We start from the raw sequence: 70,876 nt of genomic DNA, 5'->3' as shown, positions 1-70,876 counted from the left end.
ACTTAAAACTTTTGCCTGTAACTTCTGTCTGCTCTTTTTCTAATATTTCAAACGTAGCTTCTTCAAACTCAGTGAATGAACTGGAGTTCCTGTATCCGCCTTTGTGTTTTTGCTTGCTTTAGTTATGAGTCATCTTGCCCTGCAAGTATAGAGCTAGTGTTAAGATGTTGGAAGTACCCAGCCTGTAGCACAGCATGTGTGTAAGGAAAGGCCTGGACTGGAACCTCCTGCTCATCTTCATCTTGCCTAGTTTGACTGTCACAATGTAATGATAATGATCAAAACAAACACCAAGGACACAGTTTCTGGGTTCTGTCAGGAATTCTATCGGCAATGTTCCTTTACAATGGCAGGATCTCCACCACCTTGCCCGCCATGGAATCAGTGAGGGCAAGGGCCCGACAACAGAAATCTTTGTTGACATCGGGCAGGAATTTCCGGTCTCGCCCAAGCGAGGCCGTTAGATCCCGCCCAATGAGACAGTTACATTTGGCATTGCTTCTGGCCAGCACGAAGACCACTTTCCCAGGTTTCATAAACATACCAGATTTGGCTACCAATGAGCAGTGACCATCACCATGTAGAATAAAGAAACCTACTTAAGGCAAAAGCAGAACAAAAGCTCCAGTTGACACTTGCAGCTCATATGTGGCTCCTGCTGTACTATGGTTATGTGTGACAATCAAGTAAGGTTAGTTGAGTGTTTTGATGGATGAACAATCAATGTGTCTATAAACTGTAGATTTTTGTTTGTGCCATTTTCTATCAATCAGACTATTGACTTGGACTGTATAAGGAGGTGATGGCCTCATGGTATTATTGCTAGACTATTAAACCAGAAACCCAGCAAATGTTGTGGGGACCCAGGTTTGAATCCCGCCACAGCAGATGGTGAATTCAATAAAAAATATCTGAAATTAAGAATCTACTGATGACCATGAAATCATTGCTGATTGTCGAAAAAACCCATCTGGTTCACTAAAGTCCTTTGGGGAAGAAAATTTGCCTTCCTTACCTGGTCTCGCCTACATGTGACTCCTGAGTCATAGCAATGTGCTTGACTCTCAAATGCCCTCCAAGGGCAACTAGGGATGGGCAATAAATGCTGGCCAGCCAGCGATGCCCAAGTCCCATGAATAGATAAATAAAACTCCCAATATACACGCCAAACAAATGCAATGGATCACTATAAATAAATAGATGCATTGGAATATTACAAATAATAACAAATGCAATAAAGTGATTTCAAGTCAGTAACATGGCCTCACCTTTTAGATTCAATGTTGTTTGAGCTTCACTCATTTTTTGATTATACGATTAAAAGAATCATCAGCTTATGATGATTTCATATAAACCTCTCTATCATCGGTCCACTGTTTAAGAAATTTAGTGATGAACAAAAGGAAAATCTATAGCTAACTAAGTATGCTGTCAATACATCTGCCACAGGTAAGGTGGTTTTGGTACTACAGAAAGGAAAACAACAAGGGAAGCCACTCCAATGCACTTCTGACCTCACATGATGGTACAAGCTGCTGTTATCAGCTCTTTGTGGTTGTTAGATATCTCCAATGATTGATTGTCATCACTTCTGACTCTTGTACAGTGCTTGCTGAACATGTCTGAAATATTTTTATATCTTTAGCTAGATCACTGAAAGCTTAAGACGAATGCGAGGAATGCGATTGTGAACTTAGTGTAGATGTTCATGCTTCTTTGTCTGTCATAGTGATATAGGGGAAATTTTTTTACACAGTTTGCAATGAATAGAAAATATTTTAGTGTTGCTGACACTCAGCTTAAATGCAAGTTTTATTAGTGCACATAATGTTGACCGATCTCATTGCATAACTCAGGTTTGTGGGATTCGCAAACCACCAACTTTTTGTTGATGTACGCATTTAATGCAATGCTGCCTTGGCTACTATGTTTTGAATTTCAGAGATCAAATGGATATATTTTAACCGATACATGTTCTCCAGCCCATTTTGTATGTTACTTCTGCTATTTTCAAGCCAATATCACTCATCATTTGTACAGCTCTGAGGTTTTGGAAGTGACTTTCCCACATTCCCTGTCACAATGCTGCTCATTGAACCAAGCTCGAGGTCATATGTGAAGAAGAGGGGAGAATGTGGACCAATTTTAATGATTTGTAATGGGATAAGCACAGATTGACTGAAAAAAAAAGATCGGGTGGAAAAATCAGTAAATAAGCAATGGTCGGCTTTCAAGGAGCGGATTGTTTATCCAAAGACCAAACATTTCCCAAAATGGAGGAAAGACTGGGTGTCAAAATCTTCTGTAAATATGTAAAAAGAGAAAGAATAATTAGTTAAATTGTGGGGCCAGTTAGGGATGAAAAAGGAAATCGCCTTGTGGTGGTAAACAACATGACTGAGGTATTGAATTATAACATAGCTTTTGTTTCATAAATGAAGAAGGTGAAGTCAATGTCAATGCAGCGGAGGGGGAGTAAATCAATTAGGAAGAAATTATTTTCTCTGGGAAGTGGGCCAATAACCAGAGGTCATAGATTTTAAATAACTGGCAAAGAGCACGAGGGAAAATGTCTTCTTGCAGTTGTGTTGTTAAGATCTGGACTGCATTAGCTGAAAGGGTGGCAGAATCAGATTCCATAGGAACTTTAAAAAAATAATTGGACATACACTTGAAGAGAACAAATTTGCAGACGTTAGGGGAAACAGATGGGACATTAGACTAAATTGGGCATGTCTACAGCTCTTCCAAAGAGCCAGCACAGGCACAAAAGGCCAAATGGCCTCCTCCTTTGTGGTATGATTCTTTGAGTCTATGATTTTAAGTCTTTTCCTAAAGCCCTCTGCCTTTTTAACAGTCTTCCTACCTTCAAGCATTTGATCGAGAACATTTGCTTTCTTCAGGTTTTTGGTCAGCCTCTTTAACCGGGTCTTCTCTGTGATGTTTACAATGATAAATGTTATCAATGTCATCTCAATTTCCGAGGAGAAATGAATAGCACTTGATTGGGTTTCACTTGTTTTTTCTGTTCCTAGATCATTTCCTCTTCAGGAAAGTATTCTTTGGCAAGAAATAGTACCATTACTTATTGCATTGGTTTCTCTATGTCCATCAGTGCTGCTAGCTGAAACAGCCTGAAATAACCACCAATAGACTTTCACATCAGTGAGAGGAGATCTAGATGTATGAACCATCTTCAGACATGTTAGCTGAACATGGTTCTTCCGATGTTAATAAATGAGGCACATAAGGTCCGATTGAAATGTGTTGTATTATTTCATACTTTTGGTCTCTTAAGATGAATATGATTAACCTCAGTACAGTCCAGTCTATAAAACTCACAATCTTCATAATGAATTGCTCTCGCCAGTTACCTGGCCCCAGCAGTTAGCTTCTGGACTCTGTGCTTTTCTGCAGCTTTTTTCTGGCCAGTGGGAATTAAATGAAGAAATAAATCGATGACCATATCCCCGGCCTGGTTTCTAACTCACACCATGTTCATCTGCCCAAACCGGAGTTAAAATCAGGACCATGAATGAACTCTTGGCTTCACATCTCACCAGAAAGAAGAATCTGATGGCTTCTTGATACAAGAATAGCCATTTCAGAAACAAAAAGAAAACAAGTCAATACTTTAAAGACTTTCCTCCACAACATTCCCTCAAGTCAAGCAGCTTGCTATCATTTAGAATTATAGAATCTTACAGTGCAGAAGGAGGCCATTTGGCCCATCAAGTCTGCACTGACCACAATCCCACCCAGGCCCTATTCCCATAACCCCATGTATTTACCTTAGCTAGTCCCCCTGACACTAAGGGGCAATTTATCATTGCCAGTCCACCTAACCCGCATTTCTTAGCAAGGACAAGGTGATCAATTCACTATGGTTACCTTAATGGCTTGCATAGCAAGCGAGATGCAGTTACAGTGCTACATCTGTTTTACTTCCTCTAAAGCCAGTCATTCAACAAAAATAGTAACTTGTATTTATTTATCAACATCCTGGGGGTTACCATTGACCAGAAACTGAACTGGAACTGGCATATAAATACTGTGGCTACAAGAACCAGTCAAAGGCTGAGAATTTTGTGGAGAGTAACTCACCTCCTGACTCCCGCAAAGTTTGTCCACCATTTATAATGCACAAGCAGAAGATGAGTGATACTTGATTGTGTTTCACTTGCTTTTCTGTTCCCAGATGATTTCCACTTCAGGAAAATATTATTTGGCAAGAAATAGTCTCATTATATATTGCATTAGTTTATCTACATCCATCAGTGCTGTTAGTGGATAGAATACACAACATTTGTCTGGCTGAGTGCAGCTCCAATACTCATGAAACTCGACACCATCCAGGACAAAGCAACCCACTTGATTGGCATCCCATCCAGCACCTTCAACATCCACATCACTGACACACAGTGACTATAGTGTCTATCATCCACAATATGCACTGCAACAACTCAACAATCAGCGGCACGGTGACACAGTGGTTAGCACTGCTGCCTCAGCACTAGGGACCTGAGTTCAATTCTGGCCTTGGGTGACTGCGTGGAGTTTGCACACTCTCTCCATGTCTGTATGGGTTTCCTCCAGGTGTTCCGGTTTTCTCCCGTTCCAACGATGTGCAGGTTAGGTAGATTGGCCATGCTAAATTGCCCCTTAGTGCCCAAGGATATGCAAAATAGGTGGATTGACCATGGTAAATGTGCAGGATTATGAGGGGTGGGAGTTTGAGTGGGGTGGGGATGGCATGGGAGGGACTGGGCAAGATGTCTTTTTGGAGAGTCGGTGCAGACCTGATGGGCCAAATGGCCTCCTTTTGCACTGTAGGGGTTCTATGGATTCTGTACAATTAGAGCAGTTAGGGATGGCCTATAAATCAGAGATGTCGAAAAGATCAGAAGGAGTGCAGATATTTCTGCAGTATTAAATGAAATTATATAAACAGGGTGGTTGAGGCCATGGAGGGATTTGAAAACCAGGTCAAGATTTTAAAAATGAGTTGTTGGTTAACCAGAAGCTAATGTGGGTCAGAAAGCAGAGATGGTGGGGAACTTGAGGTAAATTGGGACAAACAGGAAGCAGGGTTTTTGGATTATACCAAGTTTACACAGGGTTAAAAGAAGAAGAACAGCTAGGTATTGAAATAGAAATGATTAGAAAGAACATGTGTGAGGATTTCAACAGCTGAGGCAGGGTGAGAGTCAGGCACTGTTATGGAGGTGGGAAGAGGTGGTCTTGGGGATGGAGTGGATGAGTGGTCAGAAGTTAATCTCCTGTGCTGCAAAGTTTACCAATAATCTGCTTTAGCCTCAGAGAGTTGTCAGGAAGTGAGATGGATTTGGTAGTTGGGGAATGGAATTTGGAGTGGGAACCAGGGATGGGAAAGTTGAACATGGTGGGATTGAATGTGGGTCAGCGCCATGGGAGGTGCTTCATTGGGCAAGCAGGAAGCTCCCTTTAACCCTGTTTGTTGCCAAGTTTCATTCGGGTAAAACAAGGGGCACGAAGGCAATCTGCCCTCAGTATTTGGGCTGGTATTGAATATGTTAATGAGGCTGTAAACTTTGGATTTATCCTGTTTTGCTGATTTAATGGTGCCCAGCTGGGTTTCCCAGAGCCTGGGCATCTCGACAACTACAATGAAGCAAGCACAGTCTCAGAGAGTGCTCATTCTGGATCAGCAGGAACAGGAGAGCTTACCCCTGCACCACCACCCCCCATCCCATCATCCCTCCTCCCCCACCCACCCCCCACCTCCCACCCCTTCCACCACATCATCAAACCCTTTTCCCATGCCAGCCTTCAGCTCCAACAGGATCCGACACTCCTCTCCCCATTATCTCCTCCCAATCTTTGGGGTCAGGGGAAATTGGGAACATTAGGATCAGGCCCCATCCCGGATGGGGGATTGAAAGCCCACACGTGCATGCACACACATGCGAACACACACCCCTATGTATCAGGTTGAGAGGCCCAAACTTTAATTTTCCTCTGTGCTACCTTTTCTTGCTTCATTCATTCATGGGATGTGGACATCACTGGCTGGGCCAGCACTTATTGCCCATCCCTAATTACGCTTGAACTGAGTGTCTTGTTAGGCCATTTCAGAGCACATTTAAGGGTCAACCACATTGCTGTGGGTCTGGAGGCACATGTAGGCCAGACCAGTTAAGGACGGCAGATTTCCTTCCCTGTAGGGCACAAGTGAACCGATGGGTTTTCACAGCTTCATTGTCACCATCACTGAGACTAGCTTTAAATTCCAGATTTATTAGTTGAATTGAAGTTCCACCAGGTGCTGTAGTGGGATTTGAATCCGTGTCTCCAGAGCATTGGCTTGAACCTCTGGATTACTGGTCCTGTTATGCTCAGTCATAGAAACATAGAAACCCTACAGTGCAGAAAGAGGCCATTTGGCCCATCGAGTCTGCACCGACCACAATCCCACCCAAGCCCTTCCCCCATATCCCTACATATTTACCCGCTAATCCCCCTAACCTACACATCTCAGGACACTAAGGGGCAATTTTTAGCATGGCCAATCAACCTAACCCGCACATCTTTGGACTGTGGGAGGAAACCAGAGCACCCGGAGGAAACCCACGCAGACATGAGGAGAATGTGCAAACTCCACACAGTCATTACAAGATGTTGGACAAGCAGACCAGAAATTTCCGGCCCCTTCCACCAGTGGGATCTTCCTGTCACACTGATGTCAACGGACATTTGAATGGCTCACCGCATCTGCCGAGGGGAACCCGCTGTGATGGAGCTGGAAAATTACATCAGCAGTATGCCAATTCAGAGAGAGTAGGAGGGGTGGGGTGGTTGGCAGAGGGGTAGAGTCTTGCCTGTGGAAACTTGTACTTTGGTTTTGCATGATGTCACCAAGGACCACACATAGATGAGAAATAAGATATATTCTTGGGGGTCACCAGAGGAAATGGTAATGACCATTGCAGCGTGTTAATCTGGTATTTCTTAAGAGTTATCTCTCTATGTAGGTCACAGAAGCAGCCACAGGATTAGGTCTCATCATCTGAAGTAGGGTGGGAAAGTAAAACAGAAAAATGCCACGACAGTTATTTTTATCAACCGTCAGTTTTAAGTGAATCCAAGGCAATAGGTGAAATTTAATACTCTGGGCAAGTTTGGAGCATGGGGGATGGGGTGCATTTGATCAGAAGAGCGGGTGAAAGATGAGGACCCCACTGCCACCTGATTAAGTCCTTGCAAGCGACCTTTCCACCCGGATACTAATTGAGGCACTTAAGTGGATAATTAATGCCCACATAAGTACCTCATCCCATTACTGGCATTTAACCAGCGGCAGGCGGACAGGGGATCGACCAAGTTGGAAATCAAGGATGCAAACCCTATCAAGTTTGCTTCTGGTCTCGTGGCGGGAGTCCCTTGTTCAAAGGCACTCACTGACTGATCAAGGAACCCGACTTCAGGAAGAAGGGGCCTTCTGAAAGCCAATCCAGACTTCCACCCTCTCCCTGGCCAGCAATAACCTTCCCGTGATCCCCCTTCCACTTTCATTCGCCTGTGAGCTGGATCCCAACTCAAACTAAGGCCTTAAGAACATAAGAACATAAGAAATAAGAGCAGGAGTAGGCCATCTAGCCCCTCGAGCCTGCCCCGCCATTCAATAAGATCATGGCTGATCTGAAGTGGATCAGTTCCACTTACCCGCCTGATCCCTATAACCCCTAATTCCCTTACCAATCAGGAATCCATCTATCCATGATTTATACATTTTCAACGAGGTAGCCTCCACCACTTCAGTGGGCAGAGAATTCCAGAGATTCACCATCCTCTGAGAGAAGAAGTTCCTCCTCAACTCTGTCCTAAACTGACCCCCCTTTATTTTGAGGCTGTGCCCTCTAGTTCTAGTTTCCTTTCTAAGTGGAAAGAATCTCTCCACCTCTACCCTATCCAGCCCCTTCATTATCTTATAGGTCTCCATAAGATCCCCCCTCAGCCTTCTAAATTCCAACGAGTACAAACCCAATCTGCTCAGTCTCTCCTCATAATCAACACCCCTCATCTCTGGTATCAACCTGGTGAACCTTCTCTGCACTCCCTGCAAGGCCAATATATCCTTCCGCAAATAAGGGGACCAATACTCCACACAGTACTCCAGCTGCGGCCTCACCAATGCCCTGTACAGATGCAACAAGACATCTCTGCTTTTATATTCTATCCCCCTTGCGATATAGGCCAACATCCCATTTGCCTTCTTGATCACCTGTTGCACCTGCAGACTGGGTTTTTATGTCTCATGCACAAGGACCCCCAGGTCCCTTTGCACAGTAGCATGTTGTAATTTTTTTCCATTTAGATAATAATCCAATTTGCTATTATTTCCTCCAAAGTGAATAACCTCGCATTTGTCAATGTTATACTCCATCTGCCAGATCCTCGCCCACTCACTCAGCCTGTCAAAATCTCTCTGCAGACCTTCTACGCCCTCCACACAATTCACTTTTCCACTTATCTTTGTGTCGTCTGCAAACTTTGTTACCCTACACTCAGTCCTCTCCTCCAGATCGTCTATATAAATGGTAAATAGTTGAGGCCCCAGTACCGATCCCTGCGGCACGCCACTAGTTACCATCCGCCAACCAGAAAAGCACCCATTTATTCCGACTCTCTGCTTCCTGTCGGATAGTCAATCCCCAATCCACGCTAACACCCTACCCGCAGCTCCAGCCTTGGTGGGTGCAGTACCGGTGGCAGCCACTGCCTCCCAACTAGCACTGCTGAGTGCAGAGGATTGGACTTTGATTGGCGAACAGCTCTCGACAGGCAAGACTTCCACCACTGGAGTCTTTGATCTCAAGGAAAGGCTCACCATTGACCTGTCAGGTGCCTGAGTGACACAACCAATGGGTGAGACCTCCTCATGATGTTGAGATGCCGGCGTTGGACTGGGGTAAACACAGTAAGAAGTTTAACAACACCAGGTTAAAGTCCAACAGGTTTATTTGGTAGCAAAAGCCACAAGCTTTCGGTTCATGTTTTAGGTTCATGTCATACTATCTGTAATCCCCACAGCTTGCCTGGACTTGCAGAATCTCACTGGCTGTCCTGTCTGGAGACAATACACATCTCTTTAACCTGTCTTAATGCTCTCTCCACTCACATTGTTTGTACCTTTAAGACTTGATTAGCTGTAAGTAGTCGCATTCCAACCATTATTCTCTAAATTGAGTTTGTGTCTTTATATGCCCTGTTTGTGAACAGAATTCCCACTCACCTGAAGAAGGAGCTTAAGGCTCCAAAAGCTTGTGGCTTTTGCTACCAAATAAACCTGTTGGACGTTAACCTGGTGTTGTTAAATGTCTTACTGTGAGACCTCCCCACCAGGATTAAATTCTATCAAATAACATTTTATTGTTAGTAGAAGATACTTTAGTTTAAATATAGGAACGTCTATAGCAATGAAAGATCATTCAGTCAATCAAATCCACTCCATTAAGAAACCATAGGTAACTTTTCAAACTGGGTGTAAAACCAGTGACTATGGCAGATTGACAAATCGCCCAATTCTCATTTCCAATACCATTGATAATCACAGGAATGCTGCCCTTGAATTTCTATCCTGGAGCTGAATGAACAGCCTCCCCTTTGATAATGCAAACTCAAAAATTAGGCCATACCTTATATTCCTTATTACCATAGACAGAAAGATGGCAATGCTATTAATATTTCTCAAATCTTTTATACTTTTCTCAAAAAGCATTGATCCCTTTCAAAGTTTGTCATTTGATCCCAAATCAACTACCTTTTCTGAGAGTCTGCCCCCTTGTCTCTATTCTACAGCTGGAAATTGTAAAGGATATAAATTATTAGGCAGGAATACAATCTGCTAACTGTGATGGTGACCTATCATTACAAGCGAATTCGTTGCTAAAAACCAGTTGTCTATATCATAGGTAACAGTAAAATTTTACACTTTTAACATTTTGGGGTTTGATGAACATCTGTGCAGTTATTTAACCTCAGGCTGCAGAATTAAATGAATCCTTACTGGGCTCTGTCTTTAGTCTGATGTCTGCCTGCTCCACAGGAAGCCTGGTCTACTTTAGGTAGTGCTGTTTAAGAATTAATCAATTTAAAAACTATCTCTGAAATGGAAAGTGTATTTACAAACTAACTTAACGATCAATGTCAAAGGGCATATTGAATTTGAAACTTGAGCATCTTGTGGTCCTCTCTTTCCAACTAAAAGGTCTATTAACAATTTGATGAATTTCCTGGTCAAGATGCCTTGCCAGATACCAGACTCAGCAGTCAGTCATCTAATTGTTTTAATCTGTGTCGGTGTGTGAGCTTTTGAAATATGTGCCAATGTTAGCGGTGTTGTGAATTAGTTGCTGGAATTATACAAGTGCTCGTTCTCAAAGCAGGTTGATCAAACCAGAATTCTAGCATTAACTCTGGTTTAGAATTGGTATTATTCTCATTCGCAATAACGCCAATCTTGCTCCAACACTCAACCTAATCAAGCTTCACAGGCAATACTATCATCAACAAAATTGCTTGACTTTCAAAGTGGGAAAATATTATCCTGACCCATGGAGCATCAGTTTCCGTTCAGTGTCTCCGTACAGGTGTATGAAGCTCCTGCATATTTGCATTGGCAAAAGTGCATCAAATGTGCATTTCTAGTTGCTTACCGCGCCTGCCTTTGAGTCTGGCAAATCTCCTCGGATCAGCTAATTTAGAATCATAGAATCTCTCATTTGCAAGAAGGTTAGGGCCAGGATTCTCCCCAAAGAAATCTGAGTGCCCAATGGGCAGGAAAACAGGAGGATTTCCTGCCCGTTTTTTGGGTGTACTTACCTGAACGAATTTCCAGCACTCTGCATCACAGAATGCCTCGGAGAGATTCATGCTGGAAAGTGGGGTGGGGGGCGGGGCCTCATCCTGCTGGAGAGGTCAGCAGCATAGTGCGAAGCGAGCCACTGCGCATGCGCTGATCTGTCAGTGGGGAGATCGGTGTATGCGCAGTGCCCCCCCACCTCCATCACTGGTCTCCCAGTCGCTGGTCTCCCAATTTCTTTTTGCAGCACCACCCCCCTCCCCAATTGCTGGCCAGCCCACCATTGCCAGCCCTGACACCCCTATGGCCCCACCCCCAGTGCCCAGTGGACAGTGTCTAGGTGCCAGGTTGGCATTGCCCAAGGGGTATCACCCCCTGCCCCTGATGTCCAGGGGAGCCTCAATGGCCTCTGTTCCCACCAGTGGGGTGAGCATGCCTGTCCCTGTTGGTGGGGAGCAGTTGTAAACCCCGCTGGTGGGAACTTCTCCCAGCAGGGGGCATACACTAGTGGGCCCAGAAACTACCATCCCGGGCCTGCTAGTGAAATTGAAATTTCAATATGGTAAGAAGCCATGCATCATTATACAGAAAAAAAGGGCCTGGGAGACTTGTCATTGGCTGGATGTCTGGCATGAGTGCTGCTAGAGACCCGCCACTGATGCCTCCTGGCCCACCGTGCTATTCGTGCAGCGCAGTAGGCTGGGAGAATTCTGGCCTAGATGTCTCCTGTTGGACAACAGCCAACAATTAGGCACAAGTGGCTGTGGGGGTGCAAACTGGAAAGCTGCACCAAGCTTTGACTGGGAAATGACAGCAACACAGCATTTGAAAGAAGCCAATAAGAACTGCACAGAGCAGGGCTGTTAATGTTAGTGTAGTATAGTTAGTCACATTACTAGCAGCTCTGAGGCAGGAAGGGCAGGGCTTTTTGGCATGCAGAGAAAGAGTCCAAATTAAGCTGCTGTATGAGTAAACAGTTAGTGTCACCTATACAACCTCAAGGTGAGCAATGCAATGCAAGATAAAAATGTAATCTGGATCTTGCGTACCTCACCATTATATCAGGGCACCATCTTTAAAAGAACAGCAACTTCCTAACAAGGCTAATTGAATGGCAAGAAGGGGCAGGAACCTGCGGCGCCAAAGTTTAACGACTCATCTCTGGGTGTCCTCCTTGACCAGGTGAAGGATAGGACGGACATCCTGTATCCAGCTGATGAGAGGAAGGGGCCAATCAGGAAGTCGAACCCTGAGAACAGGTCAGCATCACAGTTAGTGCCCAGGGCCCCTAGAAGAGGATGAAAAGCCTCATCAGTATCGCCAGAATAAGTGAACCCTCAGTTGCTCACACTAATCACAATGAATGGTACAGGGCACATGGTCTCAGCAATGCCGAAAAGCCATGCCTACCCCACTGTAGTCGATCCATTCTACAAGTGGAAAGGCCACTGTGCCTCCCTCACCCTTCTACACTGACCGGTCATACTGTCTAGAAGGGTGGCAGGGAAAAGTGCTCAGACGTCGAGGACACCAGCAAGCTCTGTTTCTCTGAACTTTATCCTTGTGTGAGGATGGGCTCACCACTTCTGCACAATGCACTGTGCATTAATCAGATGCCATACAATCCAATGGATTTTATCTAAGACTGGAAACATGAGAAAGAAATGTGAAAGTGCTTTGTACAAATGGATGTTAAATACAATTCCTCTCAACCTGATCTTCTCTGTTCCAGGAGAAGTTAATCCATAAGCATCAAGAGGAGTGACATGGGCCACCTGGAAGAGAGCAAGGTCTGAGCCACAAGAAGTCCTGTCCAGCTCCAACACAGGCCCAAACCCAGAGAGGAGTGAGGACAACACAGAAGAGCAAAGAACAACTGTAAAGGCATCACAACAGACACCAGCACCTTCCTCCAGCCCAGAGACACACACCTCAGTGGGTATTAGCTCTATTGTAGAAAGGGTCGCACGTCCTGGTGATCACTATACAAACAAGTTTTGGAGGAAACACCCTCAGTCGAGCTTACCGGCATTTGGAGGAGGGCTGGGGAAGAGGCAACATAAGCCAGCACTTTTCAGGTCTCAGATCTCCAGATGATGGCCATCAAGGTCATCCAAGGCAACAGGGGCAACTGGTCAGTGGACTGCTTCCACTGACCTCTGCTGTGGATGTTGAGGGAGCAGGAAAAGAAAATCAAGACATACTGAAATCACAATTGGTTGCACAGATGCACTATTGAATTTCACAAATATCAAACTTTTGTACATATGGATGCTTTCACTTGAATAATGTCTAATGTGTTGTTTTAGCTGTAGTCCTTAAGGCTCAGCACTACCCACAGCCCCTCCACCCACTCCCCCAACTTCATCTTCCTGGGGCACCCTATCCCCTGGATTGAGGCATCTGCAGGGAGGCAAAGGTATTTGCCAGGGCCCTCGAGAACCATGTGCAAGCACTCTCCCATGTACGCTAAGCCTTTGGCCTTCAAACTCTCAGGTGTCCCAGGGACCTAGCACTGCTGGAAACTACATGCTAGGGTTCCCCTTCAGTTGTCCAGTTGAGATAATCTGCATCTTTGGCCTCCTGCGATGATCCAAACCACCTCGAGATCTCCATCACGAGGCTCTGCATAGCTGCAACCAGCCCAACCATGATGGTAATGACATTCCACCTTAGATTGCCCACCTTTCCCCCTCCTCCAGTCACTCACACCCTATCCCTTATAAGCATTGACCGTCTGCACAGAGAGTGTCCAAGCAGTTGACGCTCCACCCACCCAGTGCTACATGTGGTGTTGCAGGGTCCAGCTGCTGGGGGCCTGGGAAAATCCCACCCATAATCATTTATGGCAATCAAATGGCAATTTATGCGTTAACCAGTGAGAGCTATGCGTGATCACAGGTGATGTAAAAGAAAATAACCATTAGGTACATTTGCCAAGCTTTCCCACGGTATGTGAAAGATGATATGACCACATTGCTTCCAAAACTGTTGCCCTACCAGTTTGGCAGAAAGGAAAGCTTGTTTTTGAAATGAATGTTTCTTCCATCATTACATAAGCATTAAAACACAATTCAACCAAATTCAAAAAAGCTGGCAAAATTTTCATCACTAAATTACATCCAATGATTCTTTTCTTTTACCAGTTACAACGTTAAACAATCGACACTACTAAATATTATTATCTTCAAAGCAGGAAGAGCAGCCTCTGCTTAAAGATGCTGCTCTATTTTTGTTAATTTAATCTACAATTCTAATTAAATTACCCATTGGAAAATAAAGAGATACTGATTAAATACCATGGACGTTCAATATGAGCTCTCCACTTATGCTGCCTAACCTGCTGAGTTCATGTTTTAACATTTTCAGCAACTGTAGTATTTTGTTTTACCTCTTTAGATGACTATCATCATCAAGGTTTTCCTTAACAGACCATAGTTCAATGCCAGCAATCAGCAAATAGCTTAGATAATTCAAAATTCCCCCTGAAAGTTATAAACTGGTTGGGAATTTGTGGGGTCATGGGTCATTATTCACAAGAGCAATGCTACAAAGTGTCACCAGCAACTTCCTGACTTAGCTCTCAAACAATGCTCTTTAGTAAATATAAGGACAGCACCAAGAAATTCATGATTCCCCTGGAAAGTACAGATGGTGTCAACATCAATGTACTGTAGAGAACTTGATTTTACCTGTGACAGTTTTTATCTTTCCCCTAATAGTGAAACTCCAAGTAATCTGGAATATTTGCATGAACTCCCTTTATTTAACACTGTAACTTTATACAATTTTCTTGTGACTAGTTTAGGAGCACATGAATCCTCAGCCTGCGCTTAATTCAATGTCCAGACACTTCAGAGCCTACAAGTTTGAATCGGTCGGTCAGTTCCCAAGCTGTATGCTACAGAAGTCAGCTTAAACTCAGCCAGCTTTGCTGAAGTGAGGATCAGCTTAAAACATCTTAGTGTTCAGCCTTGTGTTTAAATCCCTCCAAACCTCACCCCTTCCTATACTCATCAGCCCGTATAACCATAAAATCCTCAGGGACCACTGGACTACTCCTATTCTGCAACATGTGTATTCCTGATTCCTGTTCAGTTTGCCTTCGGCTGCAAAGGTTGTAAGCCTAGAAGTCCCCCGCTAAGCTTTCCTATCTCTTTACCCTCATTTATCCTTTAAAACTCTCCTTAAAGCCGCCTCTTATCTTTGGCTACACTTCTTGTCATCTGACCTAATGTCACTTTATGTGGTCCAGTTTCGTGATATAACACTCCTGTGAAGTGTTCTTGGGACATTTTATTATGCTAATAGCACTATATTAATACAAGTTGTTATTGAAGTAGATTTTCCCACCAGTAGTAAATTTAATGAAAATTGCCAGAGGATCAATGAAAGATACACCACGAACACAAAGACCTTTATATAACTAAGTGAATAAATAATTAGTTTGGGTACCTTCTGTCATCCATTGTGCATCAGGTGTATACATATTTCAAAGTCAATTCAGTCCAATAGAATAACCTGGCATTCTGATATTAAATGTCAGATTGTTGATTCACTTAGAGGGCACAGAGCAAGACTAGGTGGAAAGTTCAGAATGAGGATCCCAACAATCAAGGAGTATAAAGAGGTCAAGGATGGTAGCACAAAATGGGCATTTGGCAATTGGCAGCCCCTTTTACACTCCAAAGAATTTTATTTACCATTGACTTCAGTGATTCACTCCCTATCACACTCCACCATCACACAAGACCAATATATACCTCCAAGTCTGTAATGAGGCTGCTAAAAACAGGGGATGGGGATATAAAGCTAAGGGAAAGAGAATTTCACAAACATGACATAGTGACCTGCAACATTGTCCACCATTTAAGGATGGATACAGGGCAAAGCAAAGCCATATATGAATTTGGATGCAAATTTACTGGGCCACAGTGGAGTTTGGTAAAAATGAGAGTGCTGAGGTGGGCTCTTCAGGGGGGTTTAAACTAATTTGTCAGGGGAGTGGGAAAAGGAGTTGTAGTCCGGAAGTGAGTGTTGAGGGTGGTGAGGTATTGGGGAAGGTATCAAGGTCAAAGGTGGGTACCGGTAGACAGGAAGGTGGGTTGAAGTGTGTCTACTTCAATGCAAGGAGCATCTGGAACAAGGTAGATGAACTTGGGGCGTGGATTGGTACTTGGGACTATGATGTTGTGGCCATTACGGAGACGTGGGTAGAACAAGGACAGGAATGGTTGTTGGACGTTTCAGGGTATAGATGTTTCAGTAAGTGTAGGGAAGCTGGTAAAAGAGGTGGAGGAGTAGCATTGTTAATCAAGGATAGTTTAACGGCTGCGGAAAGGCACTTCGAGGGGGATCTGCACACTGAGGTAATATGGGCTGAAATTAGAAATAGGAAAGGAGCGGTCACGTTGTTAGGAGTTTACTATAGGCCCCCAAATAGTAATAGAGATGTGGAGGAAGAAATTGCTAAGCAGATTATGGATATGTGTGGGGGTCACAGAGTAGTTGTCATGGGGGACTTTAACTTTCTAAATATTGATTGGAACCTTTGTAGGTCAAATAGTTCGGATGGGGCAGTTTTTGTGCAGTGTGTGCAGGAGGGTTTCCTGACACAATGTGTGGATAGGCCGACAAGAGGTGAGGCCACATTGGATTTGGTACTGGGAAATGAACCGGGCCAAGTGTTAGATTTGGTTGGGGGAGAGCACTTTGGAGATAGTGACCACAATTCAGTGTCTTTTGTTATTGCAATGGAGAGGGTAGATAGTTTTCTGATCGATAAGGGAATTAGGAGATATGGGGAGCAGGCGGGTAAGTGGAACTGATTCGCTTCAGATCAGCCATGATCTTGTTGAATGGCGGGGCAGGCTCGAAGGGCCAGATGGCCTACTCCTGCTCCTATTTCTTATGTTCTTATGTTCTTAATGGAGAGGGATAGGGCCGTACGGCAGGGCAAGGTTTATAATTGGGGGAGAGGTAATTATGATGCGATTAGGCAAGAATTAGGGGGCATAAGGTGGGAACAGAAACTGTCAGGGAAAGGCACTAATGAAAAGTGGAACTTTTTCAAGGACAAATACTGGGTGTCCTTGATAGGTATGTCCCTGTCAGGCAATGAGGAAATGGCCGAGTGAGGGAACCATGGTTCACGAAAGAGGTGGAATGTCTTGTGAAAAGGAAGAGGGAAGCTTATGTAGGGATGAGGAAACAAGGTTCAGATGGCTCGATTGAGGGTTACAAGTTAGCAAGGAATGAGTTGAAAAAGGGGCTTAGGAGAGCTAGGAGGGGACATGAGAAGTCCTTGGCGGGTCGGATCAAGGAAAACCCCAAGGCTTTTTACTCTTATGTGAGGAATAAAAGAATGACCAGGGTGAGGTTAGGGGCGGTCAAGGACAGTCGTGGGAACTTGTGTATGGAGTCAGTAGAGATAGGCGAGGTGATGAATGAATACTTTTCTTCAGTGTTCACCAAGGAGAGGGGCCATGTTTTTGAGGAAGAGAAGGTGTTACAGGCTAATAGGCTGGAGGAAATAGATGTTCGGAGGGAGGATGTACTGGCAGTTTTGAATAAACTGAAGGTCGATAAGTCCCCTGGGCCTGATGAAATGTATCCTAGGATTCTTTGGGAGGCAAGGGATGAGATTGCAGAGCGTTTGGCTTTGATCTTTGGGTCCTCACTGTCCACGTGGATGGTGCCAGAGGACTGGAGAGTGGCGAATGTTGTTCCTCTGTTTAAGAAAGGGAATAGAAATGACCCTGGTAATTATAGACCGGTTAGTCTTACTTCAGTGGTTGGTAAATTGATGGAAAAGGTCCTTGGGGATGGGATTTACGACCATTTAGAAAGATGCAGATTAATCCGGGATAGTCAGCACAGATTCGTGAAGGGCAAGTCGTGCCTCACAAATTTGATTGAATTTTTTGAGGAGGTAACTATGTGTGTTGATGAAGGTAGGGCAGTTGATATCATATACATGGATTTTAGTAAGGCGTTTGATAAGGTCCCCCATGGTCGGCTTATGATGAAAGTAAGGAGGTGTGGGATAGAGGGAAAGTTGGCCGATTGGATAGGTAACTGGCTATCTGATCGAAGACAGAGGGTGGTGGTAGATGGAAAATTTTTGGACTGGAGGCAGGTTGCTAGTGGAGTGCCACAGGGATCAGTGCTTGGTCCTCTGCTCTTTGTGATTTTTATTAATGACTTAGAGGAGGGGGCTGAAGGGTGGATCAGTAAATTTGCTGATGACACCAAGATTGGTGGAGTAGTGGATGAGGTGGAGGGCTGTTGTAGGCTGCAAAGAGACATAGATAGGATGCAAAGCTGGGCTGAAAAATGGCAAATGGAGTTTAACCCTGATAAATGTGAGGTGATTCATTTTGGTAGGACTAATTTAAATGTGGATTACAGGGTCAAAGGTAGGGTTCTGAAGACTGAGGAGGAACAGAGAGATCTTGGGGTCCATATCCACACATCTCTAAAGGTTGCCACTCAAGTGGATAGAGCTGTGAAGAAGGCCTATAGTGTGTTAGCTTTTATTAACAGGGGGTTGGAGTTTAAGAGCCATGGGGTTATGCTGCAACTGTACAGGACCTTGGTGAGACCACATTTGGAATATTGTGTGCAGTTCTGGTCACCTCACTATAAGAAGGATGTGGAAACGCTGGAAAGAGTGCAGAGGAGATTTACCAGGATGCTGCCTGGTTTGGAGGGTAGGTCTTATGAGGAAAGGTTGAGGGAGTGAGGGCTGTTCTCTCTGGAGCGGAGGAGGCTGAGGGGAGACTTAATAGAGGTCTATAAAATGATGAAGGGGATAGATAGAGTGAACGTTCAAAGACTATTTCCTTGGGTGGATGGAGCTATTACAAGGGGGCATAACTATAGGGTTCATGGTGGGAGATATAGGAAGGATATCAGAGGTAGGTTCTCTACGTAGAGAGTGGTTGGGGTGTGGAATGGACTGCCTGCAGTGATAGTGGAGTCAGACACTTTAGGAACATTTAAGCGGTTATTGGATAGGCACATGGAGCACACCAGGATGATAGGGAGTGGGATAGTTTGATCTTGGTTTCAGATAAAACTCGGCACAACATCGTGGGCTGAAGGGCCTGTTCTGTGCTGTACTGTTCTATGTAGTACTGCAAGTGAAGAGAATGCACACCACAAAATTCAAACCACGCTTCTAAACATTTTGTGAAAAGCTAAACTTGTAACGGGTAAACTTTTCTCTGACATACTCACCACCCAGGTTCAGACAAAATGTTGTGGAATTCTAGTTATATTGTCATTGTTCTTTGAATATCTTTTTTATTTATATTCTTCAAAGAATAAGCGGCTGGTATTTTCCTAGCAGTTTTGCTGATTGTTGCCACAATGTTTTTACAGAAGCCCTGATTCAATGATTGAACAAGGATTACAGTGTTTTGCCAAGGTATGGACCACACTGCCATTAAAATAATGGCAGGTTGATCCTCCCCACATGCCCCCATCAGTTAACATATTTGTTAAGATTCCCTCTGTTTGGTGTTTCCAGAGTAAGAGTTTTAACAACACCAGGTTAAAGTCCAACAGGTTTATTTGGTAGCAAATGCCATTCGCTTTCGGAGTGCTGCTTCTTCATCAGATGGAGTGGATCCACTCCATCTGACGAAGGAGCAGCGCTCCCAAAGTTAATGGTATTTGCTACCAAATAAACCTGTTGGACTTTAACCTGGTGTTGTTAAAACTCTTACTGTATTTACCCCAGTCCAACGCTGGCATCTCCACATCATGGTGTTTCCAGAAACATTGGGACCATCTTCTGGAAGAAGCCTTTTAATTACTGAACAGATTTTTTAAAATTTACCAACGAATTTACAATTGTCCACACAAATATCTGCAATTCCCATCCCAATATGAGAACAATTTGATAACACTGTGACAAATTCAGTTTCAATCCTGAATCTGAAGCTAGATAAATTTCAAATCATTTGTAAATTTTAATCTGCTTATTTGAATTTCTTTTTAAATTTCAGTTTCATATATTTTTGTTCGGCGCAATATAATTGAAGAATGTTTCTGTGGTGACTGCAGGGGAAAATACAGAAAGGAAATTCACAATAAGGAGGCTGTTCCACTTCCTTCATTGTGCGTTTTTTCCAGTGACTCTTCTACCTGTACTCAAAATTCTCGCTGTATATAAGAGGACAGAATGGGCAAGATCACTACTTGGCTGAAGATTGTTAGAGTAACTTACAAGGAGAGAAAAGCTTGCTTCAAACAGTCAGCGATACAATGAGTGCTCTGAGGAAGCTGGTGGTAACACTACTATTCTCGATGTTGATGCTGAACATGCTCGATGACTCAGCCTTTGCGTGTAAGTATTGCATCAATTATTAATTACAACTCAGGGTATATTATAAGACTCAAATACATTGTTGCACATCAGACACATTTATTATAAAATGATTGAATCCAATGAGATGATAGACTAACGCAGTGAATGGCGTGCCACAATCTATGTAAAACAGGGTATGAAAGGCTAACGAAAGGTCACAAAGTTGATCGATTTTCCCTCGAATTTTGCGCACACACTCGAATTTTAATTCATTATGATTACAGAATTTGATATAATTTGTCAGATTACAAAGGACTTTTATTATACGCTCTCTCAAAACAGATGACTTTTTAAATTAACATCATGTCTCTATCTAAAGTCTTGCTCTTTTTTAAACCCTCTGTTTTAATCTTTGCAGTGGACTGCTGTCTCCGCTATTCAAACAAACGGTTGCCATTCAGATTAATCTCCGGCTATGTGCAGCAACAGTCCAATGAGATCTGTGACATCGATGCAATCGTGTAAGTACATGGTTCTTGACGTATCACACGGAATGATTGGGAGTAATTGCTTTTGGTGATGACCATTCACTGACAATCTCTATTTAAATACACCTTACAGATTCTACACTGTTGGAGATCATGCAATCTGCGCAAATCCCGATAGTCGTTGGGTGAAAATTGCATTGAAATTGATGAGGTAGGAGTTCAAACTCTAATTTCTACCATGTCCTGAGGGGGTGACTTTGAATTTGTGGGATAACAAAACGGGCGACAACGAATGGACAAAAGGAATAAAGATTTGGAGAGAGCTACAAAACTGAGTGTGCACCCGTTATTAATTGTTTTGCATTATCACACAAAGTCAAAGTAACCCTATTACTGTCCGATGATACTGAGTACAATAATGGCACAATTCAATCCTTCAATTTTAGAGTAATATTTTCCTGTCAATAAATTACACGATAAGAGATTCAATTTCCCAGAGCTAAGATTGATTCAAAAGTGATTACTAAAGATTATATTGTGTTAGTCTTATATGTCCTCTACTGGAAATAACATGTACAATTACAAAAAAACTAATGAATATTTGATAGCCCACAAATCTGCAGGTTATTGAAGAAAAATTAACAGACCAAGTTCATTTTGTAAAAATGTCTTTGTTTCCCATTGGTAATTTGGTTATAACTAGGACTTCTAACTGTACAAAGCTTAACAGAATTCAAGAGCATGATCTTTACCAATAAATAAGACTAAAGTTGGGGCAGCACGGTGGCACAGTGGTTTGCACTGCTACCTCACAGTGACAGGGACCCAGGTTCAATTCCGGTCTTGGGAGACTATGTGGAGTTTGCACATTCTCCCTGAGTTTGTGTGGGTTTCCTCTGGGTGATCCGGTTTCCTCCCATACTCCAAAAATGTGCAGGTTAGGTTGATTGGCCATGCTAAATTACCCCTTAGTGTCAGGGGCATTAGCAAGGTAAACATGTGGGGTTATACGGATAGGGTCTGAGTGGGATTGTTGTCGGTGCAGTCTTGCTGGGTTGAATGGCCTCCTTCTGCGTTCTAGGGATTCTATGAATTTCTTTTCCCTGCTTTTGCTAGTCTTCCTATTAAAGAAACATAATTCTTAAAACAGGGAATAGCTTTTGCTAGTCGTCTTATTCAAGAAACATTTTTTGAAACAGAAAATTCTGGAAATACTCAGCTGGTCAGGCAGCATCTGTGGAGAGAAATAGAGTTAACGTCTCAGATCGATGACTTTTCATTAGTGTTCTGATAAAAGGTCTGAAACGATAACTCAAGTTTTCCCTCTCCACAGATGCCATCTGACCTGCAGAGTATTTCTAGCCTTCTGTGATTCTAATTTCTGATTTCCAGCATCTGCAGTATCTTGCTTTATAGTTGGTATAATGTTGGCAATCAAATGCAAGGTGGACTGAGGTAGAAAGCAAAAAGTGAATGTCACAACTTGCGTATTCAGGGGTGCTGGTGTTGTGATTTCGTCGGAGACCCATTGGGCCTGACTTTACTTCTCTGTGAGTGGATGCTCTTTAGTGAGTTAAAATTAGGGTCAGAGTAGCATGGAGGTAATATATTGCATCTAACTATGCAATCCTTGGCCTGGGTTTGTTGATACTGTGTAGTTGAATGAGAAAATAGTTCTCTTCCCCATGCTAACAACATCCCTCACCTTAATGAATGTTCAATTCAAATAAATAAGTTTTAATAATATCAGCAACAATACTTGCGTGTATATACAAAACATAGATCAAATATAGCTAAACACTGCAAAAATAAAAATAAAAAATGCTGGAAACTAGTCAGTCAGTACCCATGGCGACAATATACAAATTAGTGTATTGTGTGTGGATCTATCTACAGAGTTACAATGCAGGAGGTAGACATGCATATTAATAGAATCAGAACCCCTCTGCTCCATAGGTGTTGACTGATCTGCCATGAATTTTCAACATTTTCTGTCTGTGTTACAGTTCCGTGTTGTTTTTATTGTTAAGAGTTAAGGTGACCTGAAACTTAATTCTCATTGTCTTTCCTACAGCAAAAAACTGGAAGAAATGTCCCTTGATTGATGAATTCCTTCTTCACAAGTATACTGTCTGCTTTGCTTAAGCAATTACGTCTGCATAGCATCTATGTACTTATGTATAGTTAGTGACAATAATGCTACTATCAATTAGCTACACTGACTGGTTGAAATGTTCATGTCATGTTATTTTATTACAATTATTATTTGTAACACAATAAAACATTTTTCGTGTGTATCTTCCAATGTTTTGATGCATCATCTACAAAATAAAAGGATAAAGGTTCACCAATTTCAGCTTCCCATGTGTTTATTTTGCATCTACAGGAAGTGCATTTTAATGCATAATTAATATTTGCATTGGTTATTGTGTCAAATTAGTAGCATATATATCCAGAAACTGTTAGAATTCCTCATGCCTGAATTAAGGGAATATTTTAAGAAAGCGATCCAGTGGTAAACAATGGCTTTTTACTTTGGTTGTAAGCAATTAGGTGACAAGGTTAACGAGATCACTAAATCAATCAGAAAATAAGAGAGGAATTTCCGCCTGGAGAAAGGGACGTGGTAATAGAGAAAAGGATAAAATAAATTTGAAGTAAAAAATGGCCACAGCTATTGGGCCGCCATGATGGAGATATGGCCTGCAGCTTCATCTGAGACTAGGTGGATAGGAAAAGAGGCCTTTAAAGTGCTTCCCCCACAGCTCCTGTCTGCTGCTGAGAGGCCAACTCAGGCTAGTTTGTGTTCTCCTGACACCTGAGGGACCACACAATGGTTGTAAAATTTCATTTGGCTTCTGATCAATGCCCTTAATTGGCCTTTTAATGAACTTAACAAGCTACGGTGTGCTTGCGAGCGGTAGTACTTTCATGATGATCTGCCATTGCTAAAACATTTCTTGGGAGTGGAATGACAAACTGACACACCCGCCAGCATTGCAAAATGATGAGTAATCCCACTTCCATTCTTGGTGCTCTTGGCTTCCAAAAATCTTGCCCAAAGTGTTAGTGCAAGCATGATGGGCTGAATAGTTGTTCTCTGTGCTTGTGCAAAGCTATGGGGTGAAATTTACAGGTGGTGAGGATATATTGCTTCCCCCCTCTACCCTCCCCTCCCCCCCCCTCCCCCCACCCTTCGTATAACAAAAATTGGTGCGTTTGACCACACAGCAGTGATAACATGCTGCCAGCAGGCAGGGAGAGGGACCCCCCTCCCCCTCCCCACACCTCCACCCCCATCCCTCAGTCCCTCAATCTGATTAACCAGCAGTTCTAAGATCCCAGCAGTGCCAGAATATAATAGTGGATGCTGCCGGCACTGCAAGCAGGTCCACGAAGAAAACGGCATGGGTACTGGAGACAGGTAAGTTGGGCCTTTGTGAGTGGGAAGGGATTGAACACCCCAGTGAAGGAGTAGAGGTGGGTTTTGGAGACCAGATGGGAATGGACAAAGTAAGGGTATCATCTTGATTGGGTGGGGAGAGTGGGGAGATTGTCCATAATGCGCACAGGGCAATCCCCTCCCTCCAACTTTTTCACGAAAGTTGGTGAAAAAAACAGACTCTCCAATTTCACTCTCTACCCATGCCAACCATGTTACAATGTGGGCAGCAAAATTCTCAGGGCAATTGGCTTGTTAACCATCTCTTTGTTCCTTTTTTCAGATGGCAGGCAGGCTGCTGATTTTATTGCCATCATGCTAGTTTTATGCATTCAGCAATCCCAATTTCAGTCTATAGTTCTTTGAGCTAGGCAAAGTGGTTTGTATATTATCCTGAATAGGGACAGCAGCTTCAACTGTGGGAACTTACTTAGCAGCATTGGAAAATATCAGTCTTTGTCCCTTGCCCATCCACTGTTGGCCTAACTGGTGGAACCCCTGCCACCTACATAAAATGCATCCCTTGGTTTTGGTATTTTGGTTTGTAACTAGGTAAAGCATTTTAAATGTGTTTTAACCACATCTTTGGTACAACTGCCTGTTTGATGCTGCCTTGTGAGCACAGTGGCACAGTGGTTAACACTGCTGCCTCTCAGCACCAGGGACCTGGGTTCAATTCCAGCCTTGGGTGACTATCTGTGTGGAGTTTGTACATTCTCTCCGTGTCTGCATGGGTTTTGTCCGGGTGCTCCGGTTTCCTCCCATAGTCCAAAGGTATGTGGGTTAGGTGGATTGGCCATGGTAAGTTGCCCCTTGGTGTCCAAAAATGCGTAAGTTGGGTGGATTCACCATGGTGGATGCGGGGAGTTGTGGGGATAGGGTGGGGAGGATGGGCTTGAGTGAGATACTGTTTCAGAGAGTCGGTGCATATTCGATGGGCTGAATGGCCTCTTTCAGGGCTGTAGGGATTCTGTGAAAATAAATATTATAATTTTCAGTATTGTATTGTGTGTGATTAGCATAATTTCAGTGATTTTTTCATTCACTGCTGCTAAATACAAATACTTGACAGTTTGCAGGAACTCCATTCATGAAATTAGTGATATTTTAAAAACTGAATTCATTGCTGACTCTTTTCTTCCAGTTTGAACCCAACCCTAACTTGTATTGAAACTCTGGAGATACTTACTGAATTTTCAATTAATATAGATTCCTTTCAGACAGCGATTTACAAGTATCTGTAATTGGTGTTGTGTTGAGCTAACAATATTATTATTGCATGTAATTCTAAAAACCTTGTGAAGTTGTTCCAAGCACTCAGTGACGAGGGAATGTTTGGAGAGTGGTTTCCACTTTGCTTCTCAATTCTGTGGTTTAATATACCAGTGGGAAAGACTCACCTAGAGGTAGAACTATTAAGAAGGGGTTTCAGACAATTAGATATTTGCCCAACTTATTATAGTTCCGGCTGAAAGTGGCTCATTCCTTCAATCCATGTACTATTTTTGGAGGCTCTCACCATAGTGAGAGGTTGTACACTTTCTTGTTAGTTGCGGATGTAGTGCAAGTTTGCAAACCATAGGCAGCCAATGTCTGTCGGTTGCAGATCAAGGAGGCACAAGGTGAAGGAATTGTCAACACTGCCATAACTTACATAAATGGCTGTTGAAATTCAATTCCAAAAAGCCTGATGGTGTCAGAAGGACTGGAGTCTGGTAATAAAAATGGCCCTAAGGGCATGGGCTTCTCCAATGTTCTTCTGAAAGGACAGGGTGGAGCTAGAACACTGAGGTGAGTTTGACGTATTGTTTGGAAGTAGCTGAGGTCAAAAGTTGTGTTTGTTACGCAAACATTATTTGTCATTTTACCATATTGTGTCTCAGATGAGTCACAGCTTCCCTTAACATCATTGGAAAAACCAATGCCACAGGCTTCATTACTTGGCTCAAAGTTCACTTCCTGTGACCCTGGTTCACCAAGATCAGGTGTAATTTTCCAAACATGTTTGATCCTGAACAGTGCTTCAAACCTCATTCTTTTCATCAGGACGATTCAATCCTGACCACCTCCATCTCATTTTAGCATCTTTGTCACTGAAGTCCCTTATTTCCCTCTCAACTTGTTTTTTCCAAAATGTGGCTGTCCACATGTTGTACTACATTAGGCACCACTTGTACATCACTCCTGTCCTTGACAACCTTCACATTTTCCTGCCCTCTCACAGGTCAGATTTAAGTTATGAAAATCCCTCCATTGCATCACTCCGTCCTAATTCTGTAGCTTCCTTCAAACTGTTTCCCCTTTGACAAGCCTCAATTTTCCAACTCTAGCCTCCTGTATGTTTTGCCCTCACTTTTCCTCATCATGGACAATACAATTTTCAAATGCTGAGACCCAGCTTTTTGAAATGTACTCCTGCAATGTCAACATCTTTCTTAGCCCTCTCTCTGCTCTAGAAACTCATGTGTTGCTTGGTGACTCCATTCCACTTCTCACTACATTACAAAGTGCCTTAAGGCATTCCTTACATTAAAGACAATACGTAATTTTTTTTGAGACTCAATCATTTCCTCCTGCCAGGGTCTAACATACATCCTAGGATGTCAGCTCCTAATTTGTCATCAAAGTACAAAGAACAAAGAACAATACAGCACAGGAACAGGCCCTTCGGCCCTCCAAGCCCGCGCCACTCCCTGGTCCAGGATTGAATCCTGAATCCAGGATCCCCGCCCAATTTTCCAGCCTATCTACATCCTAATATCCTATCCACCGAGCTGTCCCTCACAGCTACGATGCTTTGTTCATCACAACCTATTAACTCACCCCCACCCCCCCATTCCAGACCATGTGATCTCCAGGGAGAGGCGAAAACCCAGAGTGAAAACCCCAGGGCCAATATGGGGAAAAAAAAATCTGGGAAATTCCTCTCCGACCCCCTGAGGCGATCGAAACGAGTCCAGGAGATCACACTGGCCCTGATCAGAAAATGCTTCCCAACCCTATTCATTTCCACTTCTGCTTTACGAACACCATCTGAATTCCCTGCCCCCGAGACAGGTTCCCAACTATCCGCAGTCTCGCTCTGTACTGGCACCAGCAAGATGATCATAGAATGAAGCCTTGAAAAGAGAAACAAAGAACAATTAGCCCGCGCCGCTCCCTGGTCCAAACTAGACCACTCTTTTGTATCCCTCCATTCCCACTCCGTTCATATAGCTGTCTAGATAAGTCTTAAATGTTCCCAGTGTGTCCGCCTCCACCACCTTGCCCGGCAACACATTCCAGGCCCCCACGACCCTCTGTGTAAAATATGTCCTTCTGATATCTGTGTTAAACCTCCCCCCCTTCACCTTGAACCTATGACCCCTCGTGAACGTCACCACCGACCCGGGGAAAAGCTTCCCACCGTTCACCCTATCTATGCCTTTCATAATTTTATACACCTCTATTAAGTCTCCCCTCATCCTCCGTCTTTCCAAGGAGAACAACCCCAGTTTCCCCAATCTCTCCTCATAACCAAGCCCCTCCATACCAGGCAATATCCTGGTAAACCTCCTCTGTACTCTCTCCAAAGCCTCCACGTCCTTCTGGTAGTGTGGCGACCAGAACTGGACGCAGTATTCCAAATGCGGCCGAACCAACGTTCTATACATCTGCAACATCAGACCCCAACTTTTATACTCTATGCCCCGTCCTATAAAGGCAAGCATGCCATATGACTTCTTCACCACCTTCTCCACCTGTGACGTCACCTTCAAAGATCTGTGGACTTGCACACCCAGGTCCCTCTGCGTCTCTACACCCTTTATGGTTCTTCCATTTATCGTGTAGCTCCTCCCTACATTATTCCCACCAAAATGCATCACTTCGCATTTATCAGGATTGAACTCCATCTGCCATTTCTTTGCCCAAATTTCCAGCCTATCTATATCCTTCTGTAGCCTCTGACAATGTTCCTCACTATCTGCAAGTCCTGCCAGTTTTGTGTCGTCCGCAAACTTACTGATCACCCCAGTTACTCCTTCTTCCAGATCATTTATATAAATCACAAACAGCAGAGGTCCCAATACAGAGCCCTGCGGAACACCACTAGTCACAGGCCTCCAGCCGGAAAAAGTAGCAGTGAGGTTAATAGTGCTCACCATTGACAGCCACTTCAGCTGAGGGCAGATGCCTAGTTAACTGTAGAAATCTGAAGGTTGCTGCCCAAGATTCACAGTTTTACTGTTACCTTTGTGAAAGCAGCTTCTCATTGTCTGGCTTCACACTGAAATGTTTTGAACAATGTTAATATACTGTATTTAGGTGGTAGGTATGAATTAAACTCAACACAGGAACTTAAGGCTGGTCGCAAGTAGCAGAAGGAGCTTGCTTTGGAGCCAGTTAAGATCTGCGTATACTTATATAAACCTGGAATTGCTGTCAGAGCTTCTTCCAACGGTATGCTAAGTGTTGATTATTGACAATTTACCTTTCTGGCACTGAAAATTAACTATTATAAATGTGGAGCCAATGTTCTCACTTTCTGGTATTCTCCAGGGATATGCATGGATGCATCTGAATGTTCATAGAATCATAGAAGAAATCATAGAAACCCTACAGTGCAGAAGGAGGCCATTCGGCCCATCGAGTCTGCACCGACCACAATCCCACCCAGGCCTTACCTCCACATATTTTACCCACTAATCCCTCTAACCTACGCATCCCAGGACTCTAAGGAGCAATTTTTTTAACCTGGCCAATTAACCTAACCCGCACATCTTTGGACTGTGGGAGGAAACCGGAGCACCCGGAGGAAACCCACGCAGACACGAGGAGAATGTGCAAACTCCACACAGACAGTGACCCAAGCCGGGAATCGAACCCGGGACCCTGGAGCTGTGAAGCAGCAGTGCTAACCACTGTGCTACCGTGGTAATGTTATCCTGAATCTAACTAGCTGATGTGACACCCACGTTAGACCATACAGGTCCTGGCATTGCCTGAGTTGTTCACTTCCAAAGAAAATGCATAAAACTGCCCATTGGACTCTGCACTGGTGCTGTTTAAAGGACTGGGCAATCTGATTTCAGCTAGGTTAAATTTAAGGACCTTTTTTCGATTGGAATATTTCTGAAAATAATGTGGGGTGTTTCTGGAGGTACTATGATTTATTTGCCAATAATGTTGTTGAATCGTCACAGGAATGACAAAGGAGTAGGTGATCTGTCCATCTCAAAAGGTGGAACAGGTATGGGGGAGGCAGTAGTGCCATTGCCTCTGGGTCTGCAGCATCAAAGGGAGATGGAGCAGAGACTGCAGAGAGGACAACTTCTGCACCATACCCTCATCCAAGGTAGAGCCAGGGTTCCCCCATGCTCATTGACAGTGACAGGAAGCTGTGTGGTTGGCCAGCCAAAGCACTCAGCATCTTTGTGTGTGTGCCCATTCAAAACTCTCCTACATGCCACCTCATCAAGGTCCTGAACTGATTGCTCTGCTGCAAGTCTCAACTGCCGCCTTATCCTACCAGCTGGTCCCACTGCCTTTACTTCCTTTACATACCTGTGTTCATTCAGGTTCCACTTGCCCTGTTTCCCTCACTTTGATAATATCACCTCACACCTCAGCAATTCGTGGTGTAACTGAGATTACATTTAATGCTTTATTTTTAATGGATACACAAATAAGAACTGAATCATAGAAAAGCCTTAAATTTGCCTCAAGCAAAAGCTGGATCTTTCCTCAGTGACACATCACCAGGGTTAAACTGGTGTAAGTTGATGTTTTGTCCCCTGGAACTGCTCGGCCATTGACTACACAGAACGCCCTGCAATCAATTGACATATTCCCAATTCTCAACTGCAATGGAGGGCCTGCCATAGCCGCAGGTGGGGTTAAGCAATGCTACTGGAGTCTTTCTTGCCTGCAGCAGCTTAAACAGGCCAGGCATCCTTCCAGGTGTTGAAACAGTTGGTGCCCCACAGACTGAGAGGTCCCATTAATTATCTACGAACATACAAACATGAAGTAGGAGCAGGAGTAAGCCACTTGGACCCTCGAGCCGGTCCCACCATGCAATGTGATCATGGTTGGTCACCATATTTGATTGAAATGAAGTAAAAGTTACACTTACACCAGCCTGCACAAAGCAGGGTGCCAGCACAATAGGAGTAACATCCACCTTTTTTAATTCATTCGTGGGACATGGGTGTCGCTGGCTGGCCAGTATTTATTGCCCATTCCTATTTGCCCGAGAGCAGTTGAGAGTTAACCACATTGCTGTGGCTCTGGAGTCACATGTAGGCCAGACCAAGTAAAGACAGCAGATTTCCTTCCCTGAAGGACATTAGTGAACCAGATGGGTTTTTCTGACAATTGACAATGGTTTCATGGTCATCAGTTGATTCTTAATTTCAGATATTTTTTATTATTGAATTCAAATTCCACCATCTGCCATGGCGGGATTTGAAGTCAGGTCCCCAGGACTTTAGCTGAGATTCTAGATTAATAGTCTAGTGATAATACCACTAGGCCATCGCTTCTTCCATTTAACATCATAGAATCATAGAATCCCTACAGTGCAGAAGGAGGCCATTCGGCTCTTCGAGTCTGCACTGACTCTTCAAAAGAACATCTGACCCAGGCCCTATTCCATATTTATCCCACTATTCTACACATCTTGAGACACAAAGGGGCAGTTTACGATGGCCAATCCACCTAACCTGCGCATCTTTGGATTGTGGGAGAGAACCATAGTGCCCAGAGGAAACCGATGCAGGCATGGGGAGAATGTGGAAACTCCACACAGGCAATCACCCAAGGCCAGAATTAAATCCTAGTCCCTGACGCTGTGAGGCAACAGTGCTAACCATTGTGCCATCGTGCCACCCTGACCCTAACATTGTACTTTGTAATATTAGTGCAGAATAATCCATAGCTATATGGACAGAAATCCAACCCAACTCTCTAATACAGATGTAACTTTGCAAATGTGGGGCATTATCACACCACACATGGATCGGAAAGAAATTACTTCTGGTGATGGTCCATTCACTGACATAGATACCGCACTGTCAGAGGATGGGTGCTCTGAATATATATCTGAAAGGTGGTTGGGTTAAAATGAGACTGTGCTTCTTGAAGTGACTCAACAAATTCCATCCGTCCCTGCTAAACAGAATAGATTACCTTAAGAGGAAAAAAGGTTTGATTCCAAAGGTTTTGAGCTGAACAGGTCTGAGTGAAAACTGTTCACATTAGAAATTGAGCATTCTACACCATAACAGAATGAAATGTTATATAGAATGCTGCATTGGTTTATTGCCTTCTATGACCTCACCCTGTTTGGGTGGCTGGACATGTATGATCTCACAATAGTAAATAAGTAAATTTAGTTCAAAAACAAGGGCCTCTGTTATCAAATTTAAATGACACTCTTCTTTAAACTGGATACTGCACCATACCCATCTAAATGTTTAAGAATTTTTACTATCTTCAATAATAATATCATTTTGACTGATACTAATGAGGGATTGTGTGAGAAGGATGTTCAGTACAAAGAACAAAAACAGAAAATGCTGGAAAATCTCAGCAGGTCTGACAGCACCTGTGGAGAGAGAATAATGCTAATGTCTTGAGTCTGGCTGCCCCCGAAGGGTCGTCTAGACTTGAAATGTTAACTCTATTCTCTCTCCACAGATGCTGTCAGACCTGCTGAGATTTTCCAGCATTTTCAGTTTTAGTTTCCGATTTCAGCATCCGCAGTGATTTGTTTTTATTTCTGTACAAAGAATGTAGGGTAACTTAGATCACCAAAGAATATACTATATTAACTGAACAGTAGCATTGTGAGTGAAGCAATATTAAGCATGATTTTATAATAGAGCTGAAAGCAAAGTTTCATTGCCACATTGTACAGGTTACAATCTGTGACCAGTAACTGGCTTTGTAAAGCAATTTGAGATGGAGCAATTTACTACACTAAATACTGATTGGCAAAGACAATGGACATATGCTATTTGATAGCATGCAAACTGTCCAAACAACATAACAAATGGTAGATCAACAACTAATTAATATGCTGGGAAGCTTAAACTAGTGAAAGGAATGAGGAACATAACAGCAAAGCGAAACATGCACCAAGGACACTGAGAACAAGATAGCCGAAGGTTGATATGAAAGAATGCAAATAATGTTAAATAAACAAAGGAGTAAGACTTGAATCACTGAACTGGACACAAAAATGAGCTGGCAGTAGTTCCAAATATTCCTCAGAAAGTACCACCAGATTTCCACAAAGCCAGGAGTTTCCTCTGTTTATCAAGATTAAATACTAACCATTCAGTTAAACATTAATTGATAAAGAGAAACAGTACAGACAAAGGAATGTAAAATTCCTGTGGTGCTTGACTGTAGTCTGGCCTTCTACCAACTATTGCCGTGCCAATCAATCAGCGGGCAGAGGGTAGTTTACAATTGCAGTCTTTTATTGGCCTGGATCATGTGGACAGTGACAAAGCGAGGGTGCTCGCCACTGACCTCTAAGAAAGCTGAGCACAAAGATCCAGCAATCTCCGTGTTGGGAGTTTCCCCTTTCCTAACAGCAGCTGAAGTCAGAGTTTGAGATCACAGAATCACAGAACACTACAGTGCAGAAGAGGCCCTTCAGCCCATCGTGTCTGCACCGACACATGAAAGGCCCTGATCTGCCCACCTAATCCCACTTGCCAGCATTTGGCCTTGAATATTATGGCATGCCAAGTATTCATCCAGGTACTTCTTAAAGGATGTGACATTGTTGCGGGTGAGGGAATAAAAATGACAACGGTTGAGATTTTAATACAGTTGTGTAGTGAGGTTTAAGAATGAATGATAAATAAGAGAATAATAGAAAAATGCTTCCATATTCCTTTGTTAGAGAAAACCAGCTTCCTCACTGTTACAGAGGTTAGCATCGTAAAGTCAGCAGAATTTCAAACTGCAAGAACTGTACAAGCTGACCTTCTTCAGCAGTAATGAAGTTTTGGAGTCAGACAGCAAGAGATAGTGGGGGTAGACATACCAAAGTAAGTTAGAATTCTCTGCAATACAGACAAGGTTAAATGTGACGAAAACAAGATGTGCCTGCTTTGGTAAATCCTCTGTGTTGTTAGGCCAAAATTTAAATAATGCCTGTGTGTGTGCGAAGCATGGTCTAAATATATACAGCCTTCACGTAAACATCAGAATCTGCTTCAGAATTCTCTGAAGTAGCGCTCTCCCGGCAAATGCTTGAATAAAGGTGATCCTAACCTATTCTGAGTCTCCTGTAATTAGCTCATAAGAAACCAGCAATAACAAGATAAAGAAACTTTTCAAAAATAAAAGTAAAATGTTCTTTAAAATCTGTGGCTTTTGTTTTGATCATTCTGGAGACATTTGACATTCATTTGTCCTCCCTCTCTGACTCCCCTGGCCCCCACACTCTGACCCCCAACCTCCAATTCCCCGATGCCCAACCAATCCCCAATCACTATAAAGCCTGACCAACCCCCTGACATCCAACCCTCCTGACCCCCCACCTCCCTCTTCCAAATCAAGCCTTCCAATCATCCTGATCTCTGACCCCACAACCTCCAATTCTCCCGACTCCTCCCCCACCTCCAACATCCTCCCAACCACCCTGAACAACACCTCCAATTTCCTACCTCCAAATCCCGTGATCACTCCCAGCCCTCTGTCCTTTCAAAGACCACCCCTTCCCAAACCCCTGAATCATCTCCCACATCCCACCTCTGACTCCCTGACCTTTGACGAACCCCCCCTCCTCCAACTCCACATTGCTGCTGGTTGCCACTTTGAAAAAGGTCAGGTCAGTGAGTATTTCACAATAATTCTCAAGTAAATGTATAACTCAAGTAAATGTGTCAAAAATGTGTAACTTTTTCAGGATTTGTCGACTCATGATTTCAATGGTGATTGCAGTCTATGGGAAACTTTACAGTGCATCCAATGGAGAGCGTGCAGAAGTTGCTGCCAGTTTCAATGCAATAAGTGCATCAGAGTACACCAAAGCTGAACTGTTCCTCAATTTTTTTTAAAAAATGACATTTGATTATTCTTTCTCTTTGCTTCATTCATGATGCGCGTTATCACACACGAGGCTTGATGCTCAGGAAATAAAGGCTTTTATTTGCTGTAACAAGGCAGCTACTAATTATATACACGATCCCAGACTGAGGGGTCCCAGACAGAGCAGAGACCTTTATACCTCTCCCAGGAGGCGGAGCCCGACTGGGATGTACCACAATAACTATAATACAAGGTGTAACAGCCCAACCCTAACCCCAACAGCAACAAGTAGAACAACCCATCCCTAACCCCAACAGCAACATATATACGTACTTGTAGTACTGGCCAGACACTGGCTCAGTACTATCTAGTGGGAACCAACGATGGTTCACCACATTCACCCCTCCTTTGAAGACAAAGGCCGGCGGGGTACAGAAAAACAGAATAATTTGTCATCAGTCTATAAGTTCAGACGGTCAGGGGGACCGCACCGTCGTTGTGACCTCCTCAACACCGGCGATGACACCGGAGTAGGCACTTGCAGTGTCGTTCTCCCCAAGGCGATGTCCAACTGTTCCTCCACAGACTCACGGGCCGGATGACCCTGAGGTGATGGTAATCCATGGAGTTCTGACACGCCCTGAAGTGGCGACCATCCTCTGGACTCAGGCAAGCTGTACACGGGAGTAAAAGGGTAAAGTAATGGCCCCGATGCTGCCCGCGCCGTGTCCGGAGGGGAAACAAGAGTTGTGGGGTTTGTAACAGGGGGTATGGGAGCGACAGGGGTTTCCACGTCGCCTGCTGGCGCCAGGTCTCGGATCGAGACCGTGTCCTCTCGCCCGTCAGGGTATGCCACATAGGCATACTGAGGGTTGGTGTGGAGGAGATGGACCTGTTCGACCAACGGGTCGGACTTGCGGGCCCTTACATGTCGCCGCAGGAGGACAGGTCCTGAGTACGTCAACCAAGACGGTAATGAGGTCCCAGAGGAAGACTTCCGAGGGAATGAAAACATCCTCTCATGGGGAGTAGCGTTGGTTGCCATACACAGGAGTGAGCGTATGGAATGGAGCGCATCAGGGAGCACCTCTTGCCAACGGGAGACTGGAAGGCTTTTTGACTTCAACGCCAGTAAGACAGCCTTCCAGACTGTAGCATTCTCACGTTCCACCTGTCCGTTACCCCTAGGGTTGTAGCTCGTGGTTCTACTAGAGGCAATCCCGTATGAGAGCAGGTATTGCCTCAAGTCATCGCTCATGAACGACGAGCCCCTGTCGCTGTGAATGTAGCTGGGGTACCCGAACAGGGTAAAAAGATCACGGAATGCCTTGATAACCGTGGCAGCGGATGTATCAGAGCAGGGAATAACAAAAGGAAATCTAGAGTACTCGTCAATGATGTTGAGGAAGTACACATTCCGATCTGTTGAGGGAAGGGGGCCCTTAAAATTGACACTCAGTCTCTCGAAGGGACGAGTGGCCTTGACTAATTGTGCCCGGTCAGGTCGGTAAAAGTGCGGTTTGCATTCCACGCATACCCGACAGCTTCTTGTTATGGACCTGACGTCCTCCACCGAGTAGGGCAGATTGCGGGCTTTTATAAAGTGGTAGAGCCGAGTGACCCCAGGATGGCATAGGTCATTATGGAGAGCCTGCAAACGGTCCTCCTGTACACTGGCGCATGTTCCACGCGAGAGGGCATCCGAGGGCTCATTGAGTTTCCCTGGACGATACATGATGTCATAGTTATAGGTGGAGAGTTCAATTCTCCACCGCAAGATCTTGTCGTTCTTGATCTTGCCCCTCAGTGTGTTATTAAACATGAACGCCACGGACTGCTGGTCCGTGATCAGGGTGAACCGTTTTCCCGCCAAGTAATGGCGCCAGTGCCTGACGGCCTCCACAATGGCCTGGGCCTCCTTTTCCACCGCTGAATGCTGAATTTCGGGGCCTTGGAGGGTGCAGGAAAAAAATGCGACGGGCCTGCCCGCCTGGTTAAGTGTGGCGGCCAGGGCGAAATCAGATGCATCGCTCTCCACCTGAAAGGGGATGGACTCGTCAACAGCGTGCATCGTAGCTTTCGCGATGTCGGCTTTTAATTTATCAAAGGCCAATCGGGCCTCTGGTGTTAGGGGAAAAGAAGTGGACTTAATGAGCGGACGGGCTTTGTCCGCGTAATTGGGAACCCACTGTGCATAATAAGAGAAGAAGCCTAAGCATCTTCTCAGTGCTTTTGCACTAGTGGGCAGGGGAAGTTCAGAAAGGGGGCGCATACGGTCTGGATCAGGGCCAATGACCCCGTTTTCCACCACGTATTCGAGGATGGCTAAACGGCGCGTACGAAACACACACTTCTCCCTGTTGTAGGTCAGGTTCAGGCGAGATGCAGTGCGTAGGAAATTCAGGAGATTTGTGTCGTGGTCCTGCTGGTCATGGCCGCAGATGGTGACGTTATCCAGGTACAGGAAGGTAGCCCGCAGCCCGTTCTGGTCCACCATTCGGTCCATAGCATGCTGGAAGACCGAGACCCCATTGGTGACACCAAAGGGAACCCTGAGAAAGTGATACAAGCGACCATCTGCCTCAAAAGCCGTGTATTGTCGGTCCTCTGGGCGAATGGAGAGTTGGTAGTAGGCAGACTTGAGGTCTATGGTGGCGAACACCCGGTACTGCGCAATCTGATTGACCACTATAGTCAGACCATTAATAGATACACGCAGTTGGATGCGTATCCCCTCCCGCGCATATAAGATATGCGCGGGAGGGGATACGCATCTAACTGCGTGTATCTATTAATGGTCTGACTATAGTCAATGACCATCCGGGGTTTGTTCCCACTCTTGACCACCACGACCTGCGCTCTCCACGGACTAGCACTAGGTTGTATGATCCTTTCCTTGAGGAGCCGCTGAACTTCAGATCGAATGAAGATCCGATCCTCAGCGCTGTAACGCCTACTCTTAGTCGCAATGGGCTTGCAGCCTGGCACAAGATTCTGGTACAGGGAGGGTGTGGTGATCTTCAGCGTCGAGAGGCTACAGGCGGGGCGCGTTGGGAAATTTGGAGGCTGCTGTTCTCCCACTGAAAGCGAAGGGAGTGGCCCACCGTACTGTAGGGTTACACTCCTCAGGTGGACCATGAAGTTTAGTCCGAGAAGTATTGGCGCGCAAAAGTGCGGCAACACCAGGAGCTTGAAACGCTCGTAAACTGTGCCTTGCACCGTTAAAGTTACCACGCAACTCCCTAGCACGGTGACAGACCGGGACCTTGATGCCATAGAAATTGTCTGTTTGACAGGTTGAATCCGGAGTCCACACCGCTTCACAGCGTCTGGGTGGATAAAACTCTCAGTGCTCCCACTGTCAAACAGACAATAAATCAAGTGGTCGTTTACCTGAATGTCCATCATAGACTTGTCAAGTCTATGAGGCTTGGCCTGGTCCAGGATGATCGACGCCACCATTGGTTCATGAGCGCCACTGCAGGCAGCTGAAATCGACGAGGATGGCCCCTGCTGGTCGTTCGCGGTCGGTGCCGACTAACATGGCTGCTCCCATAGGTCGCACGTAGGTGATGGCGCCAAACTCAGTGACCCCTGGTGGTCACACATCTCCGACTCCGTCGACCGTAATGGCGTCGTCCTGGCCTCGCACGTGGACAAAACCCTCGACGATGTCGACGATGAAGAACCGGGCTCTGAGGAATCGCAGGCCGCACTGCTGTTCCGAGAAGCAGATTTAGATCGGCACACTTTCGAATAGTGCCCCTTCTTACCGCAGGCGGAGCACAACACAGCTTTAGCGGGACACCGTTGCCGAGTATGCTTCGCTCCCCCACAGAAGTAACACCACGGGCCGCCCGGAGCTGCTGCCATCGTCTGGCCCGAGTGTGAGCACGCCATTACGCAGCATTTCGAACCTGAGGGACGAGGAGGGATTGGCGACTGTTCCTGCCACGTTGTCTCCACGTGGTCTTCAGGATACAATACTAGGCTTTTGGAGGCCGTCTCCAGCATCTCCGCTAGTTCTATTGCCTGGGTGAGGTCAAGGTTGCCTTTCTCCAGTAGTTTGAGTCGGATGTACGATGATCCGACTCCCGCCACAAACGCATCTCGAGCGAGGTCGTTCATATTCTGCTCTGCCGACACTGCTTTGCAGTTACAGCCCCTGGCTAGCTGTAGGAGCTTGTTCGCGTATTCCTCCATCGTTTCGCCGGACTGCCGTCGTCGAGTGGCTAAGAGGTAATGAGCATGTATTTCGTTGGGCGGTTTAATATAACGCTTCTTAAGAAGCTCGAGGGCCTTTGTGTAGTCGGTGGCCGCACGGATCGCGAGGTAGACGGTGTCGCTTACCCTTGCATGGAGGACCCGGAGACTGTCATCACCTGTGGTGACCGCTGCGGGGGCTGCCAGGTAGTCCTCAAAACATTTCAACCAGTGGTCGAAGGTGTTAGAGGCGCCCACCGCACGTGGATCTAGTGTAAGGCATTCAGGCTTCAGTATCTGCTCCATACTCTCTTTTTTTTTCTTCGACGAGAGTTTATTTACAGCAAATAAAATTGATGCACGTTATCACACACAAGGCTTGATGCTCAGGAAATAAAGGCTTTTATTTGCTGTAACAAGGCAGCAACTAATTATATACACGATCCCAGACTGAGGGGCCCCAGACAGAGCAGAGACCTTTATACCTCTCCCAGGAGGCGGAGCCCGACTGGGATGTACCACAATAACTATAATACAAGGTGTAACAGCCCAACCCTAACCCCAACAGCAACAAGTAGAACAACCCATCCCTAACCCCAACAGCAACATATATACATACTTGTAGTACTGGCCAGACCCAGTACTATCTAGTGGGAACCAACGATGGTTCACCACAATTCATTCTTTGTGCACTTCCTCTCTCCCTCTGTTCCTCAGGTGATCAACATTCCTTCCTGTTGGTGGGGTTTCCGAGGTGGCCGATACAATACAATACAAGACTCACAAAGCCAGTGTCTTAGTTTAAAGACATAACTTTTATTTAGACCAGCGTTCGCTAGGAGAGATCATCAAAGAGTCAGGGCGGCTCTGAGATAGAGCAGCTAGACCTCTCCGATGAAAATCTAACATATACAATTCAAAACAGATCAATTTTAGATCTTTCTTATCAATTACTCCTGCCTTTCATTAACTTTAAATCAATCATCTTCAATTTACATAAATTGGCAATAAAATCTGTCATATACCTTAGCCAATCACATCTCACGCTCTGGCATAATGGCATTTTATTAGTTCATAGAATCTGGACGCTAACTCCTACCTTGACTGGCCCACTTCCCGTGTTGCGCAGTAACCTCAGACACTAGCTCAAAGTTCAAATGAACGTTCCCATGAGTTCCCCTGTAGGTCACTGCCAAACCAGATTAAGTAAGAAGTTTCACAACACCTGGTTAAGTCCAGCAGGTTTATTTGGAATCACGAGCTTTCGGAGCGCTGCTCCTTCATCATCAGATGATGAAGGAGCAACACTCCGAAAACTCATGATTCCAAATAAGCCTGTTGGACTTTAAGCAGGTGTTGTGATATTTCTTAGTGTGCCCACCCCAGTCCAATGCCAGCATCTCCACATCATGGAAACCAGATTAACATGTGACTCCATGACTGGGCATGCATCTATCTTATCTGGACAGTGAATAAACCCTATTCATGAAATATGATTAAGTGTTCTAGATGTTCTCTTCATCCAAATCTTTACTGATAAATCTTGCATATTCTCAAGGTCTAAATATTCTCTTAGAATATGGCATTGTCCTAATGCCCTTTACCATGATGCTTCGCAGCTATTTGCTCTTGGCTAAAGTGAACAATATATCTTAAAAATACATTAATATATTCAAAATATCAACATATGTGTTTTAAAATCATAATCACTTGTTTAAATCTCTTACTGCAACTCATATGTGTAAACTGCTTTCTCATTAGCTCATAAGCCTGTTTAAAAGTCCTTTAGCTTAATGCTGGTAATTCTATCAGTGCCTTAATGTTTAATGGTTTAAAAATCTTACTGACCCATTAGGATTCTCTCTCTTACAGTTCTATTACTTCAATCACAGAGGTGCACTGGAATGTCCAATGTGACTCAACTGATGAACTTCCCTGTTTCTCTGTTGGAAATTATATGACCTCAACAGGTCAGTTAGATTTCAAGATTCGCCACAGGGAAAGATTTCCTCCTGTGCACTGGGTGTAATGAAATAACGGCCTCGAATTTGCAGCCTTGCCGAATTGACAATGCTTAGTGCCAACCTTAGAGAAAGCATCCCAATAGATTATCTCTTTCCCAATATTTGTTGATGTCATCAAGCAGGGTCAACAGCTAAATACGTTGAAGTATTCATACAGACAAGAAACCAGGAAGTAAAATGCACTGATTATCCTTCACGTTTAATAAAAAATTAAAGTAAATTATAATGAACACACTGATGATTTCACTATAATTGGCACACAGACAACTCCTACCCACACCCTCCGCCCATTGAACTCTCCACTGCATATAGTGTGGCAGCTGAATACATTACATCACAATGTTAACTCCACTTCAAAAGTACTTCATTACCTCTAAAGTGGTTGGATGTTTTGAGGTCACAAAGGACACTGTATAAATGCATAATCTGCTGTCAGACACTTCTTATTTCAAGCAGTCACTTTTACCTTAGGCCTTTTAGTTTTCATGTTTTTTCATTATTATAACAGCTTTATTTCCTGGTACACTTGTTCAATAACAAAAGACAGCATTCATTACAGCTTTAGGGAAAAGGGAGTGGAAATTTTGAAATGCATCTTGTTACAACCTCCCTTGGAATTTCACATTGCATCAATACTGGTCTTGGATATTTTGTTTTGAATTGTGTTGGATATTGTTTTCCTGTTTTAGTTTCAAAGATTTATTTCAAAACTGGGACAGGCATGGAGGTCCAGAGGTGTATGGTGGAGGCCCACATATGCTGCCTTAAGTGGCCTTTCTTCATGTAAATCTGATCATGCAGCAAGTGTTACAAACCCCTTTGATGTTACATGCAAGGGTACCCCAAAATTCAATCTTGGAACACTGGTTCAATCTGGTGTACATGTTTTTTTTTGGTATAATGTGAGGAGTGATCCAGTCATTATGTGAACAATGAATAAAGAATATTTATTACTTTAAAAGATAAACAAACAAAGATACACGGCAAGAAGGACCATAATACACTATGATGCTTAAGTACGCTGATGACAATGCACATATAATTTTGCATGAAACTATTATTTGGTCCCCAACTACCTCCTTTTGCTGAACTTGAGACACCCCTTTTCCCAAACAACATCCAATATTAAGTAATTATATGTAACAAATAATTACCACAACCATATTAAGTTGGGAAATAGACTTCTGGTTCAGCAAAGGCAGAAAATGGCTACTTCTTTCAGGAGACTATATCTGCAACTGCTGCAGTTGTGATGTTACCTGTCTCTCCCTTCCCCTTAGTTGGTGTTCCACAGTTATACTATTTCTTTCCACATGATGTTATCCATCCTATGGAGTCGTCATTTGGCAGGTACGTGTCAATTTCCTCATTTCTCCACACTGAAGTTACCCCTTCTATAGCCCCATTGTTTTCTCTAATCACATATGTAAACACTTGTTTTTCCACTGATAGAGTAATTCACATCTCATTATTTCTCCAGATGTCTGCCTCTAATCAACTTCTTGGTTTATTTTCTTTTATCCATTGTTTCATTTTGTCTTTAATTTTAATTTTCCCCAATTCTTAATATAAGCAATTGTCAGAAGCAAGCATCAGAATTGTTTTCAATCATTGCAAGGGATACGGTGAAGCTTGGTCTTATTTTCATCCAGTATCCTGGTACGAGCGTATTTCAGCAGAAAACTAGTTGATTTTTTTTCCTGAGTGTATTCAATTGGGATCAATTGTAAATCTGAGTGAATTGATACATCAGAAATTATAGATCTAAACTAGCATCTGCCTGCTCTGTACAACTCAATGCCAAATCCACATGCCACCATTTCCCACAAAGCCAGTGGCATAACTTTAATATTGCTTCATACTCTGCATTTATTTAAGAAGAGATATCATTGCCTGATATTTGCATTAAATGCAGGCAGTGGAACATTGCACAAAACCATTCAATGTGTATCCACTAAAATTGGCAGCAATCATTTTTGGCTTATATTATTAGTACAAGTTACAAATTTGGAAGATTTTGAACTATTACTCAATTTTTTGTTTCACTAGAATGTTTGTGCTTTCCACTTTAATTATTATAAGTTTAAAATACCATATTATCAGCTTTTATTTTTATTCTATCTGTAAAATATTGATAATTTTTGCAATTCTTTCTCTCTCCCCATGTTTGGAAGCAGTGAAAAATGTTTCATAGAATCCCTAACGTACAGGAGGCCATTTGTCCCATCAAGTCTGCACTAACTCTCCAAAAGAGACAACTCCTACCCTTCACGCTGGCCCTCCCTCCGCCCTATCAGCGTAACCCCATGCATTTACCATGGCCAATGCAAGCTTCACACAGATACCCAAGGCAGGAATCAAACCCAGGTCTCTGGCACTGTGAGACAGTTGTGTTAACAATTGTGCCACTGTGCCACCCACAATGTTTCAGTATGATTTCATGGGAATGAAAGTCCCCTGGTTCCTCATTCAAGTAGCTTTCCTGATTGATGAGGTTGGCATGCGTACACCCCAACTATTCAACAAAGGATGTTATTAGAGTCACTCATGATGGTCACCATGTAACTTTTCCAATGGTTATCCCTGAATAAGATCAGCTCAATGACATAAAGCCTGTTTCAATAGAATCATAGATAAGTTAGTACAGATAGAGGCTATTTTGTTCACCAAGTCTTTGACGGATCTTTCAAGGAGCAAAGGAGTTCCATTCTCCACTCTTTCCTTAAAGCCCAAATATTTTTTCACCATCAAACATTTATCCAGTTTCCTGTTGGACGTTACCGTTGAATCTGAATTCACCATTATATGAAACGATAAAAATTTTCCTCATGTTGCCTCTGGCTTGTTTGCCAATCGCCTTAAATTTCTGTGTTCTGGTATCAACTCTTCAGCCATGAAAAATAGTTTGTCTTTATTCACTCTTCCTAAATCTTTTGTAATGTTAAACACCTCTATCAAATCTTGTTTTAGTATTCTCTGCTCTAGTGAGAAAAATGCCAGCGTCACCAATTTATCCATGTAGCAGTAATCTATCACCCCTACAATCATTCCAGTAAATCTTTTTGAAGCCAAACTCATGTCCTTCTGGTATTATATTTGGACTTAGAATAACTTCCTGGCTTTTGTACTCCATGGGCCCAATTCTCCTATCCCGATGCGCACGTTTTTTGGTGCGTCAGATTGGAAGATGCGTGTGTCGGCCATTTTGCAGGATTCACGCATGTGTTCCTGACGCATGGTCGAGACCATGCTGGAAACTGGCGGGAAGACCAGGTAAGTAATTATAATCTATTTTTCGTGCAATTTAAATGTCATTATCGGGCCCAGAACTGAATGCTCCAGGCCCGAAAGCATCTCCCACCCCACCAGGTGTATTTCATTCTGGCAGGGGTTAGAGTAGCTCCTCACATTCAGGGAACTAGCACGAGATCCTGATGGAGTAAAGGGTGGGGACAATTGGGGTCCCCCAGGAAGTCGGGTGGGGGGTGGTGTCCCCTGGACATGGGCACCCTGGCAGTGCCAGCCTGTGCCCCTTGGCACTGTCCAAGGGGCATTGGGCAGTGCCAAGGGAGCAGGGCCTATTGTGGGTGGGGCTTAGGGGTGATCGGTGCGGGTGGGGGCTCCTGCCACTTTGCATGGGGTTTGATCAGGGCTGGAGGGAGGCCAGCGAAGGAGGCGAGCTGGGGGAGGGGGGTCTGCCTGCCGGAGGGGGGGGGGGGGGGGAGGAGTTTGCCTGCTGGAAGGGGCCTGCCTACCAGGCGGAGGGTCTGCCTGCCGGGGAGGGTATCGTCACTGCTGAGGGGGCTGGAGATCGGGGCGCTCAGGGATGGGGGGGAATCAGGGCTGGCCCGGGAATGGTTGTAGGGGGCGCAATTGGGCAGTGGGGGGAGTGCAGGGGCAACATTGCTGGGGTCCCGGGCTGGCCAACGAGCGAGCTGGCCAGCAAACGCAAGTCTGACAGATCAGGGCCACTGCTCAGATTCCTCATGATTTTTAATACCAATCAAATCTCCTCTCAGCTTTCTCTTTTTGAAGGAAAGCCATTAATGTGAATCTATTCTGCACTTTCTCCAATGCGGTGTTATCTTTCCTGAAGTGCGGCTCTCAGAGCCGGGCACAATACTCCAGATCTGGTCAAATCAGTGTTTTATAGAAGTTTAACATGATCTCTTTGATCTTGTACTCTATGCCACTATTAATATAGTCTAATGTTTCATTAACCAAGCTCTCAACCTGCCCTGCTACATTCAATGATTTATGCACATATACAACCAGGTGTCTCTGCTTCTGCACTCCCTTTGTATTTTTCCTGTCAAAATGAGTCGCTTCATACTTCTCCGCATTCATCTTCATCTGCTGTTTGACCCATTACACCAACTTATTAACATCCTTTTAAAGTTTTACATTATCGTCCTTTCAGTCCACAATGTTTCCAACCTCTATCAGCTGCAAATTTTGAAACTGTACCCTGTATACCCAGGGCTACGTCATTTTATATCTATCAGCAAGAGTCCCAACACTGACCCCCAGGAACTCCACTACTTCCTCCAGTACTAAAACCACCTACACTCTGGTTCCTGTCTCAGCAGATTTTGTATTCATGTTACGACTGTTCCTTTTATTCTATGAACTATAATTTTGCTCGTAAGTCCATTGTGCAGCACTGCCTTTTGGAAGTCCATGTACTCCACATGGACAGCACTATTCTCATCAACCATTCTCGTTACCTCTTAAAAAATAACAGCGAGTTTGTTAAACATGATTTGCCCTCAACAAATCCATGCTGTCTTTTCATAATTATTCCACATTTGCCCATGTTATTATTAACCTTGTCCTGAATTATTGTTTCTCAAAGTTTCCCCACCACCAAGTTAAACTGACTGGCCTGTAATTGCTGGACTTATCCATACACTCTTTTTCCAATAAGGTCATTGCTGTTTTATTCACAAGGGGAATTACCAAATGACAAGAGAGAACAAATGGAACAGTAAAGAATGGGTGTGGGGTTCGGTTGCAGAATAGAAAAATTCCACTGATCCTCATATTGGTAATAGGTATTCTTACATTCAGATCAGCCACAGATAAAGCCTTCAACCATGTCCCTAGCAACTGTTCTTTTTCTTGCTGAAGGAACTGCCTTAACCTTGTGACCCTTCTGACTGCTTTCCTCTCCTAGATACTTACTTCAAATATGATCTCTTCGAACATATGTCCAAAATTTAACTTCTCGTCTTTTCAGTAGGAGTGCCACAACCCCTATAATAACCGCATCCAAAATGCAATTTGTGTATTTTTCATTATTTCACAGGATATGGGCATTGCTCGCAAGGCCAGCATCTGTTACCCATCCTTTACTTTTGCAAAAATATACTTTACTCATAAGGTATCTGCAAGAACATTACAAACATTCCAAAATGGCCATCACACAAAGTGTGATAATACTCAGGTTCTTTACAAACATCAATTAACACTTTGAGATGTTTCAGTACAATCAAAGAAATGTTACAGACATTTTACAATAGTTCTTACAAATGGTGCAAAGGTATTTAAAGGTTGTCCACTTAGAACAAGTTACACTCCAAGGTGCTTCAGTACAACTAGGATACATGTAATATTCACTGTATACAATCAGTGAGTCATTCAGCGCATGGGGGTTCTGCTCCCCTCAGTTACAGTGGTTGAAAGGTCTTAGACAGCCACCTTTCTCACTGGGCCTCTGTGGCAGCTGACCCAAGCTTTCTTGCATTCCTCAGCACATTGTCCTGGACTTTGGAATGTGCCACTCTGCAACATTTGGTCAGGGACTGGTAGACCAACAAGTTTTAGGTGGGCCAAAGAGCATCGTTCACTGAGTTGATGATGATCCTCCAGCAACGGTTGATGTTTGTTTCGGAGTGCGTCTATGGGAACAACCCATAGAGCACAGAGTTCTGCGTCACGGAACTGCTCAACAAAAGTCACCTCATCTCTCTTCAGACTTTCTTTTCAAAGGCACATCCCTCAAGGAGGTGGACAACAACCTTTTCCCCACCACAGCACTTTGAGGGCAATGTGTAGATGGGATGAGACTCCGGATGTGTAGGAAGGATCCAACAGTGAGGACCTTTCCCCCCATCAGCCAAGCTATGTCTTGGTGATGAGGGGTTCTGCTAAATGACTCTAACTGTCTGCTCAGAGAACTATCTGACATGTTACCCATCCCTAATTTCCTGAAACTGAGTGGGCTTGCTCGGCCATTTCAGAGGGTGGTTAAGAGCCGTCACTTTGCTGTGGTTCTGGAATCACTTGTAGGTCAGACTGGGTAAGGATGGCAGACTGTCTTCCGTAAAGGACAAAATGGATTTTTATGACAATCGATTCATGGTTTACCATTACTGAGACTAGCTTTATATTGCAGATTAACTCATTAAATTTAAATTCCACCCGCTATGGGTTTTAAGCCATGTTCCCAGAGCTTGAGCTTGGTCCATTGGATGACTAGTCCACTGATTTTATCACTATACCAACATTTCTCCTTTAATATTAATTACATTTAATTGTTACAGTTATTAAATACTGGCATGAAATTACAAAGAACAAAGAACAAAGAATAGTACAGCACAGGAAACAGGCCCTTCGGCCCTCCAAGCCTGTGCCGTTCCTTGGTCCAACTAGACCAATCATTTGTATCCCTCCATTCCCAGGCTGCTCATGTGACGATCCAGGTAAGTCTTAAACGATGTCAGCGTGCCTGCCTCCACCACCCTACTTGGCAGCGCATTCCAGGCCCCCACCACCCTCTGTGTAAAAAACATCCCTCTAATATCTGAGTTATACTTCGCCCCTCTCACCTTGAGCCCGTGACCCCTCGTGAACGTCACTTCTGATCTGGGAAAAAGCTTCCCACCGTTCACCCTATCTATCCCCTTCATAATCTTGTACACCTCTATTAGATCTCCCCTCATTCTCCGTCTTTCCAGGGAGAACAACCCCAGTTTACCCAATCTCTCCTCATAGCTAAGACCCTCCATACCAGGCAACATCCTGGTAAACCTTCTCTGCACTCTCTCTAACGCCTCCACGTCCTTCTGGTAGTGCGGCGACCAGAACTGGACGCAGTACTCCAAATGTGGCCTAACCAGCGTTCTATACAGCTGCATCATCAGACTCCAGCTTTTATACTCTATACCCCGTCCTATAAAGGCAAGCATACCATATGCCTTCTTCACCACCTTCTCCACCTGTATTGCCACCTTCAAGGATTTGTGGACTTGCACACCTAGGTCCCTCTGTGTTTCTATACTCCTGATGACTCTGCCATTTATTGTATAACTCCTCCCTACATTATTTCTTCCAAAATGCATCACTTCGCATTTATCCGGATTAAACTCCATCTGCCACCTCTCCGCCCAATTTTCCAGCCTATCTATATCCTGCTGTATTGCCCGACAATGCTCTTCGCTATCCGCAAGTCCAGCCATCTTCGTGTCATCTGCAAACTTGCTGATTACACCAGTTACACCATTAAATTGTTAATATACAATGAGACAACACTCCTTCATGACGCTGTCTGAATTCCTGATTAATCAGGTCTGTTCATAAGTATTGGTCAGTTTGCATTTTCTAATAAATATAATCGATATCATATTTATTGATTTGTTTTGTACTATGCTCTAAGCATGAAGCTTGACTCACAATTCATATCGAGGAATTAGAATCATAAAATCCTTACAGTGCAGAAGGAGGCCATTCAGCCCATCGAGTCTGCACCAACAACAATCCCACCCTATCCCGGTTACCCCACATATTTACCCTGTTAATTCCCCTGACACTAAGGGGCAATTTACCATGACCAATTGACCTAACTAGCATGTTTTAAGGATGTGCGAGTAAACCAGAGCACATGGAAGAAACCCACACACACATGGGAAGAACATGCAAACTCCACACAGCCACCCGAGGCCAGAATTGAACCCGGGTCCCTGGCGCTGTGAGGCGGCAGTGCTAATCACTGTACCACTGTGCTGTCCAATTGGTTCGTTTGGAGCTGGCAGTCTCTTTAGACTGTCAAATGTATGACTTTTAATTTTTGAATCAAAGTATAAATAAGTTAGGAACCACAAAATTGATCACTTTAAATTAATTCTGATCTCTTGATACATTGGGAAAATAAGCAGAGGTGATGGATTGTGAAACCTGAGGTTAAAGACCTATTTATAGATGCACAAATAAACCGATTACATCACGACTGCTGATCAAACAAGGTAAGAAAGGAAAACCCAGGGGAGATATTCAGTGACTGCACTTCCTTGATCTAAAAAAAATTCCAGCATCAGGCCAAGTGTATATAAACTGACTGGCAGGTACCTATAGGCACATCCGATCTCAGCTGTGGACACAACAACAAGTTCTCCAGGGGAAAAAGGATATCTGTAAAAGAGATCAATAAGCAGCAATGTGTGTTCTCAAGAAACTTGTGTTGGTTGCCGTGCTCTCACTGGCTCTCATGTTGAGTGTCTCGGTGTCAGCAGGTAAGTTTCACAATGATTTTTAACCCATTACAGGCAGTTTAGCCAGGTTGTAAATGATTGAATCAAGGTTATTTGTGCATTTTTTCAAAGTACCTTTTTTTCTTGTGCCTTCCCTCCTAGATGAGTTTGGCGACTGCTGTCTCCGTTATTCAAATGGGCGAATACCTTTGCGTCACATCACTGGCTACGTGGAACAGCATTCACATGAAATATGTGACATAGATGCGATCATGTAAGTATCGGAACTTACTGTCTCGCCTCTGATAGAAATCTAATGTTTTACTTGATGATGTTCTGTTAATTGAAAATTGGTTTGCAATCTTTCACAGATTCTACACATCTGGGGGACGGGCAGTCTGCGCAAATCCCAAGAGTAGATGGGTGAAAAGAGCACTGCACTTTTTGAGGTGAGAGAGAAAATAAGCTTTGACACATCCCCCTTCACTGATACTGAAAACAGTTTGGTGTTTTATTCTGATATTTATAAAATAATAATCATAAAGACTTTTTATGGGTGACATCCAGAATCAGACTTTTGAATGTAAATTTTAATACAAATGCCACTTTAGTCTTTGATCACTGTAAAATGCAAACAGTCGTCATATTTGTCATGTGTCAGAAGTGACTGGCTACATTTTTAGTGCATGTGACAAGTTTGGTAATTTGAAACTTATCTGATCTTACTTTTATGTCCAACAGCAAAAAGCTGCAAGAAATGTCACATCAAGACTGAGCTGCCACCTTGAGAAATTATTGGAGCTGTGCGAGCTCCATTTATCACCTAAAACCTTCCTGCATAGTATCTATGTACTCTACAGTTGTACAGTTTGTTAAACTCGCCGCACTTTTACCTTACTCACTGATGTGTAAGCTGTTTAATTGTGTGTTCCATTGAACATGACAGAGTAATTAAATTACAAATATTTATTTTCTGTACATTCTCTTTGCACCGAAATAAACAAAAAATACTTCAGTACATTTTCTATGTTTAATTTTGATTCATTCACAAAACTGATATAGTACAACAAAGGTGTAAGATACTGAGAAATGTTTTCTACATTTAAAGATCAGGGTGTTTTTATTTTAAGTGTCAGTGAATTAAATAGCAAATTATTTCAAAAACAGAAAATGCTAGAGAAACTCAGGGCTTTGACAAAGGGTCATCTGGACTCGAAACGTCAGCTCTTTTTTCTCCTTACAGATGCTGCCAGACCTGCTGGGTTTTTCCAGCATTTTCTTTTTCTGTTTCAGATTCCAGCATCCGCTGTATTTTGCCTTTAGCAAATTATTTCGGTTTTTCACTGCGAAAATTCATTTTAAGGGATTTTATTAGCCTCACAAATGGTAACCTGGATAATCATAATCTAGTGATTCTGAAGGATTGCGAGATCATTTGACTTGTCGCATACATTAGTCCAGCTTCAGCAAACCTGAGACACTAAAACATGATGAACAATGCACTATTCGATTCACCTAGTCTTTCATAAGACCCTCGGAAATATGAGCAGGATGAGCCATTTACTTTGGCCTGCTCCTCTGTTCAATACGATCATGACTGATTTATTGTGGCTTTAATTCCACTTTCCTTCCTGCTACCCGCAACCTTTGGCTACTCCCTTGTAGATCAAAAACGCAGCCTTGAATCCTATGACTCAGCTTCCAATGTTCTCCTGTGTAGTGAATTCCAAGCACTAACTACCCTCTGAGAGAAGGAATTCATCCTTAACTCCATCCTAAATGGGAGGGCCTTTATTTTCAGAAACCTGGAAAAGCCATTTAATGGATCCTTGAAACTGATCCAAAGGTATGTGGGCTGGGTTTTGCCACCGTGGCGAAGGTCCTACCAGAGCCCCAGCAAATGGGGTGGCAGGACAATAGCTGTAGGGATTCGCATTGCTCCTTGGTACTTCCTTGGGCCAAGGAGTGGTCATTAGAAACATAGCAACAGAGGAAATAAGAGCAGGAGTAGGCGGCCAGTCGGCCCCTCGAGCCTGCTCTGCCATTCAATATGATCGTAGCTGACCCTCTATCTCAACACCACATTCCCGCACTCTCGCCATAACATTTGATACCTTTGGAGTTTAGAAATCTATCTATTTCCTTCTGAAATTTCCTTCTTAAGGAGCCCATTCCATGGGAAACCATGGGAAGCCTCCAAGCTTGGTGGGGGTGGGAAGTAGTCCTAAAATGGACCCTTCAGGGGTTCGATTGACCACCCAGCAGGTGGTTGCATCATTGTGATTCCCATAGCAGCGAAAGGTGATCAAGGTCTTCTCATAATACCTTGTCCTATCATTATGCGAGCCTTCCTGCTGTGGGCCAAGAAAATTCAGCCCATGTGCAACCAAGCTGAATTTTAAAGCAAAAGTTCTGATTTTAAAATTATTTGCATTTAATGCTTCAATAGCCCATCTTGAAAGTTATATTGAACCTCATTTCTGGTTTTACTTTGGCCTTTTTTGTGGTGCAAATGCTTCATGTAAAATGCACCTCGTGATTTCTGATTGATGAGAAGAATTATATATCCAACTGAGCTGGGAAATGAAGCATTGAAGAACAAGAAGTTATAGCGCATTTAATATAATGAAATGCCCCAAGGTGTTTCACAAGAATATTATAAAACAAAGTTTGACACAGAGTCATAAATGGAAATATTCGGCCAGATGACCAAATGCTTGGTCAAAGATCTAAGGAATGTCTTAAAGGAGGAAAGTGAGATAAAATGACGGAGGGTGTATTACCAGCCTAAAAATCTAAAGACGAAGCCACCAATGGTGAGGCCATTAAAATTGTGGATTTTCAAGTGATCAGAACTAGAGGGATGCAGATATCTTATGGGTTGTTGGGCTGGAAGAGTTTACACAGATAGGTGAGGCCATGGGGGAATTTGAAAACAAAAGTGAGAATTATAAAATCTAGATGGTGCTTGACCAGATAATAAGAGAAGAAGACTGCAAGTTAAGATATGGGTAGTAGTGTTGGATAACCTCAAGCTAACAGAGAAGAGATTGTGGAGACCAACCAGGCGTACAAAAATAGTCAGGTCCAGACTGAGAGAATGAGAGTTTCAGCTGTGGGTAAGCTGTGACAGGGTCAATATCAGGTTATGTTACAAAGATGGATATAAGCTGTTTTAGTGATGGCACAAATATGAAGTTGGATGCTCATCTCTGAAACAAGTGTGACACCAAATGTGATCAAAAGGACTTAATCTCAGAGTGAGTAATGAAATCAGTAGCTAGGGAACAGAGTTTGGAACGGAGAATGGAAACTGTTATAGTGGCCATGAAGGACACTGGGCGTCATTAGTAGATTGCCCCATGGGCTTCGTGGAATACGAGTTTCCCTACTGAGTGAGCAGGAACTTGCCCAGTGAGAGGTGAGTGACAGGAGTTTAAAACCTGCACTCAGCCTGGACCAGGGATTATGTAGGTCCAGAGCACAGACCTCGATTTGCTTTAAGTTGTGGATGCAGCTTTTCCTTTCCTGTAATAAAGGAATGTTGTACAGGAGGACTGACCTTGGTGAGGTTATTAGAAAAACAATGGCTTCAGTCTTCCCAAAACTGCTTACTCTCCATTTAAGATGCTCCTGAACCTTCCCAATGTTGCTCAGCTGATAACAGCGTCAGTGAAGGCAGCAGACTGAATGTCAACCTGAAACATTACATTTTCTTTCTCTCTCCACAGATGCTGCCTAACCTGCTGAGCATTTCCGGCTCTTTCTGTTTCTTTATTTATGGCAGCACAACTGTTTGGTTGGTAAAATGTATATTTAGTCTCAGTTTGAGTTTGCATTCCTGGACAAACCTCCCCTCGCAGGAACAACACAAAGTCAGTTTTCATCTTAAATTACAGCAAAGGACCAACACTTTACTACTTCTCCCCTAAATTAACTGAAGCCAACTGGCAAGATAACTATTTAATTTTGTCCAGCCTTTTTCTTTGAAAGTTCAACAAAAAAATTTTAATAAGTAACAGCCATTTTTTCAGATAATAACTCATTATGAGTTTCACTAACTTAATATGGAGTAAAGAAATGTGGGGGGATGGGGTGGTGGAACTGACATGCATGAGTTGCAAAACAGAAGATCCAATTATGCAATGTCCTTTGTAGGTTGAGTATGGATCACCTTACTGTCTTATTTGCCCTAAAAAAACAGGAATGTAATTTCCTTTGGGATTCCAAGACCTGAGTATATGATCCATTCTGCTCATTTTCATTTAGCGTGACGCATTTTTCTACCATGATCGGCAGATCACTGAGGGAAGAATCACATAAATTGACCCACATTCAACTATTGTGTAGCCTGGTGAAAAGGGCAGGACTCCCTCAAGTTTCAAGAAATTGTCAGATTTCCTCATAAATTAACCAAACTCACTTCAGAAGGTTTAGCAGCATTAAATATCTTTATAAAGACAAGATTTACCATCCTTCAATGTCACTCAACCTGTTTGTCCCCGAAAGGGAACATTTGAAACTGTGCAATTTGATTCTAACAGGTAGTTTTAGAGATTTAAAAAAAATTTTAGTTACCTTTTCTTACTTTTCCATTCTGTCTCTCAATCTTGAGGGGTGAGGTGATTTTTCTTAAATCCTTTAGGCACTAAAGAGCCCTTGAAGGTAGTCAAGATGGAATCTTGATTTGAAACAAACATTTCTAACGTGATCAGTTGATTGGGTGTAAGGAAGTTTTTGTTAGGGTTTTCGGGCGCCACTTGAAGGCATGTCACCTTTTACTGTTCAGTTGCTGCCGATGGTCTGAAGAGGACTTTTGAAACATATCAGGAGATTTTCTGTGACATTTTGTCAAGAATTGGACAACACTCGCAACATTTATTCTGCACATTCTCTGAGGAGTTAATCTAAAAAGATTAGCATTGTTCTACTCTACATCATTGGACATGTTATAGGAATCACCAGGGTGCACTTTTGTGTGGATATCTTATGAGGGTATCCTCAGCTCTGCAAGAGGAATGGAGGAGGAGCTGAGACCAGCTGCAATGGAGGAGAGTGGAGGAGTATCAGGAGGGAGAGGCAGACTCTGTTGCCTTTGCTGGTATAGGATATTCTTCCTCTTCTAGACGTCCTCCACAAGGACCCCCAGTGCTTCATCCAAGAACCTGTGCATCCTCTCACTCAGTCTCTGGATCATCCTGAAATCTGGCAGTGTGTCAGCCAGGCCATTCCACACACTCAATAAAAGGAGGTGCATGGAGCACACATATACTGTTCTATGAAAATTGCTTCTGATCAACATTTGAGAGTGAAAAGTATAAGTATCTACTTTAGCTTCTCGAGGCAAGTCCAAGTTATGATAATCACCATTAAAATTATTTGCATAAACAAAACTTTTAAATGAACGTGTCTTATTAGCACAGCTTCCATTTAATGCTCATTTTCACTTATTCACCAAAATAACCCGCCTTTCAATCTGTTCCTTATTAGTATTATGGTTAGTATCCCGGCCTGTTACGCGGGAGACCAGGGCTCAGTTCCCCGATGGGAAGTTATGAAGTTTGCCTGATGGCATGCCAGTTGGGTGCCTTTTTGGGGTGGCACAGTGGCACAATGGTTAGCACTGTTGCCTCACAGCGCCAGGGACCCGGGTTCAATTCCCAGCTTGGGTCACTGTCTGTGTGGAGTTTCCACGCTCTCCCCATGTCTGCGTGGGTTTACTCTGAGTGCTCCGCTTTCCTCCCACAGTCCAAAGATGTGTGGGTTAGGTGGATTGGCCACGCTAAATTGCCCCTTAGTGTCAGGGGGACTAGTTAGGGTAAATGCATGGGGTTATGGGGATAGGGCCTTGGTGGGATTGCTGTCAGTACAGGCCGAATGGTCTCCTTCTGCACTGTAGGATTATATGATTCTATGACCTTTCTCCCTATTTGTCCTTCTGCACCTGATTTGACTCTTATTCACCCCATTTCTGATTCTATTATTCTTCTCTTACTTTCTTAATTCTAAAATTAAGGATTAATAGACTACTGATCTTAGCATTCCCAAAGTCCCAGGTACCTTGTTGCCCTTGTATGTTATCAGTACGTACTTCCTGCAACTTTTCTCGCAAGAAGGGAAGAGAGACCTTCAAACAGCACTCTGTCACGTCACAGATTTCCACTATATTTATACACTGTTAATCAAAAACATAGAATGTCGTTTAATTTCTAATTTTGTCAACAAAAAGGTTTATTATTAAACCTTTCATCAAGGGCAGGTCATCTCCTCCAAGCTAGAAACTACCTGTCTTTTCCTGTCTTCCTAGAGGCTGCACTTAATCTACTCTAATTCAATGTCTGTCCTTCTAACAGTAAACAACAAGGCCTTGATGGAGAGTTCTCTTGGTCTCAGAGCTTTAGAGTGTGTAAGGTTCACTGGGCCATAAGCATTTGACTGGCATATGCTCATACTCTAACTTTTACTAAATCTATTAATTTCTCCTAATAGACACACCATGAAAATATCCCATTCCAGCATATTCAGGGTCATTCTCTGTTCAATCTCTTGTCAACTTTCCATTAGTCTCAGTTAGAGTTATTGAGTCATAGAGATATACAACACTGAAACAGGCCCTTCGGCCCAACTCATCCATGCTGACCAGGTTTCCTAAATTGAACTAGTCCCATTTGCCTGCATTTGACCCATATCCTTCTAAACCTTTGCTATCAATGTACCTGTCCAAATGATTTTAAATGTTGTAATTATACCCACCTCAACCAACTTGTCTGGCAGCTCATTCCATATACGCACCACCCTCTGTGTGAAAAAGTTGCCCCTCGGGTCCCTTTTAACTCTTACCCCTCTCACCTTAAACTTTAAAACTCTCTAGTTTTGGACAGCCCTACCCTGGGGAAAAGACCTTGGCTATTCACCTTATCTATGCCCCTCATGAATTTATAAATCTCAATAAGGTCACCCCTCATCCTCCTATGCTCCAAGAAAAATGTCCCAGCCTATCCAGCCTCTTCTTCTAATTAAAGCCTTCCAGTCCCAGTAACATCCTTGTACATCTTTTTTGCACTCTTTACAGTTTAATAACATCTTTCCTATAATAGGCTGACTAGAATTGTATATAGTATTCTAAATGTGGCCTTACCAATGTCTTGTACAGTTGTAACATAATGTCCCAACTTCTGTACTCAGGACTCTGACCGATGAAGACAAGTGTGCTAAAAGCCTTCTTCACCACCCTGTCTACCTGTGATGCCTGTTTCAAAGAACTATGTACCTGAACACCTAGGTCTCTCTGTTCGATAATACTCCCCAGGGTCCTACCATTAACTGTGTAAGTCCTGCCCTGGTTTGTCTTACCAGAATGCAACACCTCGCATTTATCTGAATTAAATTTCATCTGCCATTCCTCGGTCCATTGGCCCAGTTGATCAAGATCATGTTGTAATCTTAGATAGATAGTTCTTATTAAGTACACCTAACATAGAGAAACCTTTCCAGGCAAAATCAAACCAAATATTTTTGCTGCAGTCAAGGTCTTTATCAAAATCTAGAGTACTGCAGAAACTGACATGGGAAAATTATGAAAATTATGAGGAGTCAGAAGAAAGCATTTGGAAAAACCGGCTCAGTGGAAACCAGTCAGGTCACTATTTCTTAAGCTTGGAAGTGCCCTGGGCTAAGTATGATCTAGTTTGTCAGTTGCTTCATAAGCATGCCGAAGAACTGCCCTTTTAAACACTCTTTAACATTGATAGAAATATTCTGCATGGATTACAAAGTGATACCAGGGATGTTGTGTAAACACTTTCAATATTTCCAATTTTTCAATCGGCAGGTTCCAGTGTATTTTTCCAGAGATATCCCAGATGACAAATTGGCACAAGTTTGCAGTACTAAATCTCCTGTGGCAATACAGAAGTGCCATTAGTGAACATAGGATATCTAGAATGTGGAGTACAAATGTAATTCAATCCCATTTTAAGGTCACAAGGGGCAATTCTCTGCACTGCTCGAGTAGTGGAGCAGGCTGGGAAACATCAGCAAGGGCCGTTTTGGGGGCTTCCCACTGGGTGCCACGACCTTTGCACGTCTCCAAGTTTTTTTGCGCTTTCAGTTCCATGCCAGAAATCGGCCCAGAGCTGATTGCAATATGGAAATCTTCATTTCTGAATTCACCAGGCATGCCAGCTTGCCATCTGAGAGGGAAAGATCTACAAGACCTTGTTCTCACAAATCTACCTTTCAGTGATCAACAACATAATAGGGGGTATACTCAATGTGAAGATGGAACTTGGTCTCCACAAGGACTGTACAACGGTCACTCCAATCAATAGTGTCATGGACAGAAGCATCACTGACAGGTAGATCAGCCTTTTGGTTAAGATCAAGTGTAGTTTTGGCATCCTGCACTTGGTTGAAGTCATGAGGTTACACTAAGGCTTCATTTGAAGCAATTTTTTAAAGCAGCATCTTGGCCTTTTGGCTAAGATGCAAATGAGATCAAGCATTGGACAAGGTGCAATGCCTGCTCCAATCAGCTTGGATCATGTAGATCAAGCCCAAGACAGGAAGTGGGTTGCCTGTCTTGTCAGCTTGGATCTGGAATGTCTCACTTGTGGAGACTTTGAATTGGACTTTGATTGGATTGAATTGGATATAAACAAAAAAAAAAAATTGTTAGGACAAGGTCTTGTAGATATTTCCCTCTCATTCATTCACTCACTATCTGTCACAGGTCCAGTCTAGCAGACATGTTCTTTACGATTCAGCCAAATAGATCAGTAATAGTACAACTGAGCTGCTCTTGGTGATGGGGTTTGATCTGAGAAAGTCCAAAAAATCGCACAAGTTTGCAAGGAACATGTTCCGACCTTTTCCCACAATACACTGGAGGCATTGGTCAAGGAGGTGCACAGCAGAGAAGTCATCCATCAACAAGGGACCCAGAGGCCCTCCAAACTCTGGGTGGCATGGTGGCACAGTGGATAGCACTGCTGCCTCACAGCGGCAGGAACCTGGGTTCAATTCCGGCTTTGTATCACTGTGGAGTTTGCACATTTGCCCCGTGTCTGTGTGGGTTTCCTCCGGGTGCTCCAGTTTCCTCCCACAGTCCAAAGATGTGCGGGTTAGGTTGATCTGCCATGCTAAGTTGCCCCTTAGTGTCAGAGGGATTGGCGGGGTGAATGTGTGGGGTTGTGAGAATAGGGCTTGTGTGGGATTGTGGTCTGTGCGGACTTGATGGGCTGAATGGCCTCCTTTTGCACTGTAGGGATTCTATGATTCTAAACAAACTCTTAGAAGGTAGATGGACCAAATGGCTGTGGAAGTCTGGCCCTCTGGCTTCAGACACAACTCAACCATCAGGTCATTGAAAAACCTACCAGAAACAAGGATGACACAGAATCTGTATTAGCTTTTAGAAAGGAGGTGGCTACATATTTGAAAATAACAATTGGAAGGGAATGGGCAAAGGGGAATGCGGTTAAATAAATAGCTGATTCAGAGAACAAGCAGAGCTTCAATTCACCAAATGGCATTGTTCTGTGTTACAAACATCTATTTTTCAATGAAAACAGATACCTGCTTCTGCAGTGATAGTGGGCCCTATTTTACTATTTTCATTCTAAGTGCTGGACTTGAAACTGGGAGTGTTTCAGATCTGACTTTTAGACCCGTTCTCAGGCGCCCCCATACACACTCTGGCTGAAGAAATAGCAGCAATTCCGAATCGCGCTGCTGGAGCCTGTGGGCGGGGCTTAACATACCTGAAATCCTGCAGCTCCGATCTGCGCCTCCAACTGCGCATGTGCAGAACAAAAAAGATAGAATGCTGCTCCCCTGCCACATCCCTCCCGGGCTGGATAACGTCTTCCCATAGCCCGCACAGACATTGCCCCATTCCCACAACATTACTGACCCCCTTATCCCCCCACCCCCTCCCACCACCCAGACAGCTCGCGGGCCCTCCCCCCTTCCCCTTCACTGATCTCAGGCAGAGTGGCAGCAGACCCCCTCTTCCCCCTCACTGATCTCAGGCAGAGTGGCAGCGGACCCTCCTTCTCCACGCCACTGATCTCAAGCAGAGTGGCAGCAGACCCCCCTCCCACCCCTTTGAACTCAAGCAGCGAGCCGTTGGACCTACCCCCCCCCCCCAACTATCAATCTCAAGCAGAGAGACATCAGACACTCGACACCTACCCCCTCACTAACTGGAGTGCCCAAATCAGACTTTTGTGGAGCATGCCTGTTTCACGCTGATTCTGGATGGGCGAATGCAGTGGTAAAGGGGGAAATGCCAGTAAGATTTGGATTGCAGCCCATTAAGTTGACTTAAATGCATGCAAATGCATTTAAATGGCTGTCATGCCCGTTTCGGGCACGGTCCCGATCACAGCCATTTTCGGGCCTTGGCAAAGGGGGAACCGGCACGGAGGCGGGCACGGATTGCGCTATTTGCCTCACGCCCGACTTTGTCAAGTTTTCGCACCCAAAAACGGGCGCAACTTGACGGTAAAATTGGGCCCAGTGCTCCAGCCAATATTGGCTTGTGAGTCAGTCAGATCTGCATGGTTGCTCTTGTATTTTGCTAGATCCCATTACCCTTGTGCTCATTGATGCTACTTACGGGCCACGTAACTACCTTAAAACTGATTAAATTGGCATTTATAGATGCAAAACAATGAAGTTTGATAATACAAGGATATCAGGAACCAAAATTAACCCAATGACTTAAACAATTATTAAACAGGACAATTTCTTGATCCCTCAAGTCCTGAAAATGTCTTTCTCTCCTCACAAGTTCTCTCTCCTATCAATCTGTTGATCCAATTTGGGTAAAAATTCCAAGATGTGCTGCTTGTCTTCAAGAATCTCATCAAAATAGCCACTGGTCGTGTGTGAAAGCGGTCATGAGTGTTGAAAGGTGAGGGGCATTAGAACAAGGCTTGATCCCTGCTGACATTAATAAACACTTATAATCCAGTACAGTTCACTGGACAGTGATCAGAAGCAAGGACACATGCATTGAGGCATATTACAGTAAAACTTATCTAATTCAGTGTAGCTCAGGAATCAAACACTGTATCAATGTCAGTGCTGCATCAGGCAGTACACTATCCCACTCAAACTGCCCAAAACATTTTTTGCAAGAATAAATTTGGCCCAATAAGAGCAATTTAGCAGAGTGGCAATGAGGGAAACTGTTGGCGATGTCACTGTTTTGAATGAGACATTAAACTAATGTCTCATTCAAAACAGTCTGACCTCTCAAGGTGAAAAAGATCCCAGGGAACTATTTGAAGAAGCGGGGGGGGAGTCTTCCTCAGGGTCCTATCCAATATTTTTCACTAACCAACTAATCACGGAAATAGATATCTGCTCATTATCACATTACGGTTTCTGAGAGATTGCTGTGTGCAACTTGACTGCCGCATCTTCAACATCGCAACAGGGACCACACTTCAAAAAGTACCTCATCGACTGTGAAGCACTTTGTAATGTCCTGAGATCATGAACAGTTTCTTTTAGATACCAAGGAGTTTGTGCTTCATTTAAGTTTTCCAACAATGTTTGCAACATAAATGACACTAAATGGCTCGATGGAAACATGTTTTTTTATTACTGTAACGGAAGTATTTGTTTAAGTGTGGGATGCCTTGCACCCATTTCCAGACATTTGAATCTAGGTTATTTGCTTGTTTACTCATCATAGATGGAAATGGGTAGCAACTGAATCATTTTTAAAAAATGTCAATCAAGTCACCTTTCATCTGACTAAATTGCCTTAACAGGCTCTGAAAGGCTCCACAGCCTCCTCAAAGTTATTTTAGTGATGGCCTCATGCCTTCATTAGCTATTCACTCTGCAGCTACAGAATTAATCAGGGAAATCAATGGTTGGCTGTAGATCCTCAACCAGTGTACCTGTATTATTATATATTGGGAATATGTCCAATAACCTGATGGGGCCCCCAAAATAACAAGAACAAGCATTCTTTCCACCTATATCCTTAGGGTGTTACACTTCAGAGTAAGCTAATTACTGTTGACGTGTAGTCACTGACGTAATGTAGGAAATGCAGCAGCCAGTTCATGCACAGCAAACTCTCAAAATATAATAATCAAAAGCCTCATGACTTTTTGAGAGATATATCTTTGCCAGCCACTGTTATGGAAAACTCCCCAGCTCTCTTTGACTCCACCTAAAGGGATGTTGAGTCAAAAGTGCCGTGAACAGAGGTGAAGTCACGGAGATTTATCTCTCTCTGCATTAAAATCTGTCCTAATTTCTATCATACGTGTAAAAGGAAATTCACTCCTGGCTCCAATTATAGCAAGGTATCGGAAAACACAGCAGCACAGATACCGTCAATTAAAGATAAAAAAAATCATACCTGTACAGAAAAGATCCTACGACACAATGACAGCTCTCAGGAACCTTGTGGGTGCTGCCTTATTGTCATTAGGTGCTGATCACGCTTGCTTGCCCTGTGTCAGCTTGCACAACTTACAGTTGCCATAATCTGTTGTTGAAATTGTTGGAAATCACTCTTTCAAAATATTATTTTAGGTTAAAACTTAATTTTATTCCAGTTGGAATAGAGAGAGCCATATCAATATTCAATTACCATTAAAATGAATCTCTAGTTGTGTGGAGCAAAGATCAAATGAAATCTGTGACATAGGTGCAACCGTAAAAGTAAAATGGATCGCAATCATAGAATGGTTACAGAAGGAGTCAATTTGGTCCTTCATGGCCACCCCTTGGACATGGGAAACATCCCCCCCATGCACACACGCTCCCCCCCTTCCTCCCCCACTCCCTCCCCCCACCCCCAACGTGCTTAGGGAAGCACCCCTATGCACATGGCCCCCCACTAGAGAATTTCAGTCCAAGTACAGGAGTCCAAGTCCAAGTACAGGATCCCTGTGGATCTCCTCATCAGAAACCCCCCACCCCGGCACTGCCAGGATGTTGATAATGGGAGATTCAGCTATGGCATGCCATTGAATGTCAAGGGGGGACGGTCAGATTCCCTTTTGTTGGGGATGGTCATTACGTGGCATTTTTGTGGTGAGAATGTAACTTGCCATTTGTCAGCCCAAGCCTAGATATTGTCCAGGTCTTGCTGCATTTGGACTTAGATGGCTTCAATATACAATGATGATGGAAAGTTATGTATGAGTCATGATGCTGTGTGTCTTTGAATAGAAATGTGTTTCAATGTTTTCCTTGTTTGGGGAACCTAGAACCAGGGGGCACAGTGTCAGGATGTTTGGTAATCTCATATAGGACTTGGATCTGATGAGGAAAATTTCCTCACTCAAAGGGTAGTGAACCGCTACAATTCTCTCCCACAGAAGGTGTGGAGGCCAAGTCACTGAATGTATTCAAGAAACAGATAGATAATGTTTAAGAATTTAATGGAAACAAGAGGTACGGGGAGAAAGCAGGAATACGGCATTGAGGTAGTGGATCAACCATGATCATATTGAATGGTAGGAACAGGCTCGAAGGGTTGAGTGCCCTACTCCTGCTCCTAGTTACTATGTTTTGATGTTTCTATCTACGTTTCTATGCCCATGCTATCTCTCTTTAAGAGCAGCACCAGCTAGTTCTACTCTCTGCTGCCTGTTCCCCATAGCCTTGCAATTTTTTTCTCTTCAGGTAATTATCCAATTCTGTTTTGAAAGCAGTGCCAGGGCAACCACTAGGTAAACTGGCAGCTTCCTAGGGCAGCAAAACTTGGGTGGCATGTCGGCACCGGCACATTGGCAAAAACCTGAAGTCTGAATTCTGACACTTTAAAATAATCGTGATTTGACTTATTATGAGTATGAACAACTTGACCAGGTGCCCAGGGACATGGCACTATGCCATTTCAGTTCATTCCCACCTCTTTCCCTCCCTATTGCTCTGGAATTTTCTAGCAAACAACAGTAGTGAGCAGCCCTTTCACAGATATCCCCCGACCATCCCCCACTTTCATAAGCGATGCAGGATCAGTGCACGGCAAGTCTAAACAGCACTGAGGGATCATAACGCTGCAGAACAGTTCAGTGGGATGGGACTTGGGAGGTTGAGACCAGAGCAAGAACTGAGGACAGGCAACAGATAACAACTGCCCATAGGGAGACAGCGGCGTAGCGGTATTGTTTCTGGACTAGTAATTCAGAGACCTAGGGTAATGCTCTGGGGACTCAGCAGGGCAGATAATGAAATTTGAATTCAATAAAAATCTGGAAGTATAAGTTTAATAATAACTAGAGAACCATTGGTGATTGTCGTAAAAACCTATCTGGTTCACCGGGAAATCTGCCATGCTAACAAGGTCTGGCCTACATATGATTCCAGAGCTACAGCAATGTGGTTTGACTATTAAAATGCTCTCCAAAATGGCCTAGCATGACACTCAATACAAGGGCAATTAGGGATGGGTAATAAATGCTGCCATAGCCAGTGATGCCCACATCCCCTGAATGAATAACAAAAAAATGAGCATGGATATTTTTAGCAGTTGGAGCCATTTTACTCCTTTCATATTCAAAAGTTAGTTGCTGGGGATTAATTGTTGTCCCATGATGTCCCAAGATGCGAGGGAGGGAGTAGGTTTGGCATCAGGCTGAAGGTCACTGAGGCAGCAAATGGGGCAGCCCAATGGCACAGGGACGGCATAATGGTTAACACTGCTGCCTCACAGCTCCGGGGACCCGGGTTAGATTACCAGCGTGGGTCACTGTCTGTGCAGAGTCTGCACGCTCTCCTCGTGTCTGCGTGGGTTTCCTCTGGGTGCTTCGGTTTCCCCCACAATTCGAAAGACATGCTGGTTAGATGCAATAGCCAGGCTAAATTCTCCCTCAGTGTACCTGAACAGGTGCCGGAGTGTGGCAATGAGGGGATTTTCACAGTAACTTCATTGCAGTGTTAACATAAGCCTACTTGTGACTAATAAATAAACTTTACTTTACGTTTCTGTCAACCCTGTTTCAAAGCCACGACACCCGCAGGCAGTGCATTTCAGATCCTAACCAAGTGTTGCGTAAAAAAAGTTTTTCCTTACGTCGCCTTTGTTTTTTTTGCCATTACTCTGTTTCCTGTCACTTGACCAAATTTGTATTCATGCTGCCACTGTCCCTTTTATTCCACGGGATAGAACTTTGCAGGCAAGCCATTTGACATTATCAAATGCTTTTTGGAACCCATGTACACTACATCAACTGCAATGCCCTCATTAATCTTCTCTGATATCTCACAAAATACTCACCATAATTGTAAGGAAGACAGTGATAAACTTGATAAAACTTCACTCTCTCTGCCTACTTGCCATTCTCATTCTTGCTGCCCTGTGAGATCCACACTAGCTCCCAAAGTGGGTTGAAATGATGGACGAAACGGCATCCAGTCAGCTCCCCAGCTTTATCACTTTGAATTGTGCACGCTCTCCTTGTGTCTGCGTGGATTTCCTCTGGGTGCTTTGGTTTCCCCCACAATTCGAAAGACGTGCTGGTTAGATGCATTAGCCAGGCTAAATTCTCTCTCAGTGTACCTGAACAGGTGCCGGAGTGTGGCAATGAGGGGATGCTGGACAATTAAGTGAAAAATGAAGGGAGTTGACTGCCGGGTTGTTTAATTTTTCTGAAGGGGCAAAACGGTTACAGGAAACAACTATGAATTCGGGCTTCCCGATCCTCTCTTACACGCAACTTACTGTGTTCATTGTGGTCAAAGGGGTTCCTCATATTACATCACTTGGTCAGCTGGTTCCTCCTGTCCTCTTTGGAGGAGAAGACATCACGATCAGTTATTCCTTCATTGTTTAATGTCTTCCCACTCTGTCTCTTTCTTTAATTACCATTCACAGACTCTAAAAGTTAAAATAGATGGATCAGAATATTATCAACAGAAAAGTGTTACAATTTCTTGTGTTTTCCTGACAGATTTTGTTGACACTATTAGATCCCCTTTAATGCAAGCTGCAGTCTAATAAGAACAAAAAAACTAGGAGCAGGAGTAAGCCATTGTGGTAGTGCACTTTGAGCCAAATAATGTAACTGCTCAAGGCCGGCATGAGACTTAGGCGCCCTCAGCGAACCTTCAGCCTTGTGCCAACCCCCTCATTATTAACGTCTGCAAATGAATATTGTGCATTAATATAATTTAAAACTCTGTGTTTATAATTACAGATTTATTTTACATGAAAATAGAAAATATCCTGATATCCTGATACTGATTGTACATTTTTAATAGTCTACACTTTCCACAGGATATGTACTCGAAGAAATTTACATTATAATGTGTAACATAGCTCATATTGTTCAATACTATGTGATCCTGCAACAGGTACTGGATGATTATATGTGCAATTTACACAATTAAAGATCATTACAATAGAGTGGGCTAAATTAAATTATCTTCTTAAAGATTATTTATCGATTCTCAATTATGGGATGGCGCTAATTTGTAAAATTATTGCATAAACAGAATGAGGAATATATTAAATTTTGGGAAAGACTACAATGAAAATGCATGGAAATCTATGGCCAGAACTCTATCACCTCACCCGCCACTGAACCGGTGCGGGCGAGGGTCTGACAACACAATTCCCCATTGACCTTGGACGGGAATTTCTGATTTTGCCTGAACAAGGCTTTAAAATCCCACCCTTTATGTATGTAGTTGTATATCAGTAGATCTATTACTCCCACTGTCTGTTTGCTTATTTATGTAGTTTCATGAACAGTTCATTCAGTTTTGCCTACCAATCTTTGATCACAATTTAGCTGGACCCAGATCCATTCTGACTCTACTAAAATTGAACCTCTCTGAAGTAATGATTTTTTACTCTGAATTGCTCCTTATCATTTTCCATCACTAACCTAAACCCCACCTGTCTGCTCGAGTGGATGTAAAAGACCCCATAGCACTACTTTGAAAAAGAGCAGGGCAGTTAACACCTGGGATTGATTATCCCTCAATCAATGTCACAAAAGTAGATTATCTGGTCATCATCACATTGCTGTTTGAGGGAGTTTGCTGTGTGCAAATTGGCTGCCATGTTTCCAATGTTACAACTGTGACTACATTCCAAAAATACTTCATTGGCTGTAAACCACTTTGAGATGTTCAGTTCTCATGTTCTATTAATGCAAGTTTTTCTTTTTTCCCACTCAGTTGAAGAAGACCCTCTTCCCCAAATGTCCTCTGATGACTTCATGAAGAACTGCAGTACCTGCAAGTGCATCAGGATAAAGGCATCATGGCAGCTTCCAAATTGTGCACACATTGGCTTAAAATGCTTCCTATGGCATGGAAGGTGGGCACTCAGGAAATGAAATTCTTTCCTATTAATATATTTCCCTGGTTGGTCAGTCGATGCTTTGTTCACCACCAGGGTGCCATCGATGATCCACTGCACCAGAGGGCATTTAGCAAGGGTGGCAAATCCACTGTACCCTGAGACTGATTGCTGCTATCCATGTCGTATGCAATGAAATCCCCTCCACATGCAAACAGAGCATCCATTATCTCTGCGATTCAATCATGAGCTGCTGCCTCAAATGTCAACTTCTTAGAAGGAACTAGTTGCTAGTAGATGCAAGGCAGCAGTCAATCTTACAGCCACAGGAAGGCCATGGTGAGAAGTCCTGCCAACTCTCACAGAACACACAGCAAACTGAGGCTGCACCATGTCCATGCAGCTTCTCATGCTTATCTTGTTACCTCTGTTGCTTTCTATCCCACCTTTGCCCCAATTCCCAAGAGTCTGTACTTCTGCAGATGCTACTCCTCATTATAGGCTGGATGAGTTGCTTGGTTCCATTCCTCTTCGATATCTCTTTTCCATTGGATTGTGAATTCTTCCTGAATCCCCCTGTCATGAACCTGAGACCCATAAGCAGACGGATCCATTCTCTCTCCCCACCCCAATGCCTCCCCCAACAAAATGCCAAGTGTGCAGAAATATGAAAGATAATCCTTCTCTCAGAGTGCAACTAGGTTTGCCTGTGAAAAGCGCCTTCCCCTCAACCTTCCCTCTTCAACGGTGCCTCTTGGTGCTGACCTACCATTCTATCTCACTCCTTGTTGTGCCACCTCCTCCCTTAACAAGCTGAAAAACATTGTTGAAGATTAATTGACACTTTAAGCAATTTGGGTGGGTTTTCTCTTCTGTCTTCCATCGTAGCCTTTTAAACTAGGACCAAATCCATTTCGCATTTGGAAACAACTGACAATGCTAACCCAGGAGTGTGTTTGAGCAATCAGTCACCCCACACCTGATCCCACCCTCTCGATCAAATAAACGACCTCTCTCTCCCACCCCCGCCATGGAAAATGTTTAATATATTTAAATTGCAAATCCTTATTACTACAGTGAAAAGCTTATTTCAGCTCATCCTCACACTGGTTTCTGCTGTAATCAGTAAAGTAACATTGAACCATTCACCTCTCTGTACCTGTTCATCATCAAACTCCACAAGACCTGGTCAGTACAAGAAACATATGAAATTAAATCCTTTGCTTCATTGGCCAAACATACAAAACATAATTCTCAGTGGTGTCATTTTGAATTGATTGTAAAACTTTAATACAAAAATATTTATGGCTAAATCAATCTATTTAATTTTTTAATAAAAATGAACTTCAAAGTTTCAATGATTGAGCAGTAAGCACAAGGTATTGTTTGAATGGTGAATTTGCAATTGGCGTGCTCATATTTTCCATTCACACTAATCATCAGCAGTAACTGATTATGGCACAATACTTCCAAGGTAGTCGAGCTCTAATAACAGGTTGCGAAGAAGAAACCAAAGTTCTTGTGCAATTAAAGTTTTTTCCATCAATTACCAGCTCTACTTAGTCTGGATGAGAGATGTGCTTAATAATGACAGACCAATAAGACATTCTTTTATCTTTTCTCCTCGTTTTCCCACGAGACTTTCTTTTCATCCTCCACCTCTTTGCCTGGAGTCATTAACTGTTGGCAAAGTATATTTCTACTGACACCCTCCGGTGATTCTAATCCACTGCAGCAACGTTAACAGTTCTATTAGTGTCTTCGCCAGACATCATCAGTAATATACATTTTCAGCATGGTTCTTATTACTGGGAGATCAAGAGGAGGATGTAAAGTCAATCTCCTCTTCCCTAAATCTAACATTCTTACCATGCCGTAAGTATCTTTTGTACCAGAAAATTAAATGCAGTGCAAGCCTGAATATCCAATTTGCACTCCCAGCAGTCAAGCCTCATTGGTTGTGGCATTCGCCATTGCCTATATACAAGATAGATGCGCCTTAATCATTTCTCCTTTGGAGACCTAACCACTGACATATGAGACCTTCTTTAGTCAAGCTCACTCCATGGAGGAACAATACCTTCCTCCTCTTTCACTCCTGCATACTCTGTCTAGACAGTTCATGGTTTTGAGCACCTCTATCAAATCTCAGCTCAACTTTCTCTAAAGAGAACAACCCAGCTTCTCCAATGTATCTTTGTATCTGAAGTCCATCGTCCCTGGAACCATTCTTATAAATCTTTTCTGCACTCTCCTTAAACCCAGAATTGGACACAATACTCCAACTGAGGTCAAAACTGTGTTTTATGAAAGTTTGTCATCATTTCCTTGCTTTTTGTACTGTTTGACTTGATTTATGACACTCAGAACTCTATATGCCTTTTTAATTGCTTTCTCAACCTGCCCTGACACCTTCAAAAATCATGATACTATGATGTGGAGAAATGTAACACATTTCTTAATGTTATGTCGATACCAGTAGTACTGATTGAACAAGTCCAATTTTACTTTGCATATTTGCTGTGGAATAAAGCAATTTAGCAATTCATACCTGGTCTTACCAAGTGATTGTCTGTATCTTTTGGAGACCTGAAAGACCTAAGTATACAATTCAGTTCATTAGAGGACAATTATCACATCATTTAATATTGGCAGTGTTAGTTGGCTCCAGCATATTGAGAGAGTGAATCCATACACCAGAGTGGCCAATGGCATTAAAGGTATCTGTAACAGATTCAAATTTGGAATAGCCCCGAATAAAATACCATCATTGCATTTGTTCATCATAGAATCATAGAATCCCTACAGTGCAGAAGGCGGGCAATCAACCCATCGAGTCTGCACCAAAAACAATCCTACCCAGGCCCTATCCCCACAACGCCATGCATTTACCCTAGCTAGTCCCCCTGACACTAAGGGGCAATTTAGCATGGCCAATACACCTAATCCACATATCTTTGGACTGTGGGAGAAAACCAGAGCACCCAGAGGAAACCCATGCAGATATGGGCAGAATGTGCAAACTCCACACACACAGTGACCCAAGCCGGGAATTGAACCCAGGTCCCTGGCGCAGTGAGGCAGCAGTGCTAACCACTGTGCCACTGTGCCACAGGAGTAGAGTGTGCTGCAACCAAACAGGATCCAGGAATTGAAACTGTATATTCCAGTGGGTAATAAGTAGACTTATAATTTCTTCCCTCTCGAACTCAAGAAACTAAGTAATATATCAAAAATGATCTAACATATGACCACATATGTCCCCAGATCTTTTTGGTGTTTACTAATTGCCATCTCTTTCCTGAGCCCTAAAAACTGTGGTCACCTTACCTTCTTCAACTCTCATTTTCCTCTATTTTCTATAACCTTTCAGCCCAATTATTTTTGCTTTGTTTCATCTTCTCCCTTTATTCTTTGCAATTTGGGTTAGGTCCTCCACAATGGACCTCAATTTAATAATTTTCCTCACTTTGATGCTGTTAACCACAAAATTGTTATTAATAACTTGAACAATGTAAAAACAGGCTTTATTATTTATAGATGTAGCATTCACAAAATATTATAAAACAATTAGCAATTAATTAAACAAGGCCAAACCTCTATTGTTAAAGAGACCAAGCATTGTACGATAACATAATGGACACCTGTGAATACTTTATCAATCATTTCAATTAAAGGACTGATCTGTTAAAGAGTAAAGTTGCCGGTGGCGGTAGTGGAAGCAGATACGGGTAGTGAATTTTTAGGGGCGTCTTGACAAATACATGAATAGGATGGAAATAGAGGGATATGGTTCCCAGAAGGGTAGGGGGTTTTAGTTAAGTCGGGCAGCATGGTCGGTGCAGGCCTGGAGGGCCGAAGGGCCTGTTCCCGTGCTGTAATTTTCTTTGTTCTTTTTTCTTTGTTCTAATTAAGGGGTTGAAAACTAAAGTCCAACTGTGATACACTCTATTTAATGTTCGACAGTCAACAACAAACTCAAGAGGGGAAAAGTTGCCACCAACTGATGATAGTTCAACATATCCATATTTTATGGGAAATGCCAACAAAGGACAATTTTTGAAAGCAATTTGAACATTGATTTGATCAGGCAGGAGATGAAATTGCAAGTAACTCAGAAAGAGGAAAATAACACTTTCACCAAATCCCATGAAATAACCAAACATCCACCATCACTCTCATTTTTTCAATGGCTCGAAACTTCCAAGGAGTGGCTCTCATTGTCGGATTGGCTTTGGGCCCACCAATTTCTCTGATTGGACAATGCTCCACTTTTCTATCTGCGCTTCTGAACCTGACTGTCTCAGAAATGCAGAGTGTAGCGTCCCTCGGAGAACTCCGTTGGATCATAGTAAAATTGTGGAAAGTTAGGTCACTACGGCACCAGCCGTATGGTAGGTTTGAATGTCCAGTCTGAATGCTAGTGAATGAATGGGAGTGAATGGGTAAGTAGGTAGATGAGTGAGCTAAGTAAGTGGTTAGGGAGTTGCTGGGTAAAATGGGTGGGTGGGTAAGGTAGATAAGTGGTTCGGGGATAGCTGGGTAAAATGGATAGATTGGTGAGGTAGGTCAGTGGGTAGAATGTAAATGGGTGACCTTACTCTGCATTCAAAAATGTTGAATCCAGAATTGGACAGGAAACTCCATCGGAGAATTACTAGTGCTTTATAATGGTTTATTATAGCTTTGCTGTTTCTATATTATAATGCCTCTAGTTATCGATCCAATTATTCTGCACACCATTTTAATAATCTGCTCAACCTGTTGTGGCAC

General features: G+C 43.4%; 2 protein-coding genes across 2 annotated transcripts; both read left to right on the top strand.

The window, feature by feature from the left end:
* The first annotated feature begins 19,282 nt into the window (after window positions 1–19,282).
* On the top strand, window positions 19,283–22,993 carry LOC144484233 (C-C motif chemokine 20-like). The gene is made up of 4 exons (XM_078202766.1): window positions 19,283–20,195; window positions 20,575–20,677; window positions 20,778–20,855; window positions 22,719–22,993. The coding sequence occupies exons 1-4, from the start codon at window positions 20,114–20,116 to the stop codon at window positions 22,747–22,749; spliced, it is 294 nt and encodes a 97-aa protein (XP_078058892.1). The 5' UTR covers window positions 19,283–20,113; the 3' UTR covers window positions 22,750–22,993.
* A 25,741-nt stretch (window positions 22,994–48,734) lies between these two features.
* On the top strand, window positions 48,735–49,721 carry LOC144484222 (C-C motif chemokine 20-like). Its single transcript, XM_078202760.1, has 4 exons — window positions 48,735–48,855; window positions 48,976–49,087; window positions 49,185–49,262; window positions 49,555–49,721. Exons 1-4 carry the CDS (start codon window positions 48,780–48,782, stop codon window positions 49,586–49,588), a joined length of 300 nt encoding a protein of 99 aa, XP_078058886.1. The 5' UTR covers window positions 48,735–48,779; the 3' UTR covers window positions 49,589–49,721.
* The last annotated feature ends 21,155 nt before the right edge of the window (window positions 49,722–70,876 follow it).

Source organism: Mustelus asterias, chromosome 3 (assembly GCF_964213995.1).
Source record: "Mustelus asterias chromosome 3, sMusAst1.hap1.1, whole genome shotgun sequence".
Taxonomy (NCBI): Eukaryota; Metazoa; Chordata; class Chondrichthyes; order Carcharhiniformes; family Triakidae; genus Mustelus; species Mustelus asterias.
The sequence above is the reverse complement of the archived record's forward strand: the minus strand, read 5'-3'. Positions and strand labels throughout refer to the sequence as shown.

Bases quoted from the DNA above. Each gene is read 5' to 3' on its own strand.
- LOC144484222 (XM_078202760.1), top strand. From the start codon at position 48,780: ATGTGTGTTCTCAAGAAACTTGTGTTGGTTGCCGTGCTCTCACTGGCT. The intron at 48,856-48,975 runs GTAAGTTTCACA...CTTCCCTCCTAG, and splicing joins GAGTGTCTCGGTGTCAGCAG to ATGAGTTTGGCGACTGCTGT. The intron at 49,088-49,184 runs GTAAGTATCGGA...AATCTTTCACAG, and splicing joins TGTGACATAGATGCGATCAT to ATTCTACACATCTGGGGGAC.
- LOC144484233 (XM_078202766.1), top strand. From the start codon at position 20,114: ATGAGTGCTCTGAGGAAGCTGGTGGTAACACTACTATTCTCGATGTTG. The intron at 20,196-20,574 runs GTAAGTATTGCA...TAATCTTTGCAG, and splicing joins CGATGACTCAGCCTTTGCGT to TGGACTGCTGTCTCCGCTAT. The intron at 20,856-22,718 runs GTAGGAGTTCAA...TCTTTCCTACAG, and splicing joins ATTGCATTGAAATTGATGAG to CAAAAAACTGGAAGAAATGT.